The sequence below is a fragment of the Rhinatrema bivittatum genome, chromosome 16, assembly GCF_901001135.1.
Source record: "Rhinatrema bivittatum chromosome 16, aRhiBiv1.1, whole genome shotgun sequence".
Classification (NCBI taxonomy): domain Eukaryota; kingdom Metazoa; phylum Chordata; class Amphibia; order Gymnophiona; family Rhinatrematidae; genus Rhinatrema; species Rhinatrema bivittatum.
In genome coordinates, this window is record NC_042630.1 from 46,054,208 (window position 1) to 46,126,296 (window position 72,089).

Sequence of the window (72,089 nt, forward strand, 5' to 3'; positions counted from 1 at the left end):
TGCCTGCTCACACCTCCCAGAACTGCCACCTTTAACCTGCTACATGGACAGGACTGGGTCATATATCTGGACATGGCAAAGGCATCTCCTAGAGGGATACAGGAACTTTTACAGGTAAGAGTGGCATTTACCTTACTCACTCCACAGAAGATCAAATCTGTGCTCAGCAAGGTCTCAAATTATTGAACACCCCTACATTGGCCTGGTGTGTAGATATTTGCAGTGGACAGATGTTTGGTAAATAGTGTGTAACCCCATCTTAAGGTACATAAAATGGTGGGAGGGCTTTCACTACTGCTAGAAAGATCCGTCTCCTAAATGTATTTAGTGGGTTTAGTCAGCTGCTCATGTAGATGGTGAAGTGGACCAGAAGAGACAGCAGGGGTTAAGACACCAGTTTTCTGTTGACTGGACAGGAGGGACATCTCCCTTCTCCCTTCCATGAACTCTGGCCCCAGGACTGGGATAAAAAAACAAAGACCCATCATTTTCAAATAACCAAAGTCTTCACTTTATTTCTGGATTTTCCAGCCAACAACTATGAATAATCAGAATTCATGGGACAGAACAGACAAAAGTAAAATTTTTACAACAAAATATAGTGCTTGGTACTGCCTGTGGCAATTGTATACCACTTACTCAGCCTTCGTGTAAAAATAAAATAATTGTCCCAATGTCACCATTTGCCAGGATTATAAGGTATACATTTCCCAGACTACCATTCTTCCTTCATAACAACCATAAATATGATTTTTTTCTTCCAAATTCTTAGCCTTCCCTCACCACAAGGGACAGGAACAAGACTCCCAGATCCTCTTCCAGTTTAACCCCAGTCTCACACACTATAAAAAAATGAGGCTCGTTCCCTTAGTCGTTACTCACAATTCTTAATGCACAAGTCTCTTCCTCCCCAATGTTATTGCAGTCCTGGGTTGTGTCCATGTACCGGTGAAGCTTCCAGAACCCTGCAATCATGATCCCCAAATCCAGCCACTGGGGGTCATCCTTGAGCAATGACCACAACTCTCTCATCCAGGGGGCTGTGAATGCTTCTGCCTCATCCACAAACCCCAGCTGAGCTGAATAAAAGACCAAACCCAAGATTGAAACCAGTGATCTTCCTTTTCTGTTTTAAAGGGAGAATAATCTTGAACCCTACTAGAAATTGGAATCTTCTATAACAATAGCTACTGTGATTTACCATCTGCTCCCATAAGCTACTTCCTTATGACCCTCCTAACTGCGTTCTTTACCTCCTTGTTCCTCAGACTGTAAATGATGGGGTTCAGCATGGGGATAAGAGTCATGAAAACCACAGATAGGATTTTACCCTGCTCCTGGGAGTATGTCGAGGCAGGTCTCAGATACATACAGAACACTGACAAATAATACACAGAGACAACAGTGAGGTGGGAGGAGCAGGTGGAGAAGGATTTATGCTTCCCCTCTGCAGAGTGGATCCTCAGGATGGCTGAGACTATGTAGGTGTAAGATACAAGAGTCACGGAGAAGGCAGGCACCCCAATCAATGCACCTATAACAAACACTAAGCTTTGACTGCTGACCGTGTCAGTGCAGGAAAGCTTTAACAATGGCATGAGGTCACAGAAGAAATGATCGACCACATTAGAGGCACAGAATGAAAGGCGCTTGACAGAAGCTGTGATCATCTCAGACAATAAAGAGCCTATGATCCAGGAAGCAGAAGCCAGCAGGACACAGACTCTCTGATTCATAATGAGGGAATAGTGCAGACTGCAGCATAGCGGTCATAAGCCATGGCAGTGAGGAGGAAGTCTTCAGTACCCCCAAAGTCCATGAAGAAATAGAGCTGCACAATGTACCCCACATAGGAAATGCTCTTATCCCCAGAGAGGAAGTTCACAAGCAATTTTGGGATGATGGTGCAGGTGGAGCAGATGTCTATGAGTGCCAGGTTACTGAGGAAGAAGTACATGGGGGTGTGCAGGTGGGGGTCAGCACAGGTCACTGTGATAATCACAAGGTTCCCTAGCAGGGTGATCAGGTAGATGAGCAGGAAGACCAGAAGAGAGGAACCTGCAGCTGGGGGTTATCAGAAAGCCCCAGAATAATAAATTCTGTCACCATGGTCATGTTTTCCACATCCAATGGGGCTATCATGCTTGTTTCAAGCAAAATCACCATAACTCACACAATAAACATAAAACATGAAAATACATACAATAAGCATACAAAATAAATATGACCTAATATAAAACCAAAATCCAAAGGCTATTATAAACAGCTAACAATCATCTAAAATACTCTACCCATATATATGTTGAAATAAAGAGGTTTTAACCCTTTTCCTGAAGGTAAGGTAGTCCTCTTCCAATCACAGGATCTGGTTTGCCACTGAAAACACTCCTGGGAGGTGTAAAATGAAATTGGAAAAGATGTCATTGAGCTCTACAGGTGCTCCAATGTGTGGTCAGCAGTGATCTGCACCTCATTAGTTGTCACAGTCAACTCATTGGCAATACGTTGGCCTTTCATTGTACAACCAAGGGGTTCTGTTAGCATATGTTCTCATCCTATCCTGTGTCTGAAAGAAAAGGGGTTTAAAATTAGTTATACCAGTCTCTAACAAAGCTGGGAATTAGACCTGGGAGATAGGAATGAATGTATAAGAATGAATGGTAGTGTGATAACATTTTTGCAGTTGAGAAAACAAAAACAATGTAGGCAACACAATTTTGTTAAATATATGAATACGGCATCAGAGTTAAGATGCTGCTTATAGTTGTAAATGTTAACTTGTCTATACATTTGATGGTATTCTGATTTAAAAAAAAAAAAAAAAACTTGCTTAAAAATGAACTCAGGTACAGAGAGATCAAGTGACTATCCCAACATCACAGAACCAGAGGCAGAACCGGGAGATTAGAGCTTAGAATTTCTTTTGGTTCCTAGTTCACTATTCTAACACCAGAGCACTCCTTAAGTTACATTATAATGTATTATATTGAGATATTAAATTCTAGGGATGTGAATCGTTTTTGAACGATTAAAATTATCGTCAGATAATTTTAAAATCGTTCTAAATCGTTAGAATGCACGATACAATACAAATGCCCCCGATTTATCGTCAGGGGCATATGTATTGTATCGTTAAATAGGGCACGGGAATTATTTGTGGGAGGGCGGGAAAACCAGCACACCAAAACAACCCCTAAACCCACCCCGACCCTATAAAACCAATTCTTTACCCTCCCCCACCCTCCCGAACCCCCCCAAAATGTTAAGTTACCTGGTGGTCCAGTGGGGGGGGTCCCAGCACGATGTCCCGCTCTCGGGCCATCGGCGCCATTTTGGCTACCACTGATAAATATGGCGCCGTGGCCCGATAAAAAAAACCCACCCCCAACCTTTTACAAATTACCCCTTTGCTTCTCCCACCCTCCCGACCCCCCCAAAAACCTTTTACTTGTACCTGGTGGTCTAGAGGGGGTCCGGGAGCCATCCCTTCAATTATACCCTCGGTGCCGGTGCCGGTGCTGGAGGTTTCAAAATGGCGCCGATCACCTTTGCCCTCACTATGTCACAGGGAGCGACGGTTACTCCCTGTGACAAAGTGAGGGCAAAGGCGATCGACTGCCAGTATGGCGCGATCGACTGCCAGTATGACGCGATCGACTGCCAGTATGGCGCCGATCGCCTTTGCCCTCACTATGTCACAGGGAGCGACCGTCGCTCCCTGTGACATAGTGAGGGCAAAGGCGATCGGCGCCATTTTGAAACCTCCAGCACCGGCACCGAGGGTATGATTGAAGGGATGGCTCCCGGACCCCCCGCTAGACCACCAGGTACATGTAAAAGGTTTTTGGGGGGGTCGGGAGGGTGGGAGAAGCAAAGGGGTAATTTGTAAAAGGTTGGGGGTGGGTTTTTTTTATCGGGCCATCAGCGCCATTTTTATCAGTGGTAGCCAAAATGGCGCCGATGGCCCGAGAGCGGGAGATCGCGCCGGGACCCTCCCCCCACTGGACCACCAGGTAATTTAACATTTTGGGGGGGTTCGGGAGGGTGGGAGAGCAAAGGGGTCATTTGTAAAGGGTCGGGGTGGGGTTTTTTTTATCTGCTCAGGCCTCACTAAAAAATTAACAATGTGAATTGGAATCAGAACCGATTCCAATTCACATCTCTAACGATCCGATTTTTTTCTCCCACCATCCGAACCTGATCTTTAAAACGATCGGGCACATGATTCACATCTCTATTAAGTTCTGTATTTGCAGTTTAATCAGAGCCATTTTAATTGATGTCCCTTCAGACAGATTCAACCCTATTCATTGGCAAATCAGATCCTTGTGGATCTTCTTGATCACAGGTAGTAGACTGAGTCATGATAAACTCCCTGTGAAAAAAAGAGCAGGATCTGCCAGGTGCTTCCAGCTTACCCAGAATGGCCACTGTCAGAGACAGGATGCAGGGCTCTTGGCCTTGATCTTGAGGTTAGAGATTGGAAATGAAGGAAAGGGTGCATTGGGATAACCTGCACAGAGAAGCAGTTATTATCCTTAAGAGAAACATGATGGTAACCAACCCAGCACATCTCATCATGCCCATCTCTCTCTTTGTACCATCCTCTTTACCTTTCAACCTAAGTTGGAGCAGCAGTAGAAGCCCTGAGCACCTCTTCTGGCTTTGCTTGTAGATGGATTAAAATTCAGCAGTACAGGAGGTTCAAAAGTGGAAAGGACTGAGTCTTAACACATATACTGGACCAGAAAGTTACTCAGTGCATTTTCTATAATCCAGCCTCTTCTATGATATCATTTCCTGCTTGAGGCTGCATGGGTCTGACCATGGCTGTATCGACTCTTCCATGAGGCAGTTTGATACCAGGTCCTTCTCTCATCTCCCTCCCCATCCTGGATCCTCTCCTTTTGACTGCATTTCACATTGTCTGAGGGCACTGTAGCTGAAGGCTTTAGGGGACTTGGAAAGAGGGAGGACCCCAGTCTCCCACGCATCCATAGGACTCACCGGAGATCAGGTCCTAGGAGATCAAAGAATTCAATGGTCAGTTCGTCAATGCCTGGCGTTTTATTGTTAAGCATCTGACTTAGCTCCCCAGTGTGCTCAGACAGAATAAAGGCCTTCTTCATTCTCTCCCTTCCATGCTGACTGAGCATGAGAAGCCCCTCCCACAGGTCCCTGTAGGCATTGGGGTTCACAGGGTCCAGAGAGAAGAGAGCTGAGTAAAATTCCTGCGCTCTCACCCTAATCCTCTCTGACTCCATGAAGGGGGTTCCATCAGTGGAGAGCAAACAGGTCATCCACTGCTTCTTCCCCCTCCCCTTTTCCAGTTCATAGATGAAGCGGGAGCTGCAGTTCATTTCTCATAGGAACTGGACTTGCATGTATACAAAAGCCCCTCGGCCTCACCGAAAGATGTGCTTCTTATTTTCATTCTCTGTCTGCAGCTAGTGGTTGGCATCAGGGAGCTCCGCTTCAGGAGTCAGCAGCATCACCTTGAGACACTCCTTCTGGAGATGCCGCTCCCTGTTGACATCTCTGGCATATTGCCAACAGAGATGCCTGAGACAAACCTTCCCCACATCCCACCATATGGCAAGTGAGGGGAAGTCTGGCCTGAGTTATTTAAGTGCCAATGGGTGGCTCAAGGTAAAAGAAGGGTTGGCTCAACCAGGGTATTGAGGGGCCCCAGATGTTCAAGGGATTCTATGCGATCCATTGACCCTCCCATAAGAGGGTTCCCCTAACTCTCTGTGTGGGGAAATGGACCTCCCCCTAGGCCTGGAAAGGTGATGTTGGGCCTTCTAGCTCAATGATGGGCAGGGGAAGAACTTCTACATCCGCCTCCACTGGGCTACCTTCCCCGCTCATCTGAAGGCTTTGCTATCTGGTGGAATTAGTGCTAACAGGAGGGGAAGGTCGGATTCTGATCCTTCTCCTTTGCACAATTCCATTTGCTTGTATTCACTTAGCATTAACTCCACACCCCTGATCTTCCCCTGGTTCTCTCTTCAGTGGCTTGACTGCCCCTTTCAAAATCTCTTCAATCCATGGATTGGTATCTGTGGGTGCATGTGGAGGACAGATACTCTTGCCTCCACCTTATTCTCTTCATAGGGAATTGGGATGAAAAGGGGGAGGTTTGGGATAGGGTCATATCAGAAGTGAAACTCTAATGGTCCTTCACACACAAGCACTGCAGGAGTACCCCTAATGAATCTGGGGCAAGCAGCTGAGGAAAGCATGGTAACTGGGCCCCTCTTCCTCTTCTATTGCTGGGAGGGCAAGTCTCTTAGTTGAGGGTCAGGCTGAACTGCCTTTTGACAGCTCATGTGGTTGGTTGCCAGATCTGTATTTAGTCCCCTCTTCGTGTCATCCCCAGCTTTAGAAGGAGTGGTGGGAAGGGAGTCCTGTGTAGGCAAGGCAGCATCACTATCCACCAGTACTCGGGTTGGTGGAGGATCAAGGACGTCCCCTCCTTTGCCTCTCTTCTCACGCTCCTCACCTTCTTGCTCTCTCCGTCCTGGTGTTTCTCCCTCCCCCTTCACTGCTAGTGAACCCTCAGAGGAGCTCTGTGAACAGTTTTCCCAAACTGGACCTGAGCCCCACCATCCATGGGCTATTTTACTCGCAGGTGTGATGCATGCCTGGCTCCCCTTCTTAGGTTGGTGGCCCCTTTCCTTCTGGCTCACTGTGTGTGGGGGGTGGTGATGTGTCCACTCCTTGAACAAGGAACATATTTGTCCTCTTTTCTTTTGCTTTTAGACTTTTTTCAGTCCTCTTGTCACTTTTATTCATTTTAGAGGGGGATGAAACCACTCCCAATGAGTTGCACCTCTGGAGGGGATGTGGGTCTCACAGAGGCGAGCTGAGGCACCACAGCTGCTTATCTGTGGTTGGAACAATTCTATTGATCAACCTTTCCAGGCTTGAGGGGGTCCTGGCATCCGGGGTACTGCTTTTGAGCACTGCAGCAGAGGTGGACTTCTGCCGCTTCTGAAGCTGCCCCTTTTATCCCCCTGAGGACTCTCCTTCCTTCATAGCACCGGTCCTCTGGCATGGTCCCCCATCCCACACAGGAAACCATCCCTCCACTTCTTCTTGTCCCCTGGGAAGTTTAATCTAGGCCTGCCTTCTATGAGACTCCACTTTTCATGGCTTGACTCCTATATCCCAGGGGAAGGACAGAGATGGAAGACCTCACTTCTCCCTAGAAAGCTCAGCTGCTGCCTCAGTCCAGCCTCTGTGAGAAATGGGAGGACAATATTTAAGACTATCCTCACCTCCTGTGCATCAAGGGGCTTTAAAGGGTGGAACATTTCCTCCACTACCAGCTGGTGAGCAGATGCAAGAGAACGCAGGTATATTACTGCTTTACCATTCTCCGTGCTGGCGGAGTGGACACTCTCTGTCCCACTACTTGTGCGGCTGCCATGGCATACACGTGTATGTGCCCGAAAGCAAGCATCTCACAATGCACAGTGTGTTTTCAGCTTAGGCCACAACGTCCTCTTGTGATGACTTTTTCAGTCACTGCAGGCTCATCTCTGAAGTTTCCAGTGGATGGGTGAAGGGGGTTTCTGGCTACTACGGCTGTATATAATTTTGCAGCTGGAGTTTGGGTGCTCAGCCTCGGCTCCTCCCCTTCTGTGGATTTAGTTTTATATTTCCTCTTTCCCCCTTGGATTTCTCCCCTGGGAACTCAAGTGCCCTGGTCTTTCCTTCCCTGGGGTGGGTGGGTTTTTCCCTTCTAGAGATTTGGGGGTGATAGATGTATTCCCTCCCTGGGAGTTGACAACATCCTGGGGATTAGGAGACGCTCATAGGCTCTCACCTTGGGGCCCTGCAACAATTTGTGATTTTCTTCCCCGGGCCTAGTCCCTATCTTCTGTTCTCCTCCCTGGGGACCATCAGAAGCATGAGAGTCCACTCCCTGAGTTGAATTGCCATGGGTGGGGCTTCCATCCTGAAGGTGAATGCCCTCCAGTGTTCCTTCCTCTGGATAAGTTTCTGGAAGAGAAGTCCATAAACTGCTATTAATCAATTGTGAATAGCCACTGCTTTTTGTTGGAAGTTGTAGCATGGCATTTGTTTAATATTTCGGTACTTGCCAGGTACTTGTGACTTGGATTGGCCACTGTTGAAAGCAGGGTACTGGGCTTGATGGACCCTTTGTCTGACCCAGTATGACATATCTTATATTCTTATATTCTTATAAGCTGAAGCCAAAACCTGCCTCCACACCAGGCCTAGAAGGCGAAGAGTCCTAAACCTCATGGCCCCGTCACAGGATGTAGGGAACACAACTAGTGAGAGTGAGAGCCCGGGGAAGAAGGGACCTCCGAACACTTCTGACATCCGCTGAAGGTTTCCATAGCCCAGATGGTCAGCAGGGTAAAACTTGCTCATAGCACAGATAGGGAAAAAGTGGGGGAGCACCCCCCAACTCCAAGGATAAGAACATAAGAACATAAGAAATTGCCATGCTGGGTCAGACCAAGGGTCCATCAAGCCCAGCATCCTGTTTCCAACAGAGGCCAAAACCAGGCCACAAGAACCTGGCAATTACCCAAACACCAAGAAGATCCCATGCTACTGATGCAATTAATAGCAGTGACTATTCCCTAAGTAAAATTGATTAATAGCCATTAATGGACTTCTCCTCCAAGAACGTATCCAAACCTTTTTTGAACCCAGCTACACTAACTGCATTAACCACATCCTCTGGCAACAAATTCCAGAGCTTTATTGTGCATTGAGTGAAAAAGAATTTTCTCCGATTAGTCTTAAGTGTGCTACTTGCTAACTTCATGGAATGCCCCCTAGTCCTTCTATTATTCGAAAGTGAAAATAACCGAGTCACATCTACTAGTTCAAGACCTCTCATAATCTTAAAGACCTCTATCATATCCCTCCTCAGCCGTCTCTTCTCCAAGCTGAACAGCCCTGATCTCTTCAGCCTTTCCTCATAGGGAAGCTGTTCCATCCCCTTTATCATTTTGGTTGCCCTTCTCTGTACCTTCTCCATTACAACCATTAGGGATGTGAATCTTTTTTTGACGATTTAAAATATCGTCCGATATATTTTAAATCGTCAAAAATCGTTAGGGCCACGATACAATACCAATTCCCCCGATTTATCGTTAAAAAATCGTAAATCGGGGGAAGGGGGAGGGCAGGAAAACCGGCACACTAAAACCCCCTAAAACCCACCCCGACCCTTTAAATTAAATCCCCCACCCTCCCGAACCCCCTCCCCCCAAATGCTTTAAATTACCTGCGGATCCAGCGGTGGTCCAGAACGGCGGCGGTCCGGAACGGCCCCCTCAATTGAATCCTTTTGTCTTCAGCCGGCGCCATTTTGCAAAATGGCTGCCGCAAAATGGCGGCGGCCATAGACAAAAACGATTCAACGCAGGAGGTCGTTCCGGACCCCCGCTGGACTTTTGGCAAGTCTTCTGGGGGTCAGGAGGCCCCCCCAAGCTGGCCAAAAGTTTCTGGGAGTCCAGCGGTGTTCAGGAAGCGATTTCTTGCCGCGAATCGTTTTCCGTACGGAAAATGGCGCCGGCAGGAGATCGACTGCAGGAGGTCATTCAGTGGCGGTCCGGCGGTCCGATGCCAATACTCAAAATGGCGCCGATCACCTTTGCCCTCAGTATGTCACACATAGTGAGAGCAAAGTCGATCGGCGCCATTTTGAGTCTCAGGGCGAAGGCAATTGGCGCCATTTTGAGTATTGGCATCAGACGGCAGGCGTGCAGGATGTCGCTCCCGGACCCCCGCTGGACTTTTGGCAAGTCTTGTGTGGGTCAGGAGGCCCCCCCAAGCTGGACAAAAGTTCCTGTGGGTCCAACGGGGGTCCCGGAGCGACCTCCTGCACGCCGTCCATCCGATGCCAGGACTCGAAATGGCGCCGATAGCCTTTGTCCATACTATGTCACATACTATGTGCCATTGGTCAGCCCCTGTCACATGGTAGGAGCACAAGATGGCGCTGGTGACCATGTGACAGGGGCTGACCAATGCACCGGTAGCCCCTGTGACACAGGCTATCGGCGCCGTGATGAAACCGGCAAACAAGGGTGTGAGAATGCAGGGATGGCTCTGGACTCCCCGCTGGACCACCAGGGAGTTTTGGTAACTCTTGGGGGTGTCAGGAGGGTGGGGGGGTTGTAGTTAATTTTAATTTTAGCTGGGACACAAATTTAACTCACCCTATTAACGCATCGGGGTGCCATGCGGCCAAATGTAATGCATTTGCGCCCCGACGAATCCGAATCACGAATGCAATGAAAACATTTTGGCTGCACATCCCTAACTTGGATGTTGTTGCTGTCACAGAGACGTGGTTCAGTGAATCTCATGATTGGGATATGGCCATACTGCGCTATAACTTGGTAAGGAAGGACAGAGAGGACAGAAAAGGGGGAGGAGTGGCTCTTTATGGCAAAAACAATATCCAAGCATCTGAGCTGCAAGGAAGATGGGGCAAAGAAGAGGCATTATGGGCCGTACTAAAAAAAGATGATGGAGCATCTATTTTTATTGGAGTGGTTTATCGGCCTCCAAATCAAATGGAAGAACTTGACCAATCTGGTTGAAAACATACAAAAGATGGGAAAGAAGAGAGAAGTGATTGTTGGAGATTTTAATCTGCCGGATGTAGACTGGAGAATCCCTTCTGCAGAATCTAACAGTAGTAGAGAGATACTCTTCAAGGAGCTCTGTTCAAACAAATGATAATGGAACCCACGAGAGAAGGAGGAGCTATCCTCGATTTAGTGCTCACTAACAGAGATAATGTCTTTAATGTTCAGGGGGGTGTCCACTTCTGCACAATTGATCATCAAATGATATGGTTTCATATCACAAATAGGATATGGAGAAGTCGTACAAATACCCAAGTTTAGCAGTTCAAAAACACAGACTATGTTGAAATGGGGAAGTACGTGGAGGAAGAACTAGAAGGCTGGGAGAAAATGAGAGATGTGGAACAGGGAGACAAAGAAAGTAATCAAGAAAGCAAAAATTCAAGTGGAAGAAAGGATTGCCAAAGAGGTAAAGCGAGGTGACTAAACATTTTTCAGATACATCAGAAAAAAGAGAAAAGTCCAAAGTGGTATAGTGAAATTGAAAGGTGAAAAGAATAAATGTGTGGAGAGAGATGAAGAAATGGTAGATATATTAAATGAACACTTCAGTTCGGTGTTCACTAAAAAAGACCCTGTAGAGGGACCGTCGTTAGTTAACAAGAAACTGGAGGGGAGTGGAGAAGATGAAGTTCCATGTACAGATGAGAATGTATGGAAAGAGCTAGGAAAACTGGAAGTGGACAAAGCCATGGGGCCTGATGAGGTTCATCCCAGGATACTAAGGGAGCTCAGAGATGTGCTGGTGGGTCTGCTGCATGACCTGTTCAATAGGTCCCTAGAAATGGGAGTGGTGCTGAGTGATTGGAGAAGAGTGGTGGTGGTCCCACTTCATAAGAACATAAGAAATTGCCATGCTGGGTCAGACCAAGAGTCCATCAAGCCCAGCATCCTGTTTCCAACAGAGGCCAAACCAGGCCACAAGAACCTGGCAATTACACAAACACTAAGAAGATCCTATGCTACTGATGCAATTAATAGCGGTGGCTATTCCCTAAGTAAACTTAATTAATAGCCGTTAATGGACTTCTCCAAGAACTTAATCAAACCTTTTTTGAACCCAGCTACACTAACTTCAGTAACCATATCCTCGGGCAACAAATTCCAGAGATTTATTGTGCATTGAGTGAAAAAGAATTTTCTCCGATAAGTCTTAAATGTGCTACTTGCTAACTTCATGGAAAGCCCCCTAGTCCTTCTATTATTTGAAAGTGTAAATAACAGAGTCACATCTACTCATTCAAGACCTCTCATAATCTTAAAGACCTCTATCATATACCCCTCAGCTGTCTCTTCTCCAAGCTGAACAGCCCTAAACGCTTCAGACTTTACTCATAGGAGAGCTGTTCCATCCCCTTTATCATTTTGGTTGCCCTTCTCTGTACCTTCTCCATCGCAACTATATCTTTTTTGAGATACGGCGACAAGAATTGTACACAGTATTCAAGGTGCGGTTTCACCATGGAGCAAAATAGAGACATTATGACATTTTCCATTCTATTAACCATTCCCTTCCTAATAATTCCTAACATTCTGTTTGCTTTTTTGACTGCAGCAGCACACTGAGCCGACCATTTTAAAGTATTATCCACTATGATGCTTAGATCTTTTTCATGGGTGGTAGCTCCTAATATGGAACCTAACATCGTGTAACTACAGCAAGGGTTATTTTTTCCCTATATGCAACACCTTGCACTTGTCCACATTAAATTTCATCTGCCATTTGGATGCCCAATCTTCCAGTCTTGCAAGGTCCTCCTGTAATGTATCTCAGTCTGCTTGTGATTTAACTACTCTGAATAATTTTCTATCATCCGCAAATTTGATAACCTCACTCATCGTATTCCTTTCCAGATCATTTATACAAATATTGAAAATCACCGGTCCAAGTACAGATCCATGAGGCACTACACTGTTTACCCTTTTCCACTGAGAAAATTGACCATTTAATCATACTCTCTGTTTCCTGTTTTTTAACCTCCTATCCCATGACATTTTAGCTTTCGTAGAAGCCTCTCATGAGGGACTTTGTCAAACGCCTTCTGAAAATCCAAATACACTACATCTACCGGTTCACCTTTATCCACATGTTTATTAACCCCTTCAAAAAAATGAAGCAGATTTGTTAAGCAAGACTTCCCTTGGGTAAATCCATGTTGACTGTGTTCCATTAAACCATGTCTTTCTATATGCTCTACGATTTTGATCTTGAGAATAGTTTCCACTATTTTTCCCGGCACTGAAGTCAGGCTCACTGGTCTATAGTTAATCGGATCACCCCTGGAGACTTTTTTAAATATTGTGGTTACATTGGCCACCCTCCAGTCTTCAGGTACAATGGATGATTTTAATGATAGGTTACAAATTTTAACTAATAGATCAGAAATTTCATTTTTTAGTTCCTTCAGAACCCTAGTATGCATACCATCCAGTCCAGGTGATTTACTACTCTTTTGTTTGTCAATCTGGCCTACTACATCTTCTAGGTTCACAGTGATTTTGTTCAGTTTGTCTGACTCATCACCCTTGAAAACCATCTCCGGAAGTGGTATCTCCCCAACATCCTCATTAGTAAACACGGAAGCAAAGAATTAATTTAGTCTTTCTGCAATGGCCTTATTTCCCTAAGAGCCCCTTTAACCCCTCGGTCATCTAATGGTCCAACCGACTCCCTCACAGGTTTCTTGCTTTGGATATATTTTTAAAAGTTTTTATTATGAGTTTTTGCCTCTATGGCCAACTTCATTTCAAATTCTCTCTTCGCCTGTCTTATCAGTGTTTTATACTTAACTTGACAATGCTTAAGTTTTATCCTATTTTCTTCAGATGGATCATTCTTTCAATTTTTGAAGGATTTTTTTTGGCTAAAATAGCCTCTTTCACCTCACATTTTAAACATGACGGTAATCGTTTTGCCTTCCTTCCACCTTTCTTAATGCTTGGAATACATATGGACTGCGCCACTAGGATTGTATTTTTAAACAATGTCCAAGCCTGTTGGACACTTTTTACCTTTGAGCTGCACCTTTCAGGTTTTTCTAACTATTTTCCTCATTTTATCAAAGTTTCCCTTTTAAAAGTTTAGTGTTAGAGCTGCAGATTTACTTATTGTCCCCCTTCCAGTTATTAGTTTAAATTTGATCATGTTATGATCACTGTTGCCAAGTGGCCCCACCACCGTTACCTCTCTCACCAAATCCTGCGTTCCACTAAGAATTAAATCTAAAATAGCTCCCTCTCTTGTTGGTTCCTGAACCAATTGCTCCATGAGGCAATCATTTATTACATCCAGGAACTTTATATCTCTAGCAAGTCCTGATGTTACATTTACCCAGTCAATATTGGGGTAATTGAAATCTCCCATTATTATTGCACTGCCAAATTGGTTTGCTTCCCTGATTTCTCTTAGCACTTCATCATCTGTCTGACCATTTTGTCTAGGTGGACGATAGTATACTCCTATCACTATACTCTTACCCAACACACATGGGATTTCTACCCAAATATATTCTACTGAGCATTTAATTTAGTCTCTTGTATGATCTTTATCTTGTTGGACTCTATATCCTCCCGGACAAAAAGTGCCACACCCCCACCAAGTTGATCCTCCCTATCATTACAATATAATTTGTACCCTGATATAGTACTGTCCCATTGGTTATCCTCCTTCCACCAAGTCTCTATGATACCAACCAATTATGTCAATCTCATCATTTGCTGCTATACACTCTAACTCTCCCATCTTACTTCTTAGACTTCTGGCATTGGCATACAAACATTTCAAAGTATGTTTTTTGTTTGTTTAAATCACCTGCTTTTCAGTTGTTTGGGATAATTCGGAAATCATTAGCTTTGTTGACTTTTTACATATAGACATATGGACTATGTTTGCTTTTAATGGAAACTCTCTGTTGGGATGCCCTAACTCTCCTGTTTCATTAGTATTCTTCAAGGATACATTCAAGGATACATTTCTCTGAACCATGCACTGTTGAGTGATTGTCAGCTTTCCCCTTTGTTCTAGTTTAAAAGCTGCTCTATCTCCTTTTTGAAAGTTAGTGCCAGCAGCTTGATTCCACTCCACAGAGAGGAGGCTGTAAACTACAGGCCGGTTAGCCTCATCTCAGTGGTGGGAAAAGTAATGGAGTCACTGCTGAAGGAAAGAATAGTGAACAGTCATAAGAATTGCTGGACAAGAGGCAGCATGGATTCACCAGGGGAAGGTCTTGTCAGACAAATATGATTGACTTTTTTTGATTGGGTGACTGGAATTGGATCAAGGAAGAGCACTCAATGTAAACTACTTGGATTTCAGCAAAACTTTTGATACGGTCCCACACAGGAGGCTTATGAATAAATGAGAAGCTTAGGAGTGAGTGCCAAGGTGGTGGCCTGGATTGCAAACTGGTTGATGGGCAGAAGACAATGTGTGATGGTAAATGGAACTTACTCTGAAGAGAGAGCAGTGTTAAGCTGAGTGCCGCAAGGATCAGTGTTGGGACCGGTCCTGTTCAATATCTTTGTGAGCAACATTGCGGAAGGGATAGAAGGTAAGGTTTGTTTTTTTGTGGAGGATACTAAGATCTGTAACAGAGTGGACATGCCAGAAGGATTGGAAAGAATGAGATGGGATTTAAGGAAGTTGGAAGAGTGGTTGAAGATATGGCAGCTGAGATTCAATGCCAAGAAGTACAGAGTCATGCATATGGGGTGTGAAAATCCAAAAGAACTGTAGTTGATGGAGGGTGTAGGCCTGATGTGAATGAAACAAGAGAGAGACCTTGGGGTGATAGAGTCTAATGATCTGAAGTCGAAGAAGTAATGTGACAAGGTGATAGCTAAAGCCAGAAGAATGCTGGACTGCATAGAGAGGAATATCTTGTAAGAGAGAAGAAGTGATGATCCCCTTGTATAGGGCCTTGAGGCCTCACCTGGAGTACTGTATTCAGTTCTGAGACCAAATCTCCAAAGGGCCAGAGACAGGATAGAGGTGGTCTAGAGAAGAGCAACCAAAAAGGTGGATGGTCTTCATAATATGACTTATGTGGAGAGATTGAAGCACCTAAATATATATACCCTGGAGGAGAGGGCTGATATGATAAGACTTTCAGATACTTGAAAGGTTTTAATAATCCATGGTCAACAATAAATGTTTTCCATTCGAAAAGAATCAGTAGAACTAGAGGTCACAATTTGAAACTCCAAGGAGGAAGACTCAGAACCAATCTCAGTAAGTATTTTTTGATGGAGAGGGTGGTGGATGCCTAGAATGCCCTTCCAGAGGAAATGGTCAAGACTAAAACTGAGAATGATTTCAAAGGGGCATGGGATAAACACTGTGTATCCATAAAGGCTAGAAGATGGGAATGAAGAGAAGAGGCATGTGGGTGACTTGCTGGATTGGTGGTTACTACCTGGTGATTACTACCCTAATTCAATAATATTGCTCTCTGCTTCCAACGGTCATGGTGTTAAGAAACAAAAGAAAAAGGACTGTTCAATCATGCAATGAGGTAAGTGTTATTGAATTTAGTGTTGGGTTGTTTTTTTTTTGTTTTCGTGAAGCAAATAATTAGTATTAAGTAAGTTTTCAAAAGCTTGTTTTTTATCTCGGTCTCTCATGTAATAAGTATGTACATGTGAGGTTTTTTTTATTGTTCCTGTTGGTTTTTTCATGAGATATTTGGCACTAATACACCATAGTAGATTTTAGACTTATTTCTTTAAATGTAGCAGAAATCATATGAACAAACTAGGTCTGTGAGAATTAGAGTCAAATTTGGTGCAGCTAATGTAAGTAAAAGAAATGTGTTTTCACTACTGAAGAAAGATGTGCATCAAAAAACACCTGATATATATTCAATATAAATAGTATCTGCAGGTCCAAGGTTTCCTGTGCAGTGCCTGCTCACACCTCCCAGAACTGCCACCTTTAACCTGCTGCATGGACAGGACTGTGTCATATATCTGGACATGGCAAAAGCAGCTCCTAGAGGGATACAGGAACCTTTACATGTAAGCGTGGCATTTACCTCACTCACTCCACAGAAGATCACATCTGTGCTTAGCAGTGTCTCAAATTATTGAACACCCCTACTTTGGGCTGGTGTGTAGATATTGGCAGTGGACAGATGTTTGGTAAATAGTGTGTAATCTCATTTTAAGGTACATAGAATGGTGGGAGGGCTTTCACTACTGCTAGAAAGTTCCTTCTCCTAAATGTATTTAGTGGGTTCAGTAAGCTGGTCATGAAGGTGATGAAGTGGACCAGAACAGAGACAGCAGGGGTTAAGACTAGAGATATGAATTGGAACCGGAATCGCTTCGGTTCCAGTTCTGATTCAAATCTTATAATTTTTATCGTCCGGCCCGATTGGTTTTTTGTTTATCGGCTCCGCCCGATCCGATAAACAAAAAACCCACCCTGACCATTTAAAACTGACCCCTTAGCCTCCCCCACCCTCCCAACCCCCCCAAAAACATTTTAAAATTACCTGGTTGTCCAGTGGGGGCGCAGGGAGCAATCTCCCGCTCTCTGGCCGTCAGCTGCGCTAATAAAAATGGCGCCGATGGCCCTTTGCCCTTACCATGTGACAGGGTATCCGTGCCATTGGCCAGCCCCTGTCACATGGTAGGAGCAGCACTGAATGGCCGGCGCCATCTTTAAAAATGGTGCGGGCATGGCCCAGACTACCATTCTTCCTTCATAACAACCATAAATATGCTTTTTTCTTCCAAATTATTAGCCTTCCTTCACCAAAAGAGACAGGAACAAGATTCCCAGATCCTCTTCCAGTTTAACCCCAGTCTCACACACTATAAAAGAATGAGACTCATTCCCTTAGTCTTTACTCACAATTCTTAATGCACAAGTCTCTTCCTCCCCAATGTTATTGCAGTCCTGGGTTGGGTCCATGTGCTGGTGAAGCTTCCAGAACCCTGCAATCATAAGTTCCAAATTCAGCCACTGGGGGTCATCCTTGAGCAATGACCACAACTCTCTCCTCCAGGGGGCTGTGAATGCTTCTGCCTCATCCACAAACCCCAGCTGAGCAGAAGAATAAAAGACCAAACACAAGGATGAAACCAGGGATCTTCCTTTTCTGTTTTAAAGGGAGAATCATCTTGATCTCCATTAGAAATTGGAATCTTCTATAATGGTAGCTACTGTGATTTACCATCTGCTCCCATAAGCTACATCCCTATGACCTTCCTAATTGCGTTCTTTACCTCCTTGTTCCTCAGACTGTAAATGATGGGGTTCAGCATGGGGACAAGAGTAATGAAAACCACAGATAGGATTTTACCCTGCTCCTGGGAGTATGTCGAAGCAGGTCTCAGATACAAACAAAACATTGACAAATAATACACAGAGACAACGGTGAGGTGAGAAGAGCAGGTGGAGAAGGATTTCTGCTTCCTCTCTGCAGAGCGGATCCTCAGGATGGCTGAGACGATGTAGGTGTAAGATACAAGAGTCACGGAGAAGGCAGGCACCGCCATCAATGCACCTATAACAAACACTATGCTTTGTGTGCTGGCCGTGTTAGTGCAGGAAAGCTTTAACAATGGCATGAGATCACAGAAGAAATGATCAACCACATTAGAGGCACAGAATGAAAGGCGGGTGACAGAAGCTGTAATCATCTCAGACAGTAGAGAGCCTATGATCCAGGAAGCAGCAGCCAGCAGGACACAGACTCTCTGATTCATAATGAGGGAATAGTGCAAGGGCTTGCAGACTGCAGCATAGCGGTCATAAGCCATGGCAGTGAGGAGGAAGTCTTCAGTACCCCCAAAGCCCCCGAAGAAATAGAGCTGCACAATGCACCCCACATAGGAAATGCTCTTATCCCCAGAGATGAAGTTCACAAGCAATTTTGGGATGATAGTGGAGGTGGAGCAGATGTCTATGAGTGACAGGTTACTGAGGAAGAAGTACATAGGGGTGTGCAGGCGGGGGTCAGCACAGGTCACTGTGATAATCACAAGGTTCCCCAGCAGGGTGATCAGGTAGATGAGCAGGAAGACCAGGAAAAGGGGAAACTGCAGCTGGGGATTATCAGAAAGTCCCAAAATAATGAAGTTTGTCACTATCGTCATATTTTCCACATCCACTGGGGCTACCATGCTTGTTTCAAGCAAAGAACACCATAAATCACACAATAAACATAAAACATGAAAATACATACAATAAGCATAGAAAATAAATATGGCCACCTAAAATAAAACCAAAATCAAAAGCCTATTATACACAGCTAACAATCATTTAAAATACCCAAATATATGTTGAAATAAAGAGGTATTAACCCTTTCCTGAAGGTAAGGTAGTCCTCTTCCAATCACAGGATCTGGTTTGCCACTGAAAACACTCCAAGAAATTGGAAAAGATGTCATTGAGCTCTACGGGTGCTCAAATGTTTGGTCAGCAGTGATCTGTACTTCATTAGTTGTCACAGTCAACTCATTGGCAATGCGTTGGCCTTTCTTTGTACAACCAAGGGGTTCTGTTAGCACATGTTCTCATCCTATCCTGTGTCTGAAAGAAAAGGGGTTTTTAAAATTAGTTATACCAGTCTCTAACAAAGCTGGGAATTAGACCTGGGAGATAGGAATGAATGTTTAAGAATGAATGGTAGTGTGATAACGTTTTTGCAGTTGAGAAAACAAAAACAATGTAGGCAACACAATTTTGATAAATATATGAATACGGCATCAGAGATAAGATGCTGCTTTTAGTTGTAAATGTTAACTTGTCTATACAATTGATAGTATTCTGATTTTTCAATAAAAACTTGCTTAAAAATGAACTCAGATACAGAGAGATCAAGTGACTATCCCAACATTGCAGAACCAGAGGCAGAACTGGGAATTAGAGCTTAGAATTTCATTTGGTTCCTAGTTCACTATTCTAACACAAGAGCACACTTTAAATTGCATAATAATGTTTTATATTGAGATATTAAGTTCTGTATTTTCAGTTTAATCAGAGCCAGTTTAATTGAAGTCCCTTCAGACAGATTCAACCCTATTTTTGTGGCAAATCAGATCCTTGTGGATCTTCTGGATCACAGGGAGTAGACTGAGTCATGATAAACTCCCTGTGAGAAAAAGAGCAGGATCTGCCAGGTGCTTCCAGCTTACCCAGAATGGCCACTGTCAGAGACAGGATGCAGGGCTCTTGGCCTTGATCTTGAGGTTAGAGATTGGAAATGAAGGAAAGGATGCATTGAGGTAACCTGCACAGAGAAGCAGTTATTATCCTTAAGAGAAACAGGATGGCAATCAACCCAGAACATCTCATCATGCCCATCTCTCTCTTTGTACCATCCTCTTTACCTTTCAACCTAAGTTGGAGCAGCAGTAGAAGCCCTGAGCACCTCTTCTGGCTTTGCTTGTAGATGGATTAAAATTCAGCAGTACAGGAGGTTCAAAAGTGGAAAGGACTGAGTCTTAACATCTACTGGACCAGAAAGTTACTCAGTGCATTTTCTATAATCCATCCTCTTCTATGTTATCCTTTCCTGCTTGAGGCTGCCTGGGGCTGACCATGGCTGTATCGACTCTTCCATGAGGCAGTTTGATACCAGGTCCTTATCTCCCTCCCCATCCTGGATCCTCTCCTCCAGACTGCATTTCAGGTTACCTGGGAAAAAGGGAGGACCCCAGTCTCCCAGGCGTCCATAGGAGTCACCGGAGATCAGGTCCTAGGAGATCAAAGAACTCAATGGTCAGTTCATCAGTGCCTGGTGTTTTATTGTTAAGCATCTGACCTAGCACACCAGTATGGTCAGACAGAGTACAGGTCTTCTTCAGTCTCTCCCTGCCGTGCTGACTGAGCATAGGAAGCCCCTCCCACAGGTCCCTGTAGGCATTGGGGTTGACAGGGTCCGGAGAGAAGAGAGCTGAGTAAAATTCCTGCGCTCTCACCCTAATCCCCTCTGATTCCGTGAAAGGGGGTTCCATCCGTGGAGAGCAAACAGGTCATCCACTGCTTCTTCCCCCTCCAGTTCATAGAAGAAGCTGGAGCTGCAGTTCATTTCTCATAACAACTGGACTTGCGAGCTACAAAAGCCCCTCAGCCTCACTGAAGGGTGAGCTTCTTATTTTCAGCAGCAGCATCGCCTTGAGCCACTCTGTCTGGAGATGCCGCTCCCCGTTGACATCTCTGACATATTGCCAACAGAGATGCCTGAGACAACCCTTCCCCACATCTCAGCATATGGCAAGGAGGTCAGATGGCAAGTGAGGGGAAGTCTGGCCTGAGTTATTTAAGTGCCAATGGGTAGCTTGAGGTAAAAGAAGGGTTGGCTGAGCCAGGGTATGGAGGGGCCCCAGAGGGTCAAGGGATTCTATGCAATCCACTGACCCTCGCTCAACAGGGTTGCCCTCATTCCCTATCTCTCTGTGTGGGGAAATGGACCTCCCCCTAGGCCTTGAAAGTGATATCAGGCCTTCTAGCTCAATGATGGGCAGGGGAGGAACTTCTACATCCTCCTCCACTGGGCTACCTTCCCCGTTTATCTGAAGGCCTTGCTCTCCGGTGGAATTAGTGCTAACAGGAGGGGAAGGTCGGATTCTGATCCTTCTCCTTTGCACAATTCCATTTGCTTGTAGTCACTTAGGATGTGCATTAACTCCACACCCTGATCTTCCCCTGGTTCTCTCTCCAGTGGCTTGCCCATCCGCTCCAAAATCTCTTCAATCAATGGATTGGTATCTGTGGGTGCATGTGGAGGACAGATACACTTGCCTCCACCTTATTACCTTCATAGGGAAGTGGTCTGAAAAGGGGGAGGTCTGGGATTGGGTCATATCGGAAGGAAGACTCACAAGCACTGCAGGGGTACCCCTAATGAATCTGGGGCAAGCAGCTGAGGAAAGCATGGTAACTGGCCCTTTTCTTCTTCTTTTTGCTGGGAGGGCAAGACTCTAAGTTGAGGTTCCAGCTGAACTGCCTTTTTTCGCTCGTGTGGTTGGTTGCCAGATCTGTATTTAGTCCCCTCTTCCTGTCATCCCCAGCTTTAGAAGGAGTGGTGGGAAGGGAGTCCTGTGTAGGCAAGGCAGCATCACAATCCACCAGTACTCGGGTCGGTGGAGGATCAAAGTCTTCCCCTGCTTTGTCTCTCGTCTCATGCACCTCACCTTCTTGCTCTCTCTGTCCTGGTGTTTTCTCCCTCCCCCTTCCCCGCTAGTGAACCCTCAGAGGAGCCCTGTGAACAGTTTTCCCAAACTGGACCTGAGGCCCACCAGCCATGGGCTATTTTACTCACAGGTGTGATGCATGCCTGGCTCCCCTTCTTAGGTTGGGGGCCCCTTTACTTCTGGCTCACTTCGTGTGGGGGGTGGTGATGTGTCCACTCCATGAACAAGGAGCATATTTGTCCTCTTTTCTTTTGCTTTTAAACTTTTTTCAGTCCTCTTGTCACTTTTCTTTCCTTTAGAGGGGGATGAAACCACACCCAATGAGTTGCACCTCTGGAGGGGATGTGGGTCTCACAGAGGCCTGCCGAGGCACCACAGCCTGCTTATCTGTGGTTGGAACAATTCTGTTGACCAACATTCCTGGATCGAGGGGGTCCTGTCATCCGGGGTACCACTTTTGAGCACTGCGGCAGAGGTGGACTCCTGCCGCTTCTGAAGCTGGCCCTTTTTTCCCCCTGAGGACACTCCTTCCTTCATGGCACAGGTAGCACCGGTCCTCCGGCATGGTCCCCCATCCCACACAGGAAACCATCCCTTTATTTCTTCTTTTCCCCTGGGAAGTTTAATCTAGACCTGCCTTCTATGAGACTCCACTTTTCATGGCTTACTCTTAAATCCCATGGGAAGGACAGAGATGGAAGACCTCACTTCTCCCTAGAAAGCTCAGCTGCTGCCTCAGTCCAGCCTCTGTGAGAAATTGGGGGACAATATTTAAGACTATCCTCACCTCCTGTGCATCAATGAGCTTTAAAGGGTGGAACATGTCCTCCACTATCAGCTGGTGAACAGATGCAAGAGAACACAGGTATATTACTGCTTTACCATTCTCCTTGCTGGCGGAGTGGACACTCTCTGTCCCCACTACTTGTGCGGCTGCCAGGGCATACACGTGTATGTGCCCGGAAGCGATCACAATGCACAGTGTGTTTTCAACTTAGGCCGCAGCGCCCTCCTGTGATGACTTTTTGAATCACTGCAGGCTCATCTCTGAAGTTTCCAGTGGATGGGTGAAGGGGGTTTCTGGCTAATACGGCTGTATATCATTTTACAGCTGGAGTTTGGGTGCTCAGGCTCAGCTCCTCCCCTTCTGTGGGTTTAGTTTTATATTTCCTCTTTCCCCATTGGATTTCTCCCCTGGGAACTCAAGTGCCCTGGTCTTTCCTTCCCTGGGGTTCAGGGGTGGGTGAGTTTTTTCCCTTCTAGAGATTTGGGGGTGATAGATGTATTCCCTCCCTGGGAGTTGACAACATCCTGGGGATTAGGGGACGCTTATAGGCTCTCACCTTGGGGCCCTGCAGCAATTTGTGATTTTCCTCCCTGGGGCCTAGTCCCTATCTTCTGTTCCCCTCCCTAAGGACCACCAGAAGCATGAGGGTCCACTCCCTGAGTTGAGTTGCCATGGGTGGGGCTTCCATCCTGAAGGTGAATGCCCTCCAGTGTTCCTTCCTCTGGATAAGTTTCTGGAAGAGAAGTCCATAAACTGCTATTAATCAATTGTGAATAGCCACTGCTTTTTGTTGGAAGTTGTAGCATGGCATTTGTTTAATATTTCGGTACTTGCCAGGTACTTGTGACTTGGATTGGCCACTGTTGAAAGCAGGGTACTGGGCTTGATGGACCCTTTGTCTGACCCAGTATGACATATCTTATATTCTTATATTCTTATAAGCTGAAGCCAAAACCTGCCTCCACACCAGGCCTAGAAGGCGAAGAGTCCTAAACCTCATGGCCCCGTCACAGGATGTAGGGAACACAACTAGTGAGAGTGAGAGCCCGGGGAAGAAGGGACCTCCGAACACTTCTGACATCCGCTGAAGGTTTCCATAGCCCAGATGGTCAGCAGGGTAAAACTTGCTCATAGCACAGATAGGGAAAAAGTGGGGGAGCACCCCCCAACTCCAAGGATAAGAACATAAGAACATAAGAAATTGCCATGCTGGGTCAGACCAAGGGTCCATCAAGCCCAGCATCCTGTTTCCAACAGAGGCCAAAACCAGGCCACAAGAACCTGGCAATTACCCAAACACCAAGAAGATCCCATGCTACTGATGCAATTAATAGCAGTGACTATTCCCTAAGTAAAATTGATTAATAGCCATTAATGGACTTCTCCTCCAAGAACGTATCCAAACCTTTTTTGAACCCAGCTACACTAACTGCATTAACCACATCCTCTGGCAACAAATTCCAGAGCTTTATTGTGCATTGAGTGAAAAAGAATTTTCTCCGATTAGTCTTAAGTGTGCTACTTGCTAACTTCATGGAATGCCCCCTAGTCCTTCTATTATTCGAAAGTGAAAATAACCGAGTCACATCTACTAGTTCAAGACCTCTCATAATCTTAAAGACCTCTATCATATCCCTCCTCAGCCGTCTCTTCTCCAAGCTGAACAGCCCTGATCTCTTCAGCCTTTCCTCATAGGGAAGCTGTTCCATCCCCTTTATCATTTTGGTTGCCCTTCTCTGTACCTTCTCCATTACAACCATTAGGGATGTGAATCTTTTTTTGACGATTTAAAATATCGTCCGATATATTTTAAATCGTCAAAAATCGTTAGGGCCACGATACAATACCAATTCCCCCGATTATCGTTAAAAAATCGTAAATCGGGGGAAGGGGGAGGCAGGAAAACCGGCACACTAAAACCCCCTAAAACCCACCCCGACCCTTTAAATTAAATCCCCCACCCTCCCGAACCCCCCCCCCCAAATGCTTTAAATTACCTGCGGATCCAGCGGTGGTCCAGAACGGCGGCGGTCCGGAACGGCCCCCTCAATTGAATCCTTTTGTCTTCAGCCGGCGCCATTTTGCAAAATGGCTGCCGCAAAATGGCGGCGGCCATAGACAAAAACGATTCAACGCAGGAGGTCGTTCCGGACCCCCGCTGGACTTTTGGCAAGTCTTCTGGGGGTCAGGAGGCCCCCCCAAGCTGGCCAAAAGTTTCTGGAGTCCAGCGGTGTTCAGGAAGCGATTTCTTGCCGCGAATCGTTTTCCGTACGGAAAATGGCGCCGGCAGGAGATCGACTGCAGGAGGTCATTCAGTGGCGGTCCGGCGGTCCGATGCCAATACTCAAAATGGCGCCGATCACCTTTGCCCTCAGTATGTCACACATAGTGAGAGCAAAGTCGATCGGCGCCATTTTGAGTCTCAGGGCGAAGGCAATTGGCGCCATTTTGAGTATTGGCATCAGACGGCAGGCGTGCAGGATGTCGCTCCCGGACCCCGCTGGACTTTTGGCAAGTCTTGTGTGGGTCAGGAGGCCCCCCCAAGCTGGACAAAAGTTCCTGTGGGTCCAACGGGGGTCCGGAGCGACCTCCTGCACGCCGTCCATCCGATGCCAGGACTCGAAATGGCGCCGATAGCCTTTGTCCATACTATGTCACATACTAATGTGCCATTGGTCAGCCCCTGTCACATGGTAGGAGCACAAGATGGCGCTGTGACCATGTGACAGGGGCTGACCAATGCACCGGTAGCCCCTGTGACACAGGCTATCGGCGCCGTGATGAAACCGGCAAACAAGGGTGTGAGAATGCAGGGATGGCTCGCGGACTCCCGCTGGACCACCAGGGAGTTTTGGTAACTCTTGGGGGTGTCAGGAGGGTGGGGGGGTTGTAGTTAATTTTAATTTAGCTGGGACAACAAATTTAACTCACCCTATTAACGCATCGGGGTGCCATGCGGCCAAATGTAATGCATTTGCGCCCCGACGAATCCGAATCACGAATGCAATGAAAACATTTTGGCTGCACATCCCTAACTTGGATGTTTTGCTGTCACAGAGACGTGGTTCAGTGAATCTCATGATTGGGATATGGCCATACTGCGCTATAACTTGGTAAGGAAGGACAGAGAGGACAGAAAAGGGGGAGGAGTGGCTCTTTATGGCAAAAACAATATCCAAGCATCGGAGCTGCAAGGAAGATGGGGCAAAGAAGAGGCATTATGGGCCGTACTAAAAAAGATGATGGAGCATCTATTTTTATTGGAGTGGTTTATCGGCCTCCAAATCAAATGGAAGAACTTGACCAATCTGGTTGAAAACATACAAAAGATGGGAAAAGAAGAGAGAAGTGATTGTTGGAGATTTTAATCTGCCGGATGTAGACTGGAGAATCCCTTCTGCAGAATCTAACAGTAGTAGAGAGATACTCTTCAAGGAGCTCTGTTCAAACAAATGATAATGGAACCCACGAGAGAAGGAGGAGCTATCCTCGATTTAGTGCTCACTAACAGATAATGTCTTTAATGTTCAGGGGGGTGTCCACTTCTGCACAATTGATCATCAAATGAATATGGTTTCATATCACAAATAGGATATGGAGAAGTCGTACAAATACCCAAGTTTAGCAGTTCAAAAACACAGACTATGTTGAAATGGGGAAGTACGTGGAGGAAGAACTAGAAGGCTGGGAGAAAATGAGAGATGTGGAACAGGGAGACAAAGAAAGTAATCAAGAAAGCAAAAATTCAAGTGGAAGAAAGGATTGCCAAAGAGGTAAAGCGAGGTGACTAAACATTTTTCAGATACATCAGAAAAAGAGAAAAGTCCAAAGTGGTATAGTGAAATTGAAAGGTGAAAAGAATAAATGTGTGGAGAGAGATGAAGAAATGGTAGATATATTAAATGAACACTTCAGTTCGGTGTTCACTAAAAAAGACCCTGTAGAGGGACCGTCGTTAGTTAACAAGAAACTGGAGGGGAGTGGAGAAGATGAAGTTCCATGTACAGATGAGAATGTATGGAAAGAGCTAGGAAAACTGGAAGTGGACAAAGCCATGGGGCCTGATGAGGTTCATCCCAGGATACTAAGGGAGCTCAGAGATGTGCTGGTGGGTCTGCTGCATGACCTGTTCAATAGGTCCCTAGAAATGGGAGTGGTGCTGAGTGATTGGAGAAGAGTGGTGGTGGTCCCACTTCATAAGAACATAAGAAATTGCCATGCTGGGTCAGACCAAGAGTCCATCAAGCCCAGCATCCTGTTTCCAACAGAGGCCAAACCAGGCCACAAGAACCTGGCAATTACACAAACACTAAGAAGATCCTATGCTACTGATGCAATTAATAGCGGTGGCTATTCCCTAAGTAAACTTAATTAATAGCCGTTAATGGACTTCTCCAAGAACTTAATCAAACCTTTTTGAACCCAGCTACACTAACTTCAGTAACCATATCCTCGGGCAACAAATTCCAGAGATTTATTGTGCATTGAGTGAAAAAGAATTTTCTCCGATAAGTCTTAAATGTGCTACTTGCTAACTTCATGGAAAGCCCCCTAGTCCTTCTATTATTTGAAAGTGTAAATAACAGAGTCACATCTACTCATTCAAGACCTCTCATAATCTTAAAGACCTCTATCATATACCCCTCAGCTGTCTCTTCTCCAAGCTGACAGCCCTAAACGCTTCAGACTTTACTCATAGGAGAGCTGTTCCATCCCCTTTATCATTTTGGTTGCCCTTCTCTGTACCTTCTCCATCGCAACTATATCTTTTTTGAGATACGGCGACAAGAATTGTACACAGTATTCAGGTGCGGTTTCACCATGGAGCAAAATAGAGACATTATGACATTTTCCATTCTATTAACCATTCCCTTCCTAATAATTCCTAACATTCTGTTTGCTTTTTTGACTGCAGCAGCACACTGAGCCGACCATTTTAAAGTATTATCCACTATGATGCTTAGATCTTTTTCATGGGTGGTAGCTCCTAATATGGAACCTAACATCGTGTAACTACAGCAAGGGTTATTTTTTCCCTATATGCAACACCTTGCACTTGTCCACATTAAATTTCATCTGCCATTTGGATGCCCAATCTTCCAGTCTTGCAAGGTCCTCCTGTAATGTATCTCAGTCTGCTTGTGATTTAACTACTCTGAATAATTTTCTATCATCCGCAAATTTGATAACCTCACTCATCGTATTCCTTTCCAGATCATTTATACAAATATTGAAAATCACCGGTCCAAGTACAGATCCATGAGGCACTACACTGTTTACCCTTTTCCACTGAGAAAATTGACCATTTAATCATACTCTCTGTTTCCTGTTTTTAAACCTCCTATCCCATGACATTTTAGCTTTCGTAGAAGCCTCTCATGAGGGACTTTGTCAAACGCCTTCTGAAAATCCAAATACACTACATCTACCGGTTCACCTTTATCCACATGTTTATTAACCCCTTCAAAAAAAATGAAGCAGATTTGTTAAGCAAGACTTCCCTTGGGTAAATCCATGTTGACTGTGTTCCATTAAACCATGTCTTTCTATATGCTCTACGATTTTGATCTTGAGAATAGTTTCCACTATTTTTCCCGGCACTGAAGTCAGGCTCACTGGTCTATAGTTAATCGGATCACCCCTGGAGACTTTTTTAAATATTGTGGTTACATTGGCCACCCTCCAGTCTTCAGGTACAATGGATGATTTTAATGATAGGTTACAAATTTTAACTAATAGATCAGAAATTTCATTTTTTAGTTCCTTCAGAACCCTAGTATGCATACCATCCAGTCCAGGTGATTTACTACTCTTTTGTTTGTCAATCTGGCCTACTACATCTTCTAGGTTCACAGTGATTTTGTTCAGTTTGTCTGACTCATCACCCTTGAAAAACCATCTCCGGAAGTGGTATCTCCCCAACATCCTCATTAGTAAACACGGAAGCAAAGAATTAATTTAGTCTTTCTGCAATGGCCTTATTTCCCTAAGAGCCCCTTTAACCCCTCGGTCATCTAATGGTCCAACCGACTCCCTCACAGGTTTCTTGCTTTGGATATATTTTTAAAAGTTTTTATTATGAGTTTTTGCCTCTATGGCCAACTTCATTTCAAATTCTCTCTTCGCCTGTCTTATCAGTGTTTTATACTTAACTTGACAATGCTTAAGTTTTATCCTATTTTCTTCAGATGGATCATTCTTTCAATTTTTGAAGGATTTTTTTTGGCTAAAATAGCCTCTTTCACCTCACATTTTAAACATGACGGTAATCGTTTTGCCTTCCTTCCACCTTTCTTAATGCTTGGAATACATATGGACTGCGCCACTAGGATTGTATTTTTAAACAATGTCCAAGCCTGTTGGACACTTTTTACCTTTGAGCTGCACCTTTCAGGTTTTCTAACTATTTTCCTCATTTTATCAAAGTTTCCCTTTTTAATAGTTTAGTGTTAGAGCTGCAGATTTACTTATTGTCCCCCTTCCAGTTATTAGTTTAAATTTGATCATGTTATGATCACTGTTGCCAAGTGGCCCCACCACCGTTACCTCTCTCACCAAATCCTGCGTTCCACTAAGAATTAAATCTAAAATAGCTCCCTCTCTTGTTGTTCCTGAACCAATTGCTCCATGAGGCAATCATTTATTACATCCAGGAACTTATATCTCTAGCAAGTCCTGATGTTACATTTACCCAGTCAATATTGGGGTAATTGAAATCTCCCATTATTATTGCACTGCCAAATTGGTTTGCTTCCCTGATTTCTCTTAGCACTTCATCATCTGTCTGACCATTTTGTCTAGGTGGACGATAGTATACTCCTATCACTATACTCTTACCCAACACACATGGGATTTCTACCCAAATATATTCTACTGAGCATTTAATTTAGTCTCTTGTATGATCTTTATCTTGTTGGACTCTATATCCTCCCGGACAAAAAGTGCCACACCCCCACCAAGTTGATCCTCCCTATCATTACAATATAATTTGTACCCTGATATAGTACTGTCCATTGGTTATCCTCCTTCCACCAAGTCTCTATGATACCAACCAATTATGTCAATCTCATCATTTGCTGCTATACACTCTAACTCTCCCATCTTACTTCTTAGACTTCTGGCATTGGCATACAAACATTTCAAAGTATGTTTTTTGTTTGTTTAAAATCACCTGCTTTTCAGTTGTTTGGGATAATTCGGAAATCATTAGCTTTGTTGACTTTTTACATATAGACATATGGACTATGTTTGCTTTTAATGGAAACTCTCTGTTGGGATGCCCTAACTCTCCTGTTTCATTAGTATTCTTCAAGGATACATTCAAGGATACATTTCTCTGAACCATGCACTGTTGAGTGATTGTCAGCTTTCCCCTTTGTTCTAGTTTAAAAGCTGCTCTATCTCCTTTTTGAAAGTTAGTGCCAGCAGCTTGATTCCACTCCACAGAGAGGAGGCTGTAAACTACAGGCCGGTTAGCCTCATCTCAGTGGTGGGAAAAGTAATGGAGTCACTGCTGAAGGAAAGAATAGTGAACAGTCATAAGAATTGCTGGACAAGAGGCAGCATGGATTCACCAGGGGAAGGTCTTGTCAGACAAATATGATTGACTTTTTTTGATTGGGTGACTGGAATTGGATCAAGGAAGAGCACTCAATGTAAACTACTTGGATTTCAGCAAAACTTTTGATACGGTCCCACACAGGAGGCTTATGAATAAAATGAGAAGCTTAGGAGTGAGTGCCAAGGTGGTGGCCTGGATTGCAAACTGGTTGATGGGCAGAAGACAATGTGTGATGGTAAATGGAACTTACTCTGAAGAGAGAGCAGTGTTAAGCTGAGTGCCGCAAGGATCAGTGTTGGGACCGGTCCTGTTCAATATCTTTGTGAGCAACATTGCGGAAGGGATAGAAGGTAAGGTTTGTCTTTTTGTGGAGGATACTAAGATCTGTAACAGAGTGGACATGCCAGAAGGATTGGAAAGAATGAGATGGGATTTAAGGAAGTTGGAAGAGTGGTTGAAGATATGGCAGCTGAGATTCAATGCCAAGAAGTACAGAGTCATGCATATGGGGTGTGAAAATCCAAAAGAACTGTAGTTGATGGAGGGTGTAGGCCTGATGTGAATGAAACAAGAGAGAGACCTTGGGGTGATAGAGTCTAATGATCTGAAGTCGAAGAAGTAATGTGACAAGGTGATAGCTAAAGCCAGAAGAATGCTGGACTGCATAGAGAGGAATATCTTGTAAGAGAGAAGAAGTGATGATCCCCTTGTATAGGGCCTTGAGGCCTCACCTGGAGTACTGTATTCAGTTCTGAGACCAAATCTCCAAAGGGCCAGAGACAGGATAGAGGTGGTCTAGAGAAGAGCAACCAAAAAGGTGGATGGTCTTCATAATATGACTTATGTGGAGAGATTGAAGCACCTAAATATATATACCCTGGAGGAGAGGGCTGATATGATAAGACTTTCAGATACTTGAAAGGTTTTAATAATCCATGGTCAACAATAAATGTTTTCCATTCGAAAAGAATCAGTAGAACTAGAGGTCACAATTTGAAACTCCAAGGAGGAAGACTCAGAACCAATCTCAGTAAGTATTTTTTGATGGAGAGGGTGGTGGATGCCTAGAATGCCCTTCCAGAGGAAATGGTCAAGACTAAAACTGAGAATGATTTCAAAGGGGCATGGGATAAACACTGTGTATCCATAAAGGCTAGAAGATGGGAATGAAGAGAAGAGGCATGTGGGTGACTTGCTGGATTGGTGGTTACTACCTGGTGATTACTACCCTAATTCAATAATATTGCTCTCTGCTTCCAACGGTCATGGTGTTAAGAAACAAAGAAAAAGGACTGTTCAATCATGCAATGAGGTAAGTGTTATTGAATTTAGTGTTGGGTTGTTTTTTTTTGTTTTCGTGAAGCAAATATTAGTATTAAGTAAGTTTTCAAAAGCTTGTTTTTTATCTCGGTCTCTCATGTAATAAGTATGTACATGTGAGGTTTTTTTTATTGTTCCTGTTGGTTTTTTCATGAGATATTTGGCACTAATACACCATAGTAGATTTTAGACTTATTTCTTTAAATGTAGCAGAAATCATATGAACAAACTAGGTCTGTGAGAATTAGAGTCAAATTTGGTGCAGCTAATGTAAGTAAAAGAAATGTGTTTTCACTACTGAAGAAAGATGTGCATCAAAAAACACCTGAATATATATTCAATATAAATAGTATCTGCAGGTCCAAGGTTTCCTGTGCAGTGCCTGCTCACACCTCCCAGAACTGCCACCTTTAACCTGCTGCATGGACAGGACTGTGTCATATATCTGGACATGGCAAAAGCAGCTCCTAGAGGGATACAGGAACCTTTACATGTAAGCGTGGCATTTACCTCACTCACTCCACAGAAGATCACATCTGTGCTTAGCAGTGTCTCAAATTATTGAACACCCCTACTTTGGGCTGGTGTGTAGATATTGGCAGTGGACAGATGTTTGGTAAATAGTGTGTAATCTCATTTAAGGTACATAGAATGGTGGGAGGGCTTTCACTACTGCTAGAAAGTTCCTTCTCCTAAATGTATTTAGTGGGTTCAGTAAGCTGGTCATGAAGGTGATGAAGTGGACCAGAACAGAGACAGCAGGGGTTAAGACTAGAGATATGAATTGGAACCGGAATCGCTTCGGTTCCAGTTCTGATTCAAATCTTATAATTTTTATCGTCCGGCCCGATTGGTTTTTTGTTTATCGGCTCCGCCCGATCCGATAAACAAAAAACCCACCCTGACCATTTAAAACTGACCCCTTAGCCTCCCCACCCTCCCAACCCCCCCAAAAACATTTTAAAATTACCTGGTTGTCCAGTGGGGGCGCAGGGAGCAATCTCCCGCTCTCTGGCCGTCAGCTGCGCTAATAAAAATGGCGCCGATGGCCCTTTGCCCTTACCATGTGACAGGGTATCCGTGCCATTGGCCAGCCCCTGTCACATGGTAGGAGCAGCACTGAATGGCCGGCGCCATCTTTAAAAATGGTGCGGGCATGGCCCAGACTACCATTCTTCCTTCATAACAACCATAAATATGCTTTTTTCTTCCAAATTATTAGCCTTCCTTCACCAAAAGAGACAGGAACAAGATTCCCAGATCCTCTTCCAGTTTAACCCCAGTCTCACACACTATAAAAGAATGAGACTCATTCCCTTAGTCTTTACTCACAATTCTTAATGCACAAGTCTCTTCCTCCCCAATGTTATTGCAGTCCTGGGTTGGGTCCATGTGCTGGTGAAGCTTCCAGAAACCCTGCAATCATAAGTTCCAAATTCAGCCACTGGGGGTCATCCTTGAGCAATGACCACAACTCTCTCCTCCAGGGGGCTGTGAATGCTTCTGCCTCATCCACAAACCCCAGCTGAGCAGAAGAATAAAAGACCAAACACAAGGATGAAACCAGGGATCTTCCTTTTCTGTTTTAAAGGGAGAATCATCTTGATCTCCATTAGAAATTGGAATCTTCTATAATGGTAGCTACTGTGATTTACCATCTGCTCCCATAAGCTACATCCCTATGACCTTCCTAATTGCGTTCTTTACCTCCTTGTTCCTCAGACTGTAAATGATGGGGTTCAGCATGGGGACAAGAGTAATGAAAACCACAGATAGGATTTTACCCTGCTCCTGGGAGTATGTCGAAGCAGGTCTCAGATACAAACAAAACATTGACAAATAATACACAGAGACAACGGTGAGGTGAGAAGAGCAGGTGGAGAAGGATTTCTGCTTCCTCTCTGCAGAGCGGATCCTCAGGATGGCTGAGACGATGTAGGTGTAAGATACAAGAGTCACGGAGAAGGCAGGCACCGCCATCAATGCACCTATAACAAACACTATGCTTTGTGTGCTGGCCGTGTTAGTGCAGGAAAGCTTTAACAATGGCATGAGATCACAGAAGAAATGATCAACCACATTAGAGGCACAGAATGAAAGGCGGGTGACAGAAGCTGTAATCATCTCAGACAGTAGAGAGCCTATGATCCAGGAAGCAGCAGCCAGCAGGACACAGACTCTCTGATTCATAATGAGGGAATAGTGCAAGGGCTTGCAGACTGCAGCATAGCGGTCATAAGCCATGGCAGTGAGGAGGAAGTCTTCAGTACCCCCCAAAGCCCCCGAAGAAATAGAGCTGCACAATGCACCCCACATAGGAAATGCTCTTATCCCAGAGATGAAGTTCACAAGCAATTTTGGGATGATAGTGGAGGTGGAGCAGATGTCTATGAGTGACAGGTTACTGAGGAAGAAGTACATAGGGGTGTGCAGGCGGGGGTCAGCACAGGTCACTGTGATAATCACAAGGTTCCCCAGCAGGGTGATCAGGTAGATGAGCAGGAAGACCAGGAAAAGGGGAAACTGCAGCTGGGGATTATCAGAAAGTCCCAAAATAATGAAGTTTGTCACTATCGTCATATTTTCCACATCCACTGGGGCTACCATGCTTGTTTCAAGCAAAGAACACCATAAATCACACAATAAACATAAAACATGAAAATACATACAATAAGCATAGAAAATAAATATGGCCACCTAAAATAAAACCAAAATCAAAAGCCTATTATACACAGCTAACAATCATTTAAAATACCCAAATATATGTTGAAATAAAGAGGTATTAACCCTTTTCCTGAAGGTAAGGTAGTCCTCTTCCAATCACAGGATCTGGTTTGCCACTGAAAACACTCCAAGAAATTGGAAAAGATGTCATTGAGCTCTACGGGTGCTCAAATGTTTGGTCAGCAGTGATCTGTACTTCATTAGTTGTCACAGTCAACTCATTGGCAATGCGTTGGCCTTTCTTTGTACAACCAAGGGGTTCTGTTAGCACATGTTCTCATCCTATCCTGTGTCTGAAAGAAAAGGGGTTTTAAAATTAGTTATACCAGTCTCTAACAAAGCTGGGAATTAGACCTGGGAGATAGGAATGAATGTTTAAGAATGAATGGTAGTGTGATAACGTTTTTGCAGTTGAGAAAACAAAAACAATGTAGGCAACACAATTTTGATAAATATATGAATACGGCATCAGAGATAAGATGCTGCTTTTAGTTGTAAATGTTAACTTGTCTATACAATTGATAGTATTCTGATTTTTCAATAAAAACTTGCTTAAAAATGAACTCAGATACAGAGAGATCAAGTGACTATCCCAACATTGCAGAACCAGAGGCAGAACTGGGAATTAGAGCTTAGAATTTCATTTGGTTCCTAGTTCACTATTCTAACACAAGAGCACACTTTAAATTGCATAATAATGTTTTATATTGAGATATTAAGTTCTGTATTTTCAGTTTAATCAGAGCCAGTTTAATTGAAGTCCCTTCAGACAGATTCAACCCTATTTTTGTGGCAAATCAGATCCTTGTGGATCTTCTGGATCACAGGGAGTAGACTGAGTCATGATAAACTCCCTGTGAGAAAAAGAGCAGGATCTGCCAGGTGCTTCCAGCTTACCCAGAATGGCCACTGTCAGAGACAGGATGCAGGGCTCTTGGCCTTGATCTTGAGGTTAGAGATTGGAAATGAAGGAAAGGATGCATTGAGGTAACCTGCACAGAGAAGCAGTTATTATCCTTAAGAGAAACAGGATGGCAATCAACCCAGAACATCTCATCATGCCCATCTCTCTCTTTGTACCATCCTCTTTACCTTTCAACCTAAGTTGGAGCAGCAGTAGAAGCCCTGAGCACCTCTTCTGGCTTTGCTTGTAGATGGATTAAAATTCAGCAGTACAGGAGGTTCAAAAGTGGAAAGGACTGAGTCTTAACATCTACTGGACCAGAAAGTTACTCAGTGCATTTTCTATAATCCATCCTCTTCTATGTTATCCTTTCCTGCTTGAGGCTGCCTGGGGCTGACCATGGCTGTATCGACTCTTCCATGAGGCAGTTTGATACCAGGTCCTTATCTCCCTCCCCATCCTGGATCCTCTCCTCCAGACTGCATTTCAGGTTACCTGGGAAAAAGGGAGGACCCCAGTCTCCCAGGCGTCCATAGGAGTCACCGGAGATCAGGTCCTAGGAGATCAAAGAACTCAATGGTCAGTTCATCAGTGCCTGGTGTTTTATTGTTAAGCATCTGACCTAGCACACCAGTATGGTCAGACAGAGTACAGGTCTTCTTCAGTCTCTCCCTGCCGTGCTGACTGAGCATAGGAAGCCCCTCCCACAGGTCCCTGTAGGCATTGGGGTTGACAGGGTCCGGAGAGAAGAGAGCTGAGTAAAATTCCTGCGCTCTCACCCTAATCCCCTCTGATTCCGTGAAAGGGGGTTCCATCCGTGGAGAGCAAACAGGTCATCCACTGCTTCTTCCCCCTCCAGTTCATAGAAGAAGCTGGAGCTGCAGTTCATTTCTCATAACAACTGGACTTGCGAGCTACAAAAGCCCCTCAGCCTCACTGAAGGGTGAGCTTCTTATTTTCAGCAGCAGCATCGCCTTGAGCCACTCTGTCTGGAGATGCCGCTCCCCGTTGACATCTCTGACATATTGCCAACAGAGATGCCTGAGACAACCCTTCCCCACATCTCAGCATATGGCAAGGAGGTCAGATGGCAAGTGAGGGGAAGTCTGGCCTGAGTTATTTAAGTGCCAATGGGTAGCTTGAGGTAAAAGAAGGGTTGGCTGAGCCAGGGTATGGAGGGGCCCCAGAGGGTCAAGGGATTCTATGCAATCCACTGACCCTCGCTCAACAGGGTTGCCCTCATTCCCTATCTCTCTGTGTGGGGAAATGGACCTCCCCCTAGGCCTTGAAAGTGATATCAGGCCTTCTAGCTCAATGATGGGCAGGGGAGGAACTTCTACATCCTCCTCCACTGGGCTACCTTCCCCGTTTATCTGAAGGCCTTGCTCTCCGGTGGAATTAGTGCTAACAGGAGGGGAAGGTCGGATTCTGATCCTTCTCCTTTGCACAATTCCATTTGCTTGTAGTCACTTAGGATGTGCATTAACTCCACACCCTGATCTTCCCCTGGTTCTCTCTCCAGTGGCTTGCCCATCCGCTCCAAAATCTCTTCAATCAATGGATTGGTATCTGTGGGTGCATGTGGAGGACAGATACACTTGCCTCCACCTTATTACCTTCATAGGGAAGTGGTCTGAAAAGGGGGAGGTCTGGGATTGGGTCATATCGGAAGGAAGACTCACAAGCACTGCAGGGGTACCCCTAATGAATCTGGGGCAAGCAGCTGAGGAAAGCATGGTAACTGGGCCCTTTTCTTCTTCTTTTTGCTGGGAGGGCAAGACTCTAAGTTGAGGTTCCAGCTGAACTGCCTTTTTTCGCTCGTGTGGTTGGTTGCCAGATCTGTATTTAGTCCCCTCTTCCTGTCATCCCCAGCTTTAGAAGGAGTGGTGGGAAGGGAGTCCTGTGTAGGCAAGGCAGCATCACAATCCACCAGTACTCGGGTCGGTGGAGGATCAAAGTCTTCCCCTGCTTTGTCTCTCGTCTCATGCACCTCACCTTCTTGCTCTCTCTGTCCTGGTGTTTCTCCCTCCCCCTTCCCCGCTAGTGAACCCTCAGAGGAGCCCTGTGAACAGTTTTCCCAAACTGGACCTGAGGCCCACCAGCCATGGGCTATTTTACTCACAGGTGTGATGCATGCCTGGCTCCCCTTCTTAGGTTGGGGGCCCCTTTACTTCTGGCTCACTTCGTGTGGGGGGTGGTGATGTGTCCACTCCATGAACAAGGAGCATATTTGTCCTCTTTTCTTTTGCTTTTAAACTTTTTTCAGTCCTCTTGTCACTTTTCTTTCCTTTAGAGGGGGATGAAACCACACCCAATGAGTTGCACCTCTGGAGGGGATGTGGGTCTCACAGAGGCCTGCCGAGGCACCACAGCCTGCTTATCTGTGGTTGGAACAATTCTGTTGACCAACATTCCTGGATCGAGGGGGTCCTGTCATCCGGGGTACCACTTTTGAGCACTGCGGCAGAGGTGGACTCCTGCCGCTTCTGAAGCTGGCCCTTTTTTCCCCCTGAGGACACTCCTTCCTTCATGGCACAGGTAGCACCGGTCCTCCGGCATGGTCCCCCATCCCACACAGGAAACCATCCCTTTATTTCTTCTTTTCCCCTGGGAAGTTTAATCTAGACCTGCCTTCTATGAGACTCCACTTTTCATGGCTTTACTCTTAAATCCCATGGGAAGGACAGAGATGGAAGACCTCACTTCTCCCTAGAAAGCTCAGCTGCTGCCTCAGTCCAGCCTCTGTGAGAAATTGGGGGACAATATTTAAGACTATCCTCACCTCCTGTGCATCAATGAGCTTTAAAGGGTGGAACATGTCCTCCACTATCAGCTGGTGAACAGATGCAAGAGAACACAGGTATATTACTGCTTTACCATTCTCCTTGCTGGCGGAGTGGACACTCTCTGTCCCCACTACTTGTGCGGCTGCCAGGGCATACACGTGTATGTGCCCGGAAGCGATCACAATGCACAGTGTGTTTTCAACTTAGGCCGCAGCGCCCTCCTGTGATGACTTTTTGAATCACTGCAGGCTCATCTCTGAAGTTTCCAGTGGATGGGTGAAGGGGGTTTCTGGCTAATACGGCTGTATATCATTTTACAGCTGGAGTTTGGGTGCTCAGGCTCAGCTCCTCCCCTTCTGTGGGTTTAGTTTTATATTTCCTCTTTCCCCATTGGATTTCTCCCCTGGGAACTCAAGTGCCCTGGTCTTTCCTTCCCTGGGGTTCAGGGGTGGGTGAGTTTTTTCCCTTCTAGAGATTTGGGGGTGATAGATGTATTCCCTCCCTGGGAGTTGACAACATCCTGGGGATTAGGGGACGCTTATAGGCTCTCACCTTGGGGCCCTGCAGCAATTTGTGATTTTCCTCCCTGGGGCCTAGTCCCTATCTTCTGTTCCCCTCCCTAAGGACCACCAGAAGCATGAGGGTCCACTCCCTGAGTTGAGTTGCCATGGGTGGGGCTTCCATCCTGAAGGTGAATGCCCTCCAGTGTTCCTTCCTCTGGGCATTCAAAATGTCCATAGGGTTCCCTCTCTGTGGATTAACTGTATCTGGCAGACTCTCTCCCTGGGAGTCAGGGGTCTCTGCATATGTCCCAGCCAGGGAGGTACCCACAGGATTCCCACCCTGGTGGTCAGTGGTGCCTATTGGGCTCCCTCCCTTGGGTATAACCTCATCTACGTCAGGTGCCAGCAGTTTGGTTGGCAATACCAGACATTACCAGACGTCGACCTTTTCCGTTGCAGGCTCTTTACCGAGGAATTCTCTCCCCGATCACTTTACATCACTGCCCACTTCTAAAGATTTCAAGTAACAGCTAAAAACCCATCTATTTTCACTAGCTTATAAATAACTTTTCATTTAATCTTCTTCCTTATGTATTATGTATGATTCCAATTGTTTTTGTTTTACTTTGTAATATTTTAGTTTATTGTGTATGTATTTCTTTGTAAACCTCCTAGCTCTTCCCAAATTGAATAAGAGGAATATAAAACATTTTAAATAAATAAATCTTGCGAGGGCTCTCCCGAGGGGTCAGTGAGTGTCATATCCAATGCTTTGGTCAAAGGATTGGTATCCTTGGAGTTAGGGGGAGCTCCCCCACTTTTTCCCTGTCTGTGGTATGAGCAAGTTTTACCCTGCTGACCAACTGGCAATGGAAACCTTCAGCGGACGTCAGAAGCGTTCAGAGGTCCCTTCTTCCCTGGGCTCTCACTCTCACTAGTTGTGTTCCCTGCATCCTGGGACGGGGCCATGAGGTTTGAGACTCTTCGCCTTCTAGGCCTGGTGTGGAGGCAGGTTTTGGCTTCAGCTTGTTAGCTGGTTTCTTCTCCTTCTTGGAGTCCCTCCACCACTAATTCTCAGTGGAGCACAGGACTTGGTAAGAGAGGTAACGGTGGTGGGGCCGCTTGGCAATAGTGATCATAATATGATCAAATTTGATTTAATGACTGGAAAAGGAACAGTGTGCAAATCCAAGGCTCTCGTGCTAAACCTTCAAAAGGGAAACTTTGATAAAATGAGAAAAATTGTTAGAAAAAAACTGAAAGGAGCAGCTACAAAAGTAAAAATTGTCCAAGAAGCGTGGTCATTGTTAAAAAATATCATTCTAGAAGCACAGTCCAGATGTATTCCACACATTAAGAAAGCTGTAAAGAAGGCAAAACGATTACCGGCATGGTTAAAAGGGGAAGTGAAAGAAGCTATTTTAGCCAAAAGATCTTCATTCAAAAATTGGAAGAAGGATCCAACAGAAGAAAATAGGATAAAGCATAAACATTGGCAAGTTAAATGTAAGACATTGATAAGACAAGCTAAGAGAGAATTTGAAAAGAAGTTGGCTGTAGAGGCAAAAACTCACGGTAAAAACTTTTAAAAATATATCTGAAGCAGAAAGCCTGTGAGGGAGTCAGTTGGACCGTTAGATGATCGAGGAGTTAAAGGGGCACTTAGAGAAGATAAGGCCATCGCGGAAAGATTAAATGATTTCTTTGCTTCGGTATTTACTGAAGAGGATGTTGGGGAGGTACCCGTAATGGAGAAGGTTTTCATGGGTAATGATTCAGATGGACTGAATCAAATCACGGTGAACCTAGAAGATGTGCTAGGCCTGATTGACAAACTGAAGAGTAGTAAATCACCTGGACCGGATGGTATACACCCCAGAGCTCTGAAGGAATTAAAAAATGAAATTTCAGACCTATTAGTAGAGATTTGTAACTTATCATTAAAATCATCCATTGTACCTGAAGACTGGAGGACAGCAAATGTAACCCCAATATTTAAAAAGGGCTCCAGGGGCGATCCGGGAAACTACAGACCGGTTAGCCTGACTTCAGTGCCAGGAAAAATAGTGGAAAGTGTTCTAAACATCAAAATCACAGAACATATAGAAAGACATGGTTTAATGAAACAAAGTCAGCATGGCTTTACACAAGGCAAGTCTTGTCTCACAAATCTGTTTCACTTTTTTGAAGGAGTTAATAAACATGTGGACAAAGGTGAACCGGTAGATATAGTATACTTGGATTTTCAGAAGGCGTTTGACAAAGTTCCTCATGAGAGGCTTCTAGGAAAAGTAAAAAGTCATGGGATAGGTGGCGATGTCCTTTCGTGGATTGCAAACTGGCTAAAAGACAGGAAACAGAGAGGAGGATTAAATGGGCAATTTTCTCAGTGGAAGGGAATGGACAGTGGAGTGCCTCAGGGATCTGTATTGGGACCCTTACTTTTCAATATATTTATAAATGATCTGGAAAGAAATACGACGAGTGAGATAATCAAATTTGCAGATGACACAAAATTGTTCAGAGTAGTTAAATCACAAGCAGATTGTGATAAATTGCAGGAAGACCTTGTAAGACTGGAAAATTGGGCATCCAAATGGCAGATGAAATTTAATGTGGATAAGTGCAAGGTGATGCATATAGGGAAAAATAACCCATGCAATAATTACACAATGTTGGGTTCCATATTAGGTGCTACAACCCAAGAAAGAGATCTAGGCGTCATAGTGGATAACACATTGAAATCGTCGGTACAGTGTGCTGCGGCAGTCAAAAAAGCAAACAGAATGTTGGGAATTATTAGAAAGGGAATGGTGAATAAAACGGAGAATGTCATAATGCCTCTGTATCACTCCATGGTGAGACTGCACCTTGAATACTGTGTACAATTCTGGTCGCCGCATCTCAAAAAAGATATAATTGCGATGGAGAAGGTACAGAGAAGGGCTACCAAAATGATAAGGGGAATGGAACAGCTCCCCTATGAGGAAAGACTAAAGAGGTTAGGACTTTTCAGCTTGGAGAAGAGACGACTGAGGGGGGATATGATAGAGGTGTTTAAAATCATGAGAGGTCTAGAATGGGTAGATGTGAATCGGTTATTTACTCTTTCGGATAGTAGAAAGACTAGGGGGCACTCCATGAAGTTAGCATGTGGCACATTTAAAACTAATCGGAGAAAGTTATTTTTTACTCAACGCACAATTAAACTCTGGAATTTGTTGCCAGAGGATGTGGTTAGTGCAGTTAGTATAGCTGTGTTTAAAAAAGGATTGGATAAGTTCTTGGAGGAGAAGTCCATTTCCTGCTATTAAGTTCACTTAGAGAATAGCCACTGCCATTAGCAATGGTTACATGGAATAGACATAGTTTTTGGGTACTTGCCAGGTTCTTATGGCCTGGATTGGCCACTGTTGGAAACAAGATGCTGGGCTTGATGGACCCTTGGTCTGACCCAGTATGGCATGTTCTTATGTTCTTATGTTCTATCTCAGTGGGACTTTATGGGGCGTAACGGTCTTAAAAGTAGTCCCAAGAAACGGGTGCAGCCTCTGGCTGTGGTGTGGGGAAGGGACCTTAATGTTGATGCTTTAGTACCCAACCCTTCTATGTCTTCTGTATGTATGTTTTATATATATATGTTTGTGTGTGAGGGAGAGAAAAGGAAAATGAAAACATAAACAATGGGAAGGGGATTGGGGGAAAAATATTAGGCGTGGGGGAGGGGAGGAGGGGATCTCAGCAGGTATGGGGGAACCAGCTCAGGAGAATAAGGATTGGGAGAGGCGGATGAAAAAAGGTGTTTAAGGAAAACGAACTGTGCAGAGGTCACTCGGGCGTCTGTGCTTGGTGCAACAGTGCCTCCTCTGCCTGGGAAACCAGAAGAAGCATCACAATTTGCAAATCTGCAACAACCGCAGGAACAAAAAAACTAACAATGGAAGTAACAGGGCACAAACAAACTCTGCCAAGGACAAAGCAAAGTCCTAACTCGGAAAACAGCCAGCAAAGTGGAACAAGGAGAAGGAGAAACAAAAGCCTCACAAATATTTAAAAAAACATAAAAATGTTTCAGGTAAATGAAAATAAGGGAAGGATGGGGAGTGGGGAGAGCTGGGGCTGCTGCTGCACCCCCAGGTGCTTAAGCCTAGGAAGCAAAAGATTCCTCAGTGACAAAAAATAAAGCCTTTCCCTTAGGTGAAGCAGGCGGCAGCAGCAGCAGCAGGAATCCTCTCCCAACTCCTGTCAAGAAAAAAGAAAACCACCTGAAAAAGAAAAAGAAAGAGAGAGGAAGAAATCCTCCCCCCCCCCCCCCTGAAATTCAGGGAGAAAAGGAGAGCCCAGGAGCCACTCCCAGCCCCACCGCCTCACAGGAATCCCTGCAGCTGCTCCGAAATCCATAAAGACCACACGGGAGGCTGCGCAAACCGAAACTCATGGGAGTCCACGTCGGCCACTGCATCCCACAGGTGGCCGCACTGAAAAGGCCTCAAGCCATTGCCACTGATTTTCTTGAGGCTCAAAATCTAGATGAGGGGGGAGGGGAAATTGTGAGGAGGGGGCAGCCCTTTTGTCTCCTGAAGTCAGATGGGAGGGAGAAGCAGAGGGGAGGGTTCCTGAGATGCCTTGCTGTATTGGCACCAGGGGATTGGGGTTGGTCATCTTCCTGGGCTGAGAAAAGGGCTTAGGAGCCAGGAATCCCTGAAGCTGGGGGAAAGCACTCGCAGGACTACAAATCCCAGGATTCCAGTCACCTAGTCTGAGAGTGGTGGTGGAAAAAAAAAGGGGCTGTGGCATCCTCAGCTGACCAATAGGCTGTTAGTCCCCGTAAAAGGAGCCAGAGGGGGGAAGAGAACAAGGATGGAGGAGGTGGGGACAGTGCAGTGCTCAGTGCTGAGGAGGATGACACAGATCCAGATGGAGGTTCCCATTTCTAGGCTGAGTCTCTTGTCTAGAAATAGCAGGGAATTGCACCTATTCCCTTGGATACAGGGAACTTGTTCTGAAGGCAACAAACGTTTGGACTTTGAAGTAAGGTATTAGAAACCACGGCAGAAGGTGAATCCTGATAGAGCCCAACTCATCAGAAACCAAGAGAGGGACAGCTCTGAAAGAAATAAAAGGGCAAAAATGGAGAGGAAAAAGACTTATCCACACCCCTGGAACACTAATCAAGCCTGCAGCAAGGTGAAGGGAAGCAGCTTTGGCTGTACTTTAAGTTTAAGATCCCTGGCTAGAGCCTGGTCTGAGAGAGAGAGGAGCCTAACATTAGAGGCTGCAGACATATTAACCTGAAGTTACGTTACCCACTGCCAGGGCAGCTTGCATGTGGCTTAACTGGTTAATTTGTTCTTTGAAACCCTAACCTTGGAAAGGCTGAAGCCATGCAGTAAAGGTTCAGTACTTCTGAGCCCTGCTTGATAAGTTCTGTTCCTGTGTGATTGGGGGGGGGGGGGACAGTGGTGGTGAGAAACCCTGAAGACTTGAGTTGGGATGTATTCCCATTAATTGTCTGTAACTTGTACTGCAAACTGTACCAATGGGAGCTCCAGGCTGTAAGGCTTATCCTGCTCAATCACTGGCAGGCTCTGGCCTGGAATCCTTTTAATGTGTGCAGGAGGAGTAAGGCTAAGAGCCTGAATGTTCTCCTTATGTTTGGGTCTGCTTGAAAGCTTAAAGGCTGAGCTCTCCTAAGCCTTGCTAAATGCTTGTTCCAGGCGGTTACTGCTATCCTTGAGTGTTACTGAATAAACAGAATTTGGGGACTAGAATTGTGGCCTGGTTTGAGGTCATTGCTAAGAACTAGAATGGTAGAAGGAAATGAAAGTCCAAACTTGCCAGGTTCTTATTGCCTGGATTGGCCATTGTTGGAAACAGGATGCTGGGCTTGATGGACCCTTGGTCTGACCCAGTATGGCATTTTCTTATGTTCTTAGTTGCAGATTTTGTTTGGAGTTAAAAGGGAGATTCCCCCATGGTTGTCAAAAACATAGTGAAGCAGAAAATAGGAGAATCCAGTCTTGTGCATGGAGCTGGGCTTACTGATTGAGACTGGTGTTAAACTCATGACGCACAGGATTTGCCACAGGCTGGAGATAAGGACTCCTTTGGCCTTATTGTGAGAGGTATAAGATTTATATTGTAGAGGAGATTCTAGTAAGAGAAAACTCAGTTATGTGTAGAGGGTGCTCCACCTCCTGAAAACCCTAAGATCCATAACTTGAACTTGCTCCCACTAACGCTAGAAACCAGCCCCACAGACATCCCGAGACCACTCCCCACATCTCACCCTGTAAGTTGTAAATCCTCTTCCCTGCGCTCCCCACCCCCAGTCCCTCACTAACCCTAGAAACCAGCCCCCAGACATCCCGAGACCACTTCCCACATCACACCCTGTAAGTTGTAAATCCTCTTCCCTGCGCTCCCCACCCCCAGTCCCTCACTAACCCTAGAAACCAGCCCCACAGACATCCCGAGACCACTCCCCACATCACACCCTGTAAGTTGTAAATCCTCTTCCCTGTGCTCCTCACCCCCAGTCCCTCAGAACTCACAATCTGAGGGGCCCATGCAATGCAGTGAGCTCAGCCCAGCGCATTCTATAACCCGCAGTCGGACCGGGTTGAATAGGCGCTAATGAATCCCCTAATGCACTAAGGGGATTAGTGCCTATTCAAATGCATGTGATTGAAGCTATTAGCATTCACTCTAGATGCAAAAAAAAAAAAAATGTGCATCTAGGACACATATTTAATGCTCAGCAATTAATAGCTGCCTGGAGCAAGCGTTAATTGCTGAATGCTCCTTAAACCAGTACAGAGAAGCAGAAAAAACAGCTTTTCTGTACTGCCTCCTACTTAATATCATTGTAATATTAAGTAGGAGGAAAAACAAACTTAAATACTGTTAAAGAATAGGAAAAAAACCCCACTGGCAGTCTGGTGCAGGAAGCAGATCCTCGAATGACAAGCGTTCGTTTCCTGAACCCACTGGCTGTGCGGCTGTGCGGTGTTTAGGAAACCGCCGATTGGGTTCTCGTTAGCAAGGTGGCGCTAGGGGTGCGCAAGTGACCCTAGTGCCTCCTTGCTAACGTGACCCCCAATTTAAATATTGCATGTCGCCCCATGCCTGGAGCGTGTTAAGAAAGCAGGCACTGACTGTTCAGCGCCCGCTTTCTATGCAAACCTATAGCATCGGCCCCTGAGTGAGCCAACTATCCCAACAGTGCTCTCCTCACCTCCTGCCTCACACATACCCTGGGTCTTTTATCTCTCTTTCTCTCTGAGTCTGTGCATGCAGTTAGAGATCTAAAACTCTGAACATTTCAGTTCTTCCTCCAAATACTTCTGTACTGTCCAGTGAAAATCCGTGCACAACTAAATTGTAACTGATGAGAACACAACTCACAGAAGGCAATAAAGTCCTTACCTGTCCTGCAGCGCTTCCTCCTCTCCTCCACTGTGCATCAGGCAGGGAGACCTCGGTTATCTTAAATGCTTTAAGAATGGGATGTTAAAATAATACATTCTCTTCATCTAGGAAATTAAAAGGTCCCACAGCAATTAAAGGAAAATTTCTCCTCCGGGCTTGAGTTGTCTGGAGAGTTTAGAAGTGATCGATCCGTAAGGAGAATATGTTTTGGGTCTCTCATCTGCTCCATCCCAACTGCAGTAGGGGAAGCTCCTGTTAGTTATGGAAGATTTGAGAAAGTTTTTGAGTGTAAAAGATTTGAGTTGAGTTGCACTGCTCGGCATTTGGGGGCCATAACTTCATTTTAACCCCTTCCTCATTTGCAAAGACCCCCTCCCTGCCTCTCTCTCTCCCTCCCTGCCTGTCTCTCTCTCTGCTATCTGTCTCATGCTTTGGACTCAGCTGTCTTCTCTGAAATTTACTCTTCCCTCCTCCCCCTCCAGCTGCTGCAGCCCTCACAGTCCCTTCCCACGTCCCTCCTGGATCTTCTCTGTCATTAGGACCTGCTCATTATTTCTATAAGTTATGCAGTTTACTTGCTGCCTTCTCTGGTCTGCACACTGAATGCTCTTTATAAATTGTAAGGAGTAAAGCAGGACTCACAGTTCCCCTGCAGTGTGGGAGAGGACAGAATTAGTTGTAGAAGACCCAAGAAATAAAGTTGATATAAAAGCTCTAGGTATAGGAGGGAGAGCACCAGGTGACGTGACAGGAGTTGGAAAGTTCAGAGAAAAACCTCAGATTCATCATAATGGTCACCCAGCATCCATCCTGTCCAGATGTGAATTTATTATCAGTGATATCATCGTCTACACAAAATAGCTCCCTCTGCAACAACTGCATGGCAGATTATCATATCAGAGATAATTATGAAAAAGTTGTAAGGAGAACCTTAGTTTTCCTAACAACATAAAGGTGTCCCCTTAATAAAGGACATATGTGCGCAGTGGCAGGAGATAACATGGTCTGTTCATAAGAGTCTCCCTTCGGGATAGTGCCAGAATGGATTTTTCCTGCAGTGCTGTGTGGAGACCCCCTTCAGTTTCCTACAAAAGTCAGTGGTAAGGGGACTTGTGACGCGAGGGAGAGGTTTTTTCTCTCTTTCCCTGCACTGAGCAGCAGGAAGCACACGCATAACACAGGAGCTGTTGTGTGCTAGGGGATGTAGCTACAGGCCCAAAAGCAGGGCCTTGTAGGCTCTTTCCAAAATTTTTGAAAAGGAAAGGAAAGCAAAGTTAAGTTTTCCATTCCTAATTATTCTCTAAGTCCTAAAGTTCTGGACAAGAGAAAGAGTTAAGAGTTTATCAAGAGTCTATGATGGCTCTTGCTCCTAACATTTCTTTTCTCAGTGGAGGGGACAGTGAGTTCAAGTTTTGGTTTTTAGGAAGTGGATACTGAAGGATCCTATCTGAGGTGTCCTGGTATAGATCCCGACCACTGGGGGTGGCAGTGGAAATTAGAATGTCACCCCCAAATACAAATGCAATGGAAAAGGGTGAAGTGGATAACAATCGTCAGCTAAATAAGACACAAACAGGCCGATACAGTAAAGCCCGAGGGACAGCCGGCGCTCCGAGGCGAGCGCCCGCTTTCCCGACGCGCACACAGGCCACTCTCCTGGGCGCGCAATTTAGTAGGCAAATGAGGGTCCGCGGTAAAAAGAGGCGCTAGGGACACTAGCGCGTCCCTAGTTCCTCTTTTTTAACAGGAGCGGTGGCTATCAGAGTTTGACAGCCGACGCTGAATTTTGCCGGCGTCAGTTCTCAAACCCGCTGACAGCCACGGATTCGGAAATCGGATGCCAGCATAACTGAGCATCTGTCTTCCGACCCGCAGGCCGATTTTAAATGTTTTGTTTTTTTTTTAAATTTTTTTTTAGATTTTGGGGCCTCCGATTTAATATTGCTATGATATCAAGTTAGAGGGTGTACAGAAAAGCAGTTTTTTTCTGCTTTTCTGTACACTTCCCCAGCACCGGCAGAAATTAACGCCAGCCTTTGGGCAGGCGTTAAGTTTTGAAAGTAAAATGTGCGGCTTCGCTGCACATTTTGCTTTCTGGATCGGGCGGGAATAAGTAGTAGGACCATCAACATGCATTTGCATGCAGCGGGAGCTATTAGTTTTAGGGGGGTTGACCGCACATTTTCGACACGCTATTACTCCTTACTGTATAAGGGGTAAAGCTAGCGCATCGACAACGCGCGGCCAAACCCGGGTTAACAGTGCGCTCCACCGAAGCGCACTGTACTGTATCGGCCTATTTTAAAAGGCCCGGCGACGTGCGTAAACCTCGGGACTTGTGTAAGCCCTGGGGCTTGCAAAAAGGGGGCGGGGGGCATGGGCGGTCCGGGGCAGTCTGGGGCTGGGGCGGGGTCAGTGGCTCCTGGCACAGCGGCCATTTGCTGCTGTGCCGAGGATCGCGCACCAGCAGTCGACTGGCGCGCGCAGCTTGCGCCTGCTTGGAGGGATGCGCAAAAAGTAAAAGGTCAGGGAGGGGGTTAGAGTAGGGCTAGGGGGAGGAAAGGTTAGGGGAAGGGAAGGGAAGTCAGGCTAAGGGGAAGGGAATGGGGGAAGGCAGCGTGACATGGCACGTGCAAGGTGCACAATTGTGCACTCCCTTGTGCACGCGCCGACCCCTGATTTTATTACTTGCGTGTGCCTGCACACGCAAGTTATACAATCTGGTGTACATGTGCGCGCGGACATGTACGCCTGCGCTCACCCTTTTAAAATCTACCCCTATCAGCACAAATGCTCGTGGTTTGTCGATAAAATCCCAGATCTGCAGGCCCTAATAGTGGAGGCGGACTTGTACATTGTTGCTGTCACGGAGATGTGGTTCACGGAATCTCATGATTGGGATACGACAATACCGGGCTATAACTTGTTAAGGAAGGACAGAGAGGACAGAAAAGGGGGAGGAGTGGCTCTTTATGTCAATAACAATATCCAAGCATCTGAGCTGCAAGGAAGAAGCTTTATGGGCCGTCCTAAAAAAAAGGATGATGGGGCATCCATTTTTATTGGAGTGGTTTACAGGCCTCCAAATCAAATGGAAGAACTTGACAGAGATCTGGTTGAAGACATCCAAAGATGGGAAAGAAGGGAGAAGTGGTGATTGTTGGAGACTTTAATCTGCTGGATGTAGATTGGAGAATCCCTTCTGCAGAATCTAACAGTAGTAGAGAGATAGTGGATACCCTGCAAGGGGCTCTGTTCAAACAAATGGTAATGGTAGAGGATATATTGTTGCAATGCACTGGTGGGCAATGAATTCCATCTCATTTTTGGTCAACCTGAGACAAGTAGTATTGTTCAATAATCGTCTTATTCTGTTCTGAGTTTTTTCACCAAATACATGGGAGTCCCGTGGGTTTTTCTTTAGCTCTATTAGTAGCCAATTTGTATGTGCATCTTTTAAAGAATCAAAGATCTATTGTTCTGAATAGTGGCAGTACCTTACTGGTTGGCATTGGTATATAGATAAATTTCAAACACAAGCCAGTGAAAATTGAAAAACTGAAATAAACAAAAACAAAAAAGACTTTCACTATAAAATGAATGATTTCAATCGATGTAATTATCTATGCTGGATCTACCAACTATTTGTAACAAGGAGGAAAAAGACCTCAGAGTCATAGCAAGCCCGGTCGAAAACTAAAGAACTTGCTACAATCATTCCAATCATCAGTCAAAAAACCTCCTTCCACTTTTTATTCAGAAATTTAAAAAAAAATGTATTAATGATTTTTTCCATAAATAAAAAATAACTTAGCTCATGACGGTGTCCATTCTAGTCCACAGATTCCGCTTAAATTGCAGACTCTGGCCAGCATTTCGCTGACAAGGCTTCATCAGGGCATCATCTAAAAATAACAATATTGTTCTATCTAAGGGGTTGTCCTTTGTTCCTTTGCTCTCCCATGATTCTTTTCAGTTCCTTATTGATTTTGAAAGGGTCAAACGCAGACTTTCTTTAAAACTATATTTTAGTCAAGAATCTGCATGTAATTTAGTGGATTTGTAGCTGCAGGAGAAATCAAAGTGGTACCCATAGGACCAGATCCAGTGACTGAAACATATAAAAAATTAGTCTTACAGGATGTAGACCGATTGGAGTTCACTCGATTCAAACATCATGCTAGATATAATAATATGAGTAAAGGAGAGAGAAAGGCTTTGGATGCCCTGAAATCAGATACATCAATTGTAATTAAAATTGCTGATGAGGGTGGCTCCATAGTGATTCAAGTTAGAAGGACATATGTTACACATATTATTGAACAACTTAAAGATTCCACAACTTATGGATGTTTGGAATCAGATCACACACAATCTTTACGGAAGATAATTTATGACATCACAATCCAGGCTTTTGAATGTGGTTTCTTAATGAAGAAGGAGTTTGAATATTTGAATCCAAAACACCCTTGTTTCCCTACCTTTTACATGTTACCAAAGGTTCACAAAGATTTGGAGAATCCACCAGGGAGACCCATCATTTCTGCGAATGAATCTATTTTGGAATGACTTTCAGTTTAAGTGGACACTTTTTTAAAACCATCTATGGACAGTATCATTTCATGTATAAAAGCTACAACTCATTTCATAAATATTCTTAAAGAATTTGATTATGATTGCAGAGATTGTTATTTAGTAACGTTGGAAGAGAGAGCTCTTTATACATCTATTCCTCAGGAAGAATCATTGATAGTCATTCATGAAATATTGAAAGGCAGACCATGTCCACATTCAGTTCCCACCAGTTTCATCATGCAACTTACTAGATTGGCTCTCATCGAAACATTGCTGCTGTTTGTGGATATTTTTTATGAACAAATTTCAGATACAGCAATGGGAGCCACTCTGGCCCCATCATTGTCCAATTTGTACATGGATGGGTTTGAGAGAGAATGGGTGGAACATTCTCCGTTTTGTGACAACATTAAATTATGGAAAAGGTTCATTGATAATATTTTCATGATTTGGTCAGGTTCACTACATGATTTACATTCTTTCCATAAGTGGTTAAATAGTTGTGAAGACAATATTCAGTTTTCCGTGTGTTTTGATCCATACAATATCCCTTTTTTGGATCTGGTGGTCATGAACAATGTGGCAGATAAATTAACTATGAGCCTCTTTTCAAAACCTACAAACCAGAATACCTCTTTACATTATTCTAGTTTCCATCCTCTTCATTTGAAAAAGTCTTCCTTTCTCACAATTTCTGTTCATATGCAGAAACTGTACAGAGATTACTGATTTCAAAGTTCATTCAAAAAAGTTTTCAGAGAAATTATTGGATGGGGGATACCCCTATAGATGTATTAAACACGTTTATAAACGTGCATTATTTTCCAGTTGTGATTTATTATTGTCCAGAAATAATCAATAGAAGTGCATGACCAAACTCTAACTTTTGTTACTCAGTATGGCCACAAGATGCAAGAAATTATTAAAATTATGAGGAAACAGCATATTTTGAATTTACACCAGTGCTTCAGGGAGAACACCATTCGTATTTCCTATTCTCATTGTGGATAAGTGCAAGGTGATGCATATAGGGAAAAATAACCCTTGCAGTAGTTACATGATATTAGGTTCCATATTAGGAGCTACCACCCAGGAAAGAGATCTAGGCATCATAGTGGATAATACTTTGAAATCTTCAGCTCAGTGTGCTGCAGCAGTCAAAAAAGCCAACAGAATGTTAGGAATTATTAGGAAGGGAATGGTAAATAAAACGGAAAATGTCATAATGCCTCTGTATCGCTCCATGGTGAGACTGCACCTTGAGTATTGTGTACAATTCTGGTCACCGCATCTCAAAAAGGATATAGCTGCACTGGAGAAAGTGCAGAGAAGTGTGACCAAAATGTTAAAGGGCATAGAAAATCTCCCCTATGAGGAAAGACTAAAGACTTAGGGCTATTCAATTTGGAGAAGAAACAGCTGAGGGAGGATATGATAGCAGTCTGCAAAACTATGAAAGGACATGAACAGGTTAATGCAAATCAGTTATTTACTGTCTCAGATAATAGAAGGACTAAGGGGCACTCCATAAAGTTAGCAAGTAGCTCATTTAAAATAAATCGAAGAAATTGTTTTCACTCAGCACCTAGTTAACCTCTGGAATTCATTGCCAGAGGATGTGGTTAGGGAAGTTAGTGTAACTGGATTTAAGAAAGGTTTGGAAAAGTTTCTAGAGGAAAAATCCATAAACTGCTATTAATTAATTAATAAGCAACAGTAGCTTGAGATCTATTGAATGTTTGGGAACTTTCCAGGTACATGTGATTTGGATTGGCCACTGTTAGAAACAGGTTGCTGGGCTTGATAGACCCTTGGTCTGACCCAGAATGGTATATCTTATGTTCTTGTATAATCAGCTGAAGTCACTTTATCCCTGTCAGAGGTCATCCTAAATAAAGTGTGCTACAATAATGCAACCTATGACTGATTGTAGCACAGATCACTGTTGCGTCCTTCGGTGCTAGACGGCTTCGCCACGTTTGCCTCACCTTGTTCACGGCTCCTCCCGCTTACCTTGGGAAAATGGATACTGCCGCATCTACAAGCCGACCACTCCGGCGTCCTGGGAATGGTTATGGTGCTGCCTCCCACCATGCTCCTCCCAAGGACCTACTAGGGTGCGTGGTCGCCACCCATGTCTTTATTCCAGCATTGGCGCTAACCTCGGAGGTGTTCCCCTCTACTGACATCACGCCATCCGGGTATTTAGCCTGTACTGTTTTGCTAGCTCGTTGAGTTAGCAAGGGATTGGTCTCAGCCAGTCTAAGCTACTCTGCTGCTTCCGTGCTGCTACTGGAAGCTCTCTCTCTGCCCTTCGGGGTAACTGCTAACCTGGGTACCCGCTCCTCAGGGGCCCTCTGCTTTATTGCAGGTGCCTTACAGGGATCAGGTACTCACTTCTTGAGGGCCTGCTCTTCCTCCCTTGGTGCCTGTACATCTTCTTCAATCTGGTGGAATCACATACCTACAGCAAACATCTAGTGAGTAATCTAACTCTCAGTCTATTTCATCCACAGCACTGCCTTGCTGGGAAACCTACACCAGAATCTCTCTATACCAATGGGGTGAGAAGGGCTCCCTCTGCCGAGGGTCTTGAGAATGCTACATCCAGACTACCTCACTACTGCCACCTCTGGTGGTATACTTCAAAGCTGTATAATAAAAGAACTAACTCTGTGTTTGTGCATCCTGAATCTAGCCCAGTACTAGGTCTCCTCATGGGGCTCCTCCCCATGGGCATAGTCATCTGCCACATTACCCAAGAATCCACCCAAACACCGCTTAACCATAACAAATTGCTAACTCCATGGATTTGGTTCAGCTCACCGCATTACAGGTCATTCCAGGCCTGGCCTAGCGAATCTCCAAACAGTAGAAAGCACTGCATTCAACCTGCTGCACACACAGATGAACTTACCCATCACCACAGGTAAAGAAGCTACACTGCCGACTATTGTACCTCTATCTGCTCCTACACCCTTCTCGGGGGATGTTTGGAGATGCAGAGGGTTTATTAACCAGTGTTGCATGCACTTTTCCCTGCAACCCAACCATTTCCCCACAGCTTACGCCAAGACCACCAATATCTTGTCTTATCTGGATGGAAGAGCGTTGATTTGGGCCTCTTCACTGTGGGAGCGCGAGGATCCGATTCTTCATGACATTGAAATATTCCTCGAGCTGTTCAAATCAGTTTTTGATAACCCTGCCCAGTATCCCACTGCAGGATCTTCTTTGGTTCACCTGAAGCAAGGTAATAAACCTTTAGCTGAATTTGCTATCGAATTCAAGACACTGACATCTGAATTACATTGGGACCCAAAATGCCTGAAGACCCTCTTCTTTGAAGGACTGAACTCTCGTCTGATGGATGAGCTCACTGCTTGTGAAATGCCTGAGACCTTGGCTGAACTAGTGAAGTTGGCAACAAGGATTGATCACCGACTTCATGATAAGGTTCAAGAGCCCAAGTCTCCCAGAAGACCCTTTCAGGGTGAAGCATTTCAAAAAAGCATTTCCAAGCCTTGAATAAAACCTCCTCTCACTAGCACTAACTCGTATGCAATAATGGAATGTAAACACGAATCAACCAACCTCAAACCCTCTCTCACTAATTCCTGCTGAATATTTATCATACTATTACCATTCACAACTGTCATATTTATTCATTTGATTACCTATGTACCGTTTCATAGTCTTATTTTTTCACTTGCTATTCTAATGTATCAATAGGCTGAAATGTAAATATTGTGCTGTTCAATTTCTCCCCTTCCATCCCAAGTTTATTTTCCTTGTTTTTTGTAACTTTCCCTCTCCCTTTTCTGATTCACTGTATTTAAAGTTCAAGGTTCTTATTGAAAATATTGTTTTTTACGTTACGTTATGCTTTACACTCCTTGTTATTTGTAAACCGGGTTGATGTGATGCCTATCATGAAACTCGGTATAACAATAAATAAATAAATAAATAAATAAATAAATAAGCTCTAGTTAAGTCCACACCCAGGCCTGTTCCCTCAGATCGTTGCTGGTGAAGAAGAACCAATGCAATCAGGCTGCAACCACTTGACATCAAAAGAGAGAAGAACATGGAAGAAATTGGGGCTGTGCATGTATTGTGGACAAGCTGGCCATGCTGTTCAAACATGCCCTATATGTCCGGAAAACTGGCAGACCTAAGTCCTGAGGAAGGACTCTTCATAGGTCTTAATACTCCCTCTCCTCTGCTCTCTCTTCCTGTATCCTTGATCTGTGGACCCTTAAAGTATCAGACTCTTGCCCTAGTAGACTCAGGGGCAGGAGGCAATTTCATTCTACAATGATTAGTGGAGCACCTGCAGATACCCACAACCACTATGACTTCTCCACTATTCCTATCTTCCATTCATGGAGATCCCTTACCGGGCGAAGTAACCCAACACACCGAACTAGTATGTCTATGGACCGGTGCTCTCCATTCTGAAACTATCTCCTTCTTTGTCTTAGACAAGGCCAGTGATGCTGGGGTTGCCGCCTCAATATGCATCGTTTCAAGATGTCTTTTCTAAAGAAGCTGCAGACATACTACCGCCTCACCATGGGTTAGGTGGCAATGTCGTTTCCATGGGATTGCAAACTGGCTAAAAGACAGGAAACAGAGAGAAGGATTAAATGGACAATTTTTTCAGTGGAAGGGAGTGGACAGTGGAGTGCCTCAGGGATCTGTATTGGGACCCTTACTTTTAATATATTTATAAATGATCTGGAAAGGAATATGATGAATGAGGTAATCAAATTTGCATATGATACAAAATTGTTCAGAGTAGTTAAATCACAAGCAGATTGTGATAAATTGCAGGAAGACCTTGTGAGACTGGAAAATTGGGCATCCAAATGGCAGATGAAATTTAATGTGGATAAGTGCAAGGTGATGCATATAGGGAAAAATAACCCATGCTATAATTACACAATGTTGGGTTCCATATTAGGTGCTACAACCCAAGAAAGAGATCTAGGTGTCATAGTGGATAACACATTGAAATCGTCAGTTCAGTGTGCCGCAGCAGTCAAAAAAGCAAACAGAATGTTAGGAATTATTAGAAAGGGAATGGTGAATAAAACGGAAGATGTCATAATGCCTCTGTATCGCTCCATTGTGAGGCCGCACTTTGAATACTGTGTACAATTCTGGTCGCCGCATCTCAAAAAAGATATAATTGTGATGGAGAAGGTACAGAGAAGGGCTACTAAAATGATAAGGGGAATGGAACAGCTCCCCTATGAGGAAAGACTAAAGAGGTTAGGACTTTTCAGCTTGGAGAAGAGACGACTGAGGGGGGATATGATAGAGATGTTTAAAATCATGAGAGGTCTACAACGGGTAGATGTGAATCGGTTATTTACTCTTTCGGATAGTAGAAAGACTAGGGGGCACTCCATGAAGTTAACATGGGGCACATTTAAAACTAATTGGAGAACGTTCTTTTTTACTCAACGCACAATTAAACTCTGGAATTTGTTGCCAGAGAATGTGGTTAGTGCAGTTAGTATAGCTGTGTTTAAAAAAGGATTGGATAAGTTCTTGGAGGAGAAGTCCATTACCTGCTATTAAGTTCACTTAGAGAATAGCCACTGCCATTAGCAATGGTAACATGGAATAGACTTCGTTTTTGGGTACTTGCCAGGTTCTTATGGCCTGGATTGGCCACTGTTGGAAACAGGATGCTGGGCTTGATGGATCCTTGGTCTGACCCAGTAGGGCATTTTCTTATGTTCTTATGATCACAGACCTTATGACTGCGCTATTAATCTGAAGCCTAACACTGAACCACCCAAGGAACGGGTATACCCCCTCTCCATGGCAGAGAATAAAGCCATGTCCGAATATATTCAGAAAAACCTCCAAAAAGGCTTCATAAGACCCTCCAAGTCTCCTGCTGGCGCAGGCATCTTCTTTGTGGGGAAGAAGGACAGAACATTTGTCCATGTATAGATTACATGGGTCTCAATGAGATAACTGTGAAGAATTGTTACCCTCTGCCTCTGATCTCAGAGCTATTTGACAGACTGCAGGGAGCTAAGATATTCTCCAAGCTTGATTTTAAAGGATCCTACAACTTACTTCGCATTCACACTGATGATGAATGGAAAACTGCCTTCAACACCTGGGACAGTCAGTTTGAATATTTAGTGATGCCCTTTGGCCTGTGCAACGCCCCGGCTGTCTTCCAGAATTTAATGAATGACATTTTCCAAGACCTCCTCTATAAATATGTCATTATAAACTTAGATGGCATCTTGATATTATCATCTAGAGGATGTCAAAAGAGTGCTGCAAAGACTCCATGAGAATCATCTGTACGCCAAGTTGTCTAAGCTTCTCACCAACCTTAATCTAAAACATTTCCTCTACGCAGATGATATTCAGATCTTGATCCCCATTTAAGATACGTATTTGAAAGCACTGGATCACTGGGAAAACTGCTTACAAAAACTCAAACACCTCCTCTCCAGTCTAAACCTAGTTTTAAACCCCTCCGAGACTGAACTCCTACTCATATCTCCTGAGAACAGCTGCACCCCCACTACTCAGCATACAATTCCACCAACCACACAAGTGAGAGACTTAGGAATGATTATTGACAATCGCATGAATTTGAAAGCTACCATCAACAGAACTAGCAAAGACTGTTTCCACAAACTCCAAGTGCTGAAAAGGATAAGACCCCTCTTCCACACTCAAGATTTCAGAACAATTCTTCAAGCAATTATCTTCTCAAAGTTAGATTATTGTAATTCAGTCTTTCTAGGTCTCCCTTCCTCTTACACCAAACCGCTTCAGATGGTACAAAATGCGGCAGCACAAATTCTAACAAACACCAGAAGGAGAGACCACATCACTCCAATCCTAAAAAACCTCCATTGGCTGCCAATACATTTCAGAATCATCTACAAGTCCATTTCCATTATATGCAAAATCATCCACCAACATACTCCAATTGACCTACAAATCCCTCTCCGATTACATAACTCCTCAAGACCGACAAGAGATGCATTCAAAGGATCACTCCAGGTCCCATCCATCAAACCACCAAACACATCACTTTAAGGGATCGAGCCCTCTCAACAGCCGGTCCCCACTTATGGAACTCCATCCCCCCAGATCTGAGACAGGAGCCCTGCCTCCCAACCTTCAGGAAAAGACTTAAGACCTGGCTCTTTAAGCACGCATTCCCGGACCCTACTTAATCTCTCTTCATATCATCATCATCCTAGTTCCAGAAATGTATAATCATCCTTACTGACGTTATTCTTTCCTTTCATTTCTCTCTTCGCCCAGTTCAATATGCCTTGTTATTTGTAACTGTTTTTCTCTGCACTTTAGTTAAAGTTTGAAGTTATTATGCACCCCTGTTCATATGTAAACCAGCATGATGTGATTGTATCATGAATGCCAGTATATAAAAACCTAAATAAATAAAATAAAGTGTGAATTTCACAAGGAATCAGTGCCTTTCTTGGGTTACATAGTTTCCAACCAAGGCTTCAAGATGGATCCACAGAAGATGGAGAGCATTAAGAATTTGGCACAACCCACCGGTCTAAAGCCTCTCAGATGTTTCTTAGGTTTCACCAACTATCACAGGACTTTCATCAAGAACTACTCCTCACTCACTCACTGTTCCGCTTACAGCTAAGACAAAGAAAGGTGCCAATGTTGCAAATTGGTCTACGGAGGCAATAACTGCATTCCAGAAATTAAAAGATGACTTTTTGAGCAAGCCGTGTCTCCGACACCCAGATCCTAATAAGCCCTTCATCATTGAGGTCGACACCTCAGACATTGGCGTAGGGGCCGTACTAAGCCAGGCCGGTGATTCCAAGGCTTTACACCCATGCTCATTCTTCTCCCATCATTTCTCGCCAGCAGAGAAATATTACGGAATAGGAGATAAAGAGTTCCTGGCTATAAAGATGGCATTTGAGGAGTGGCCCCCTTGGCTCGAAGGAGCGCAACATCAGGTCACAGTCTTTATAGACCATAAGAATCTGGAGTACCTCCGCTGCACACAGCACCTAAACCATAGGCAAGCAAGATGGTCTCTGTTTTTCAACAGATTCAACTTTGTGCTAAAATATCGCCCTGGAGATAAGAACATCAGAACAGATGCCCTATATCGCTCATTCCTCTCTGAGATCATCCCAGAGGAACCACAACGTATCATCGATCCAAAAAGAGTTATTTTGGCAGCTACTCACTCAGTACCTGCAGGTAAAACCATCGTACCCAAGAACCTCAGGAAAAAGCTGCTAGCATGGGCTCACAACTTCAAACTGGCTGGACACACTGGCCAATGCAGAACTCTGTCTAAACCACACAAGTTTTATTGGTGGCCCACAATGAAGGAAGTCACTTTCTCCTATGTTACTTCCTGCGCAAATTGTGCCAGACAGAAGACGCCACCTGGTCATCCTTGGGGTCTACTCCAACTCTTGCCAGTACCAGATGAACCATGGATACTCATTGCTACAGACTTTGTGGTAGACTTACCACTTTCAGGAGGAAACAACATGATTTGGGTAACTGTAGATCGGTTCTCAAAGATGGCTCACTTTGTGGCTCTCCCTGGCTTACCCACAGCCATGGAGCTTGCCAAGCTCTTTATCACACACATCTTCCACCTACACAGCATGCCTAAGTACATAGTCTCCGTTCGAGGAGCCCAATTCACAGGCATTGTGCAAGAAGTTTGATATTTCTCTTGACTTCACCTCAGCATGCCATCCACAATCTAACGGGCAAACAGAGAGAATGAATAGGATACTCAAGCAGTTCATTCATGCCTACATGAACACTCACCAGAATGATTGGAGTGAACTGTTGCCCTGGGCTGAATTTACCATCAACTCTCATCCAGCAACATCCACTGGATCAACACCATTTGAAGTGGTTTACGGATGACTACCACTGCCACCACTGCCACTTCCACTGTCAGTGTCTTCCCCAGCAGCTCAATCTACTGCCAAAGATAATCAACAACTTTGGACTCAGACCAAAGAGATGCTTCTCAAAGCAGGACTTCGAGCTAAGAAAGGATACGATGCTCACCACTGCAAGCTCCAGATTTCCAGCCTGATGACAAAGTCGGCTATCCACTAAGCACTTCAGACTTAAACTACCTTCAGCTTGCTTCGCTCCATGCTTCATTGGACCATTTCCCATGCTCCGATGATTAGGCAATCTCACCTATAGTCTGAAGCTACCATCTACATTGAAGATCCATAATGCGTTCCACGTCTCTCTATTGAAGCCTTTGATCCTTAGTGAGTTCTCCAACAAGACACCTGAACCTACACCAATAGATGCAGAAGAAGACATCAAATACAAGGTAGACGTTATCCTTGATGTGAGAAAAAGAGGCAGAGTATGGGAATACCTCCTGTCATGGGAAGATTATGGACCTGAAGATAACTCTTGGACTCCTTTGGCTAATATACTGGATAAAAAGATGCTTCAAGAATTCCACAGAATGCATCCTCATAAACCAAGACCAGGTAGGAAGTGAGGACGCCCTTTGAAGGGGGGTACTGTTGCGTCCATTGGTGCTAGATGGCTTCGCCCCATTTGCTTCACCTTGTTCATGTCTCCTCCCGCTTACCTTGGAAAAATGGATACCGCTGTGTCTACAAGCCGATCACTCCGGCGTCCCCAGAATGGCTATGGTGCTGCCTCCCGCCATGCTCCTCCCAAGAACCTAATAGGGTGCGCGCACGCCACCCATGTCTTTATTCCAGCATTGGCGCGAACCTCGGAGATGTTCCCCTCTACTAACATCACGCCATCCAGGTATGTACCCTGTACTGTTTTGCTAGCTTGTTGAGTTAGCAAGGGATTGGTCTTTGCCGGTCTAAGCTACTCTTCCGCTTCCGTGCTGCCACTGGAAGCTCTCTCTCTGCCCTTTGGGGTACCTGCTAACCTGGGTACCTACCCACTCCTCAGGGGCCCTCTGCTTTATTGCAGGTGCCTTACAGTGATCAGGTACTCACTCTTCGTGGGCCTGCTCTCCCTGCCTCAGTGCCTGTACCATCTTCTTCAACCTGGTGTTATCGCATACCTACAGCAAACATCTAGTGAGTAATCTAACTCTCAATCTATCTCATCCACAACACTGCTTTGCTGGGAAACCTACATCGGAATCTCCCTATACCAACAGGTTGAGAAGGGCTCCCTCTGCTGAGCGTGCTGAGACTGCTACATCCAGGCTACCTCACTACCGCCACATCTGGTGGCACACTTCAAAGCTGTATAATAAAAGAACGAACTCTGTGTTTGTGCATCTTGAGTCTAGCCCAGTACTGTGGCTCCTCATGGGGCTCCTCGCCGTGGGCATGGCCATAACAATTACATGAACAAACTCAGCTTGCAAGAAATAGAGTTGAATTTGGTGCAGCTGGTGTAAGTAATAGAAGCTTGTTCACACTACTGAAGAACTGTGTGCATGCAAAGACACCCGATATGCATTCTGTACAAATCTTACTTCCCTGTGTTGTGCCTGCTCACACCTCCCTGGACTGCCACCTTTAAACTACTGCATGGACAGAATTGTGTCATACTTCTTGACTTTGCAAAGGCATTTCATAGAGATATAAATGAACTTTTACATTTAAGTGTCACTTTTTCCTCATCATTCCACGTAGTGTTTGCTAGTTGCAGAGCCATCCCACGACTGGTAACACTCGCCCCAAAGCAATCTCGCAGCCTCTACGTCAGCATGCCTACCTAGTTCTTCGCAGTACATGCCACCAGAATAATGCTTTTGCTGCCAGGCCTCCTAGGCATGTGCAAGAGTGCATCATGCTTTATCAAAGCCCTGTGGTGGAGCTCTCAGTGCCTCCTGATAATGTCTGCCCTGCTAGGATATTTAAATATGGCCCCCACAGCCACACATTGCCTCAGTAACAGGATCTCCTGCTTTCTGCAGTGCGTGTTGCTCTAGCGATCTTGATCTTGCCTTGTTCCAGTGTTCCAGCTTGATTTGCCATGTCAAGCCTGCCTTGTTCTCTCCTGTTCATCTTGTCTTATCTTGCCTTCAGCCTTGCCTCGTCCCGGTCCCTTGCTTGCTGCCTACCAGTGACCTCTGCTTCGGACCTCAATTATACCTTACTCACTTCCTGCCTTGACCCTTGGTCTGACTCTGGCATCTACCTGACCATTGCCTGCCCTGAACTTGGCTCGGTCGCAGACTTTCTAATTCCGACCACCCTGTGGGATTCTCGCCTATGTCCTTCCAGCCCCTGGAACTCAAACTGCAGGCAATGGGTTGATATAGGTGAAGGTCAAGGCTTGTCCCAGGCTAGGACAAATTCATCAGCTGCTGGTGTGTGCCTCCTACGCTGTGTCAACCACGCCACAGCACAAGGGTTCACAGCCATTGCACTCCAGAAAGGATGCTGTATGTACTTACGGTATCCCAAATTATTAAATACCCCTCATTGCCAAGATACATAAAAATCCCCAGAGGACAGATGTTTGGTAAATAGTGTGCAAGGGACATATGCAGTAAGTGTGCACAGAGAAAATATATAAGGAGCTTTATTAAGAACAAATCATCCAAAACAGAGAAAACAGCAAGTACACATCACAATTAGAGAGACGGATTTACACAGCCAGGTAGACTGAGTGATGACCCGACATCTGGTGAGCCCAACCTTCTTCCAATTGTCTGACCGCCCCTCCCAATGTAAAAATCCAGCAGAGGTGGGGTGGGGGGGGGGTGTAAAGTACTGAACATCAACAAAATCTTCCTTTCCAACCCCAAATATAGTGATCAGCTGAAATCCCGGGATCAGTCCTTCCCCAGAGTCTAAACACCTTACCAGATCCACCATATCATCTTTCTCCAAAGGCTTGGCCAGTGCTGATCTGATTCATATTAATGTATACATTTATAGAGAGATTTATCAAACCACTTAATCATTTTAAAAAGCGTGCAGAGTGACTAAGACACCAGTTCACCTCATGCCTGATGCCCTCAACTTGGGATTTGTTAATTATTATTGTTAATTTGTTAATTGTTATTCTCTCGTTATGACCTTCTTGTTTTCTATCCTTCATTCTGCCTATTGGTTATCCCCGCGCCCAGTTACTATCCCTGTTGAAATGTACTTTCCAACCTTGCAGTTATTATGTGAACCGGTATGATGTCCCCACAAATACCGGTATATAAAAGTTTCTAAATAAATAAAATAAATAAATAAATTTGGACTCCACATGCTCAGTACAAATGATAATGCTGGAGAATGTGACATTAAGGACATTAGAGGTTCCATGCTGGGTCAGAGCATGAGCCTTCATTTGCAACTATGCAGAGATTTTTCTGCTAATTAATAAATACCCCTTATCCCTGCGAATGTACCTGATCAAGTCATTGCAGTGACAGTCCTCAGCCGGGGGCCATGCCCTGAGGCTCCTTACAGAACTCCACAATCGTAAACCCTGAATTCAACCACCAGGTGTCACCCTTGAGCAATGACTACAACTCTCTCCCCCAGGGCCCTGTGACTGCTTCTCCTGCCACATGTACAGCCCTAGACCACTGAACCTGAGGCCTGAACCAGGGAGTTTATTTTTTACTTTTAAAAGAGAATCATCTCAAGCCCTGCTAGACACAGGAGTCTCCTCTGTCTGATAACCTGCTCTGATTTATACAGCACATATTCTCCTAAGCTACTTCCCTATGACTTTCCTCAGTGCGTTTTTCACCTCCTTATTCCTCAGACTGTAAATGATGGGGTTCAGCATGGGGGTGAGAGTTGTGTAAAGCACAGACAGGATTTTACCCTGCTCCTGGGAGTATGTTGAGTTGGGTCTCAGATACATGGAATATGCTGACAAATAATACACAGAGACAACAGTGAGGTGAGAGGAGCAGGTGGAGAAAGCTTTACTCTTCCCCTCTGCAGAGCGGATCCTCAGGATGGCTGAGATGATGTAGATGTAAGAAATGAGAGTCACAAGGAAGGCAGGCACTGATGTCAATGCAGCTGCAACAAACATTACAGTTTCTGTGGTGGCCGTCTCAGTACAGGAAAGCTTTAACAGCGGCATGAGCTCACAGAAGAGGTGATTGATCACATTAGAGGCACAGAATGAAAGGCGGGTGACAGAAGCTGTGATCATCTCAGAGGGTAGAAAGCCGATGATCCAAGAAGCAGCAGCCAGCAGGATGCAGAGTCTCTGATTCATAATGAGGGAATAGCGCAAGGGGTCACAGATTGCTGCATAGCGATCATAAGCCATGGCAGCAAGAATAAAGACTTCAGCACAGCCAAAACTGATAAAGAATTGCAGTTGCAGAAAGCACCCAGCATAGGAAATGGTCTTATTCCTTGAGAGATGAATTTCCAGCAGTTTTGGGATAATGATGGAGGTGCAGCAGATGTCAGTGAGAGAGAGGTTACTGAGGAAGAAGTACATGGGGGTGTGCAGGCGGGGGTCAGCACAGATAACTGTGATAATCACAAGGTTCCCCAGCAGGGTGATCAGGTAGATGAGCAGGAAGACCAGGAAGAGAGGAACCTGCAGCTGGGGATTATCAGAAAGTCCCAGAATAAGAAATTCTCTCACCGTCGTCATGTTTTCCATGTCCATTGGGTATTCATAGGTTTTATCCTAGGAGTTTAAGAAGAAATCATGAATGAAATGTATGTTAAGTACAAATGTAATGGAACATTATAGATGCTGTAATGTATGACCAGCAGTGAAAGTCAGTGATCTGCACCTCATCCTGTCACATTAAACACACGGGCAGGGCGTTGGCTGATCATGGCATAAGCAGGAGACTGTTCAGAGAGAGGACTCTGTTAGTAAAAGTTTCATCCTATTCTGTCTCTGAATGAAAAGAGGTTTAAAAATTGGGTTTAAGAGACAGTGACAGAAAGTCTGTGGTGGAACTGGGGGTTAGAATTGAAGCTCAAAGAGCAAAAGTGAAATCAGCAAGGTCACACACAGAGAGTCAGAGATAGAGCTGAGGAGCAGAGCTCAGAGGTAAAGTGACTCCCCCGAGGTCACTTAGGAAGTCAATGTCAGAGCTGGGGATTAGAGCAGGACAAAGAAATAAAATGACTCCCCTGGACTCACACAGAGTTAGTGACTAAGCTGGTGATTAGAACTGAGGCACAGGAACATAAAGCGACGTACCCCAGGGTCACACAGTCAGATGAGCAGGCGATTAGAAATTATTTTGGTTCCTATCTCACAACTCTAACACCAAATCAGTGAATAAATGATCTATGGTGTGATATTTTATTATATTATATTATATTATATTGAGATATATATGTGCAGCTTAATCAGATTCATTTTAATGGGTCCCATTAAGGCAGCTCTATCTAATAAACAGTGAAAGTGCACTAGTGATAGCCAGGGGTTAGCACTGAGGCACAGGGAGATAAAGTGACTCCCAAGGGTCACAGAGAGAGTCAGTGACAGAGCCGGGGATTAGAGCTGAGGCACAGGGAGATAAAGTGACTCCCAAGGCTCACAGAGAGAGTCAGTGACAGAGCCGGGGATTAGCACTGAGGCACAGGGAGATAAAGTGACTCCCAAGTCTCACAGAGAGAGTCAGTGACAGAGCCGGGGATTAGAGCTGAGGCACAGGGAGATAAAGTGACTCCCAAGGCTCACAGAGAGAGTCAGTGACAGAGCCGGGGATTAGAGCTGAGGCACAGGGAGATAAAGTGACTCCCAAGGCTCACAGAGAGAGTCAGTGACAGAGCCGGGGATTAGAGCTGAGGCACAGGGAGATAAAGTGACTTCCCCAAGGTCACAGAGAGAGAGAGGGAGTTAGTGACACAGCAGGGTTTACACCAAAGTTCAAGAGTGAATGAAGTTTAATGGGAGAGAATGTATATTTGTTGTTGATTAAAAAAAAAATCTAGGTCTCACATAATCTATTTTGGTAAATATCTGAATGTCACTCACAAGTCTTGCTGACAGAAAAGAGATGAAATAAATGGTGTGGTGCCCTCAGAACACAGGGACATTAAATGTGCACATTTAAACCAATGCTGACTTTTCAAAATATTGAGCCAGTGTCGTGCATGGGAATAACATTTTTTCTCTATTATAAAAGAAGACTCACTATAAGATAAATAACATTTTTTATTTGCAACAAGAAACACATTTGACACGAGATCAGCCACATCTTACTTCTGTGCATTCAGCATCCCTATGCTATGAAGGTCATCACACACATGATTTATTTCATCTTTTTACTATCAACAAGAGTGGAATTGTTAGTTTTGTCTATTGAAAGCTTCTGTTCCTGAGGAGCTCAAGTTAACAGTGTAACTATATGAGTGCATCTTCTAAGCGAAGTTGCCACTTATAAATATTAACTTTTTTGTATAAATAGTTTTATTAGGTTTGGCAGCACAATAAAGGTAAACAGATAAAGAATCACAATGCCTAGAAACCCTTTCCTGTGTATCCCTTCCCTCTCCCCAACCAGATAATAATATTAAACAAGTGAGGGGAGAAACACAGCAAAAATCATAGAAAATATTAACAATATCTTCTACTACTATACTTAACAAATGCCTAGAAACATAGAGACTGGTCAGACAATTTAAATATTATAAGCATAATACTCAATACATAATGTCTAAAACTAATCAGAATTGCCAATAAAATGTTTAAGAAAACAAACTGAGGCACAGAGCGATAAAGTGACTCACTCAGAGTCACATACACAGACTGCCAGAGCCAGGGATTTGAGCTAAGACACAGGAAGATAAGGTCACTCACCCAGGGTCACATACATAGACTGCCAGAGCCAGGGATTTGAGCTATGACACAGGAAGTTAAGGTCAATCACCCAGGGTCACATACACAGACTGCCAGCCAGGGATTTGAGCTAAGACACAGAAAGTTAAGGTCACTCACCTAGGGTCAGATACACAAAATGCCAGAGACGGGGATTAGAGCTGAGGCACAGGGAGATAAGGTCACTCACCCAGGGTCACATACACAGACTGCCTGAGACGGGGATTACAGCTGAGACACAGAGGGATAAGGTCACTCATCCAGAGCATTATATGCAGAGACAGAGCAGAGAATTAAAACTTAGAGGCTCTTTTGGTTGTGAAATAATTGGTTATGCATTCCCATTTTTAATCAGATTCATTTGTATCTGTGTCTCCTCAAACAAGCTTCATCCTACCTCCGGCACATAAAATCCCTACAGCTCCTCTCCAAGGCAGTGTAAAATATATTTGTAGGGAAAAGAACACCAGGGTGAGTCATCTCAGTTGCTCTTGGCTAATCGGGTCTGACCACAGTGGAAGCTTCTAAATAAAACTGTAAATTGTATCTGATGAGAGTCAGCTCACAGAAGGCATTAAAGTTGCACGTTGCAGGATTGCTGGGGTTTCCCCTTACCTGTCCTGCAGCGCTGCCTCCTCTCCTCCACTGTGGATCAGGTGAGGGGCAACTCAGGGTTCTTAAATGCTTTAAGAGAGGGATCTGGAGAGAAAACTGTTCTGTGCATCTGGGAAATTAAAAAGTCTCACAGGCAATTAAGGGACGTTTGCTGCTCTGTGCCTGAATTTTCTAGAAAGTTTAGAAGTGATTGATCTGTGGGAAGAATAAGTGTTGGGTCTCTCATTTTGCTGCAGTAGGGGAATATCCCAGAGACAAATGGGCGGCCCCTCAGCACGGATGTGCAGGTGCCGAGAATAACCGTGTGCCTGATGCATGCGTGTGGGCCTTGCCTTGGGTGCACCGTGGTGGACGGCAGGAGGGGGTTGGTTCCTCTCACCGCTGCGTGGGTAATGGCACTGTCATTGTGCTTCCGGCACCATGGGGATCCACTCCACACCATTGCTGATGCTGCTCCTCCAGGTTGGTCCAACGGCAGTGGTGACATCATCAAGACGCGTCTTGATGCCAGGCCAACCGATTAGCCTGGAGGACCGTGTGATGCCATCAATAGGGCAGGGGCGCCCGGAGGGAGATTCAAAACCTGCCAGCTCCCCTAAGCTCATTCTCTTCCTCCTCGACCCTGAAACAGAGCTGATTCTCCTGACCAAACCCCCCCCCCCCCCGGGTTAGCCAGAACTAATTGCTAGGTAGAAGGTTTATTCCTTGCTTGTTATTATGTCACGGCAGCAGTGACCGAATCCAAGAAAGCCTATTGTAACTCAAAACACATTAGAAGGAAGCTGGGAGGTACTGATATGGACAAGAGGGGCCAAGGGGCTACCACTCGGTTTGGCCATGTTGGGCCTGAGGTTTGGGGCCTTGATGGATCGATAGCTGGATACGTGGGGAGGGGTTCCAGCAGGGCTTGCTATGTGGTGGCCAGGCTGACCCCCCTACGACATAGGAAGCGAGACCCCCATGGTTCCGATTGGGCGGAAAGAGTCAGAGTTATTGGCTCCTGCCTGGCGACAATATGTAGGCATTACTGGCAGGACTCAGCGCCTAAATTAGACTCCCCTGTTGGGACTAATAAATGGCTGCAGCCATTTCATGCAAATAATGCGTCACGTCTTCCTTGAGTGTCTGATTGGAAGAGTCCAACTAGGCTGAGTGGGGGTGTCCGAGCTGCCTGGTTATTAAGGGAAGATTGCAGCACTATGCCTGAGTTCCCAGGAAACTTTAGAAGTCTCTTTTCTCTCTCTTTCACCAATTGCCATCTCAGAGAAACAGACTTCTGATCTGCCCTCCCCAAGATCTCCACCCCACTTCCTCCTCCCTTCACCATCACATCCCTTCTCTGTACCTCAGCTCTCTCAGATCTGGTCTGTCATTTTCACTTTCTTCTAGATTGTCAGCTCCTTAGGGAAGGGAACTGCCATGTTCTGGTTTCCTGTGGCAGATTTTTCAAAATTCTCCAGCCATTATATAGCAAATTTGCATAATTTTGCAAACAGCCACATCTCTGATTATGCAAAAAAAAAGTCAGTTTTTTATTGAAAACCTTTCATGTTGCTTGTTTTTAAAGAATATGTAAACAGCCTGACTTCAGTGCCAGGAAAATAGTGGAACGTGTTCTAAAGATCAAAATCCCAGAACATATAGAAAGACATGGTTTAATGGAACAAAGTCAGCATGGCTTTCCCCAAGGCAAGTCTTGCCTCACAAATCTGCTTCACTTTTTTGAAGGAGTTAATAAACATGTGGATAAAGGTGAACCGGTAGATGTAGTGTACTTGGATTTTCAGAAGGCGTTTGACAAAGTTCCTCATGAGAGGCTTCTAGGAAAAGTAAAAAGTCATGGGATAGGTGGTGATGTCCTTTCGTGGATTGCAAACTGGCTAAAAGTCAGGAAACAGAGAGTAGGATTAAATGGGCAATTTTCTCAGTGGAAGGGAGTGAGCAAGTGGCAGGCAGGCAGGCAGGTCAGGAGCAAGCTGAGGTCTTTGGCAGGCGGCAGGCAGGCAGGTCAGGAACAAGCTGAGGTCTTTACTAGTAAGTCAGTCCAGGGTAAGACCAGGGAGACAAACAACGAACACTGGAACAAGCAGAGCAAAGAAGCAGGTACAAGCAGGAACGGAACTGGAACAGAAGGATCCTGGAACGAGACTACGAACAAGATGGCAGGAACACAAGCAAGGGCAATCTCAGGAACAAACCGACCCGATTGCAAAGGCCAGGAAGTGAGGCCAGGAACTTTCTTTAACATGAGTTCAATCAGGGTGGGCTGCAGAATTAGGCCCCGCCCTGGAACCTACATCAGGGTGGCTGGTCCGTGTGCGCATGTGTAGCGACGTGGCTAGCTGCTGAGACGCCGAGGCCCGGTGTGAGGCCTGGCGAGCAACCAAAGGCCTGGCGACCACCAGCACGGGACGTCGGGGCCTAGCTGGACTTGCAAGGGCCGTGAGGGAGACAGGACCGGGACCCGCTGTGTGACCCCGAAGGTGAGCAATCCCGTGCGCGGGACGACTGTGGGTGTGACGCGTAACAGAATGCCCTCTCTGCCAGCTGCAAAAGCACGTCCAGTCTTTACAGGTGGGTATGTTTGGCCACATGTGGAGGGGCAAGAACCTTTGCATAAAGCTAAAATTCTTCTAAAAGGAACATCACTCCTTCCAGGAATTAAATCAAAATCATTTTGTTTGATTTAAGAGATCTTTGAGGGATCAAACATTCTAACTACTTTCTCTTTACAACTTCACTCCTCCCCTACCATTCCCTTCAGGTGAATGAACTCTGTGTTAAATTATTAAAAGTGAAGTTGAGTTTTAAGTAAGCTTGTGGATTTTTGGGAAAGCCACCTTTAAGCGTGAAGAGTGATTTGTCAGAGTCCAAGTTTATAGCGCCAAGAACCTAGACGTGCATCTTCCCTCCTGCTTGGGACCAGACCTGTGCCATCTGCAAGGTTCCTACCCCTCCCTTTACTGTGAGGGGTTATTATTTCCTCCCACTGTATATGATCCCAGTCTGAGGATGTTCATCTTTAACCACTATTTACATAGAAGAATTTTCCATCTAAAGCCGATGGTGTTCTCTCTCAGTCAGAGTTAGTATAAATGTGACTTGTCTGTCTGAGGTTTCCTGTGTAGTGCCTGCTCCCACCTCCCAGTGCTCCAACGACAGGATTGTGTCATACAGCTAAAGGCATTTCATACAGCAGCACAAGGACATTTACATTTAAGAGGCAATTTGCTTCACTAACTCCAGAAAGGGTCACATCTCTGCTTAGCAGTGACCATTATTATCGTACGTCCCTCCAACATTGTAACTTTTGGATGGATGTTTGGTAAATAGTGTACAAGGGATGTGTGCAGTAAATGTACCCCGAGGATAACTAATGAATTTTATCACAGACTGAAAAGAAATCATTTACAACAGAAAGAGAGCATCAAATACCCAACAGAATTAGAGTTACAGACCTGCAAAGCTAATTAGACAAAAAGATGTATTCAAGTAAAGCGAATGAAGAGATTTCCACTTGGGAACCAAAGAAAAATGTCTTCACTAATTATATTCAATGTCAAGAGAGAAGCAATGATTTTATCTTCCATCTACTCCCAATAAAATTTGAATACGTATTGCTTGATTTTACCAACATTTTTTTAGAAGCAATATAAAAATACTTTTAAAAAATATTTTATAGGAAGGAAAAATATTTCAGTGGCTGGCAAGTGTTTTCTTCACTGCTTGCACTATTCCAGTCACAGATCTTAGATCCTCCTCTATCCCTATTTCAATTTTATACTGTATGTAATGAACTGTGTATGATGATTGTGAACTTGTGAATTAAACTCCTATCATGCCAAACTTAAATTCAATTCCAAACAAATATGCAGTTATCTCAGATTCTTCTCCAAGCATCAACCATTGTGTTGTACTGAATTAAAATGCTGACATGTGCAGGTTTCTTTGTCATCTGCTTCGGGGTTTTCTCTCTCTATGATGTTTGATCACAATCACTGCACACTGAAAATGACAAAGAAATTATTAATCACAACTCAGAAGCAACCTGTCTGGCTATTGATGAGATGAGTGAAGGGTCTTTGAAGGCGTTTGATTTGAATTAAACATTTGAGGTGGCCCCTGATGAAGGCTTTGATGGCCGAAACATGGTCCATGTAGGGCCTCTGGGCATTTTTGTGAACGCCAGCTTGGGAGTTAAGTATTTTTAACTTTCTTCATGTAGGATACAACATAAAACATAAAAAATGAATTTTTGGTCTTATTAAATTGACACAATAAAGAAATGGGGCAATAAATTATAAAGTGTGGCAATGATAAATGATTACAATAGATTGCCGTGTTGGCTGATACTGTTTGGGGCCCATTGCAGGCGAGAGACAGTGGATTAAAATAACAAGGCATTATTTTATGATGATGTTGTCCACAGAGAAGAGAAATTGTTTTATTGTTATTTATTTATTTAAAAAATGTTCTATACCGTCGTTAAGTTAAATACCATCACAACGGTTTACAGAAGGGCACGATAAAGAGAAATATGGGTGGTATAGATTACAAATTACTTGTGTGCCATCATAGTACGGTAACAATTTAAATAATAAACTAGGTGTGTAAATTAAACCTGATTGTTAGGAACAAATTAGGCAGTTTGATTTTGACATTAATATGCTTTAGGGGTGTGAATCATGTGATCGATCGTCTTAACGATCAATTTTGGCTGGGGATGGAGGGAAATCTGATCGTCATGTTTTGTTTTGTTTTTTTAAATCGTTAAAAATCGTAAATCGAGGGAGGGCGGGAAAACCGGCACACCAAAACAACCCTAAAACCCACCCCGACCCTTTAAAACAAATCCCCCACCCTCCCGAACCCCCCCAAAATGTTTTAAATTACCTGGGATCCAGTGGGGGGTCCAGGCACGATCTCCCGCTCTCTGGCCATGGCTGCGTTAAGAGAAATGGCGCCGGTGGCCCTTTGCCCTTATCATGTGACAGGGCAAAGGTAGCGCCGGCGCCATTTTGGTTCCTGGCTCCCGACGTCACGCATGCAGGAGATCGCTCCCGGACCCCCGGTCGCCCGTATGACATAGTGAGGGCAAAGGTAGCGCCGGCACCATTTTGAATATTGGCAATATGGCCCGCGTACAGAAGGTCACTCCCGGACCCCCGCTGGACTTTTGGCAAGTCTTGTGGGGGTCAGGAGGCCCCCCCAAGCTGGCCAAAAGTCCCTGGGGGTCCAGCGGGGGTCCAGGAACGATCTCCTGCACGCGTGACATCGGGAGCCAG

At 44.8% G+C, this 72,089-nt stretch overlaps 3 protein-coding genes and 1 pseudogene across 3 annotated transcripts; all 4 read right to left on the bottom strand.

Annotated features, from left to right (window-relative positions):
* Window positions 1–1,217: 1,217 nt before the first annotated feature.
* On the bottom strand, window positions 1,218–2,142 carry LOC115077615 (annotated as a pseudogene).
* A 15,701-nt stretch (window positions 2,143–17,843) lies between these two features.
* On the bottom strand, window positions 17,844–18,779 carry LOC115077616 (olfactory receptor 1L4-like). The gene has a single exon (XM_029579912.1). The coding sequence runs from the start codon at window positions 18,777–18,779 to the stop codon at window positions 17,844–17,846; it is 936 nt and encodes a 311-aa protein (XP_029435772.1).
* A 14,049-nt stretch (window positions 18,780–32,828) lies between these two features.
* LOC115077617 (olfactory receptor 2B6-like) lies at window positions 32,829–34,069 on the bottom strand. Its single transcript, XM_029579913.1, has 2 exons — window positions 33,170–34,069; window positions 32,829–32,987 (listed from the first exon to the last, which is right to left on the bottom strand). The coding sequence occupies exons 1-2, from the start codon at window positions 34,067–34,069 to the stop codon at window positions 32,829–32,831; spliced, it is 1,059 nt and encodes a 352-aa protein (XP_029435773.1).
* Window positions 34,070–63,090: 29,021 nt separating this feature from the next.
* Window positions 63,091–64,014, bottom strand: LOC115078711 (olfactory receptor 5B12-like). Its single transcript, XM_029581690.1, has one exon. It carries the CDS (start codon window positions 64,012–64,014, stop codon window positions 63,091–63,093), a length of 924 nt encoding a protein of 307 aa, XP_029437550.1.
* Window positions 64,015–72,089: the final 8,075 nt, after the last annotated feature.

Excerpts from the sequence above, each read along its gene's own strand:
- LOC115077617 (XM_029579913.1), bottom strand. The coding sequence starts at position 34,069 with ATGGTAGCCCCAGTGGATGTGGAAAATATGACGATAGTGACAAACTTC. Across the intron at positions 32,988-33,169 it reads ACAGTCTGAGGAACAAGGAG|CTGGGGTTTGTGGATGAGGC; the intron begins GTAAAGAACGCA and ends TCTTCTGCTCAG.
- LOC115078711 (XM_029581690.1), bottom strand. The coding sequence starts at position 64,014 with ATGGACATGGAAAACATGACGACGGTGAGAGAATTTCTTATTCTGGGA.
- LOC115077616 (XM_029579912.1), bottom strand. The coding sequence starts at position 18,779 with ATGGTAGCCCCAGTGGATGTGGAAAATATGACGATAGTGACAAACTTC.